At 47.3% G+C, this 67,042-nt stretch overlaps 9 protein-coding genes, 1 long non-coding RNA gene and 1 pseudogene across 13 annotated transcripts; 5 read left to right on the top strand and 6 right to left on the bottom strand.

The window, feature by feature from the left end:
- The first annotated feature begins 2,541 nt into the window (after positions 1 to 2,541).
- On the top strand, positions 2,542 to 6,110 carry LOC101764172 (vacuolar protein sorting-associated protein 2 homolog 3). The gene is made up of 11 exons (XM_004982817.2): positions 2,542 to 2,709; positions 2,942 to 2,986; positions 3,526 to 3,560; positions 3,871 to 3,921; positions 4,006 to 4,110; positions 4,192 to 4,263; positions 4,477 to 4,548; positions 4,711 to 4,791; positions 4,923 to 4,958; positions 5,042 to 5,097; positions 5,704 to 6,110. The coding sequence occupies exons 1-11, from the start codon at positions 2,676 to 2,678 to the stop codon at positions 5,753 to 5,755; spliced, it is 639 nt and encodes a 212-aa protein (XP_004982874.1). The 5' UTR covers positions 2,542 to 2,675; the 3' UTR covers positions 5,756 to 6,110.
- Positions 6,111 to 7,646: 1,536 nt separating this feature from the next.
- LOC101764857 (casein kinase 1) lies at positions 7,647 to 12,403 on the bottom strand. Of its 2 annotated transcripts, none has more exons than XM_004982819.2 (16): positions 12,228 to 12,403; positions 11,978 to 12,077; positions 11,738 to 11,861; positions 11,603 to 11,643; positions 11,384 to 11,453; positions 11,144 to 11,292; positions 10,652 to 10,747; positions 10,407 to 10,477; positions 9,755 to 9,816; positions 9,475 to 9,538; positions 9,302 to 9,386; positions 9,095 to 9,221; positions 8,911 to 8,987; positions 8,769 to 8,829; positions 8,551 to 8,684; positions 7,647 to 8,195 (listed from the first exon to the last, which is right to left on the bottom strand). In XM_004982819.2, the coding sequence occupies exons 3-16, from the start codon at positions 11,811 to 11,813 to the stop codon at positions 7,866 to 7,868; spliced, it is 1,443 nt and encodes a 480-aa protein (XP_004982876.1). In that variant the 5' UTR covers positions 11,814 to 11,861; positions 11,978 to 12,077; positions 12,228 to 12,403; the 3' UTR covers positions 7,647 to 7,865. The 2 variants fall into 2 exon arrangements, with proteins under 2 accessions (XP_004982876.1, XP_004982875.1); XM_004982818.2 differs by having other exon boundaries at positions 11,738 to 11,864.
- On the top strand, positions 8,079 to 11,574 carry LOC105913635. The gene is made up of 5 exons (XR_001163111.2): positions 8,079 to 8,214; positions 8,796 to 9,086; positions 9,165 to 9,311; positions 11,196 to 11,278; positions 11,450 to 11,574. It is a non-coding gene; the product is annotated as an uncharacterized LOC105913635 (long non-coding RNA).
- Positions 12,404 to 13,381: 978 nt separating the features above from the next.
- Positions 13,382 to 16,132, bottom strand: LOC101765533 (serine/threonine-protein kinase CBK1). The gene is made up of 10 exons (XM_022823360.1): positions 15,829 to 16,132; positions 15,527 to 15,752; positions 15,305 to 15,384; positions 15,136 to 15,220; positions 14,848 to 14,979; positions 14,622 to 14,735; positions 14,481 to 14,528; positions 14,188 to 14,272; positions 13,960 to 14,013; positions 13,382 to 13,833 (listed from the first exon to the last, which is right to left on the bottom strand). The coding sequence occupies exons 1-10, from the start codon at positions 15,963 to 15,965 to the stop codon at positions 13,688 to 13,690; spliced, it is 1,107 nt and encodes a 368-aa protein (XP_022679095.1). The 5' UTR covers positions 15,966 to 16,132; the 3' UTR covers positions 13,382 to 13,687.
- Positions 16,133 to 17,830: 1,698 nt separating this feature from the next.
- On the bottom strand, positions 17,831 to 20,957 carry LOC111255848 (uncharacterized protein At1g03900). The gene is made up of 4 exons (XM_022823359.1): positions 20,776 to 20,957; positions 20,141 to 20,695; positions 18,695 to 18,976; positions 17,831 to 18,280 (listed from the first exon to the last, which is right to left on the bottom strand). The coding sequence occupies exons 2-4, from the start codon at positions 20,645 to 20,647 to the stop codon at positions 18,212 to 18,214; spliced, it is 858 nt and encodes a 285-aa protein (XP_022679094.1). The 5' UTR covers positions 20,648 to 20,695; positions 20,776 to 20,957; the 3' UTR covers positions 17,831 to 18,211.
- A 1,889-nt stretch (positions 20,958 to 22,846) lies between these two features.
- LOC101761492 lies at positions 22,847 to 26,376 on the bottom strand (annotated as a pseudogene).
- A 499-nt stretch (positions 26,377 to 26,875) lies between these two features.
- LOC101766622 (polyubiquitin) lies at positions 26,876 to 30,345 on the bottom strand. Its single transcript, XM_004982823.3, has 2 exons — positions 30,190 to 30,345; positions 26,876 to 28,127 (listed from the first exon to the last, which is right to left on the bottom strand). Exons 1-2 carry the CDS (start codon positions 30,232 to 30,234, stop codon positions 27,195 to 27,197), a joined length of 978 nt encoding a protein of 325 aa, XP_004982880.1. The 5' UTR covers positions 30,235 to 30,345; the 3' UTR covers positions 26,876 to 27,194.
- Positions 30,346 to 37,250: 6,905 nt separating this feature from the next.
- LOC101767034 (long-chain-alcohol oxidase FAO2) lies at positions 37,251 to 42,277 on the top strand. Its single transcript, XM_004982824.3, has 3 exons — positions 37,251 to 37,745; positions 38,508 to 38,780; positions 40,284 to 42,277. The coding sequence occupies exons 1-3, from the start codon at positions 37,485 to 37,487 to the stop codon at positions 42,033 to 42,035; spliced, it is 2,286 nt and encodes a 761-aa protein (XP_004982881.1). The 5' UTR covers positions 37,251 to 37,484; the 3' UTR covers positions 42,036 to 42,277.
- A 5,385-nt stretch (positions 42,278 to 47,662) lies between these two features.
- Positions 47,663 to 48,728, bottom strand: LOC101761890. The gene is made up of 4 exons (XM_012848982.1): positions 48,365 to 48,728; positions 48,216 to 48,268; positions 47,851 to 48,067; positions 47,663 to 47,748 (listed from the first exon to the last, which is right to left on the bottom strand). Exons 1-4 carry the CDS (start codon positions 48,726 to 48,728, stop codon positions 47,663 to 47,665), a joined length of 720 nt encoding a protein of 239 aa, XP_012704436.1.
- Positions 48,729 to 51,127: 2,399 nt separating this feature from the next.
- On the top strand, positions 51,128 to 57,520 carry LOC101767443 (long-chain-alcohol oxidase FAO1). 2 transcript variants are annotated; one of them, XM_004982825.3, is made up of 3 exons: positions 51,128 to 51,513; positions 52,586 to 52,855; positions 55,516 to 57,520. In XM_004982825.3, the coding sequence occupies exons 1-3, from the start codon at positions 51,247 to 51,249 to the stop codon at positions 57,265 to 57,267; spliced, it is 2,289 nt and encodes a 762-aa protein (XP_004982882.1). In that variant the 5' UTR covers positions 51,128 to 51,246; the 3' UTR covers positions 57,268 to 57,520. The 2 variants fall into 2 exon arrangements, with proteins under 2 accessions (XP_004982882.1, XP_004982883.1); XM_004982826.3 differs by lacking the exon at positions 51,128 to 51,513 and adding an exon at positions 51,626 to 52,184.
- A 1,959-nt stretch (positions 57,521 to 59,479) lies between these two features.
- LOC101768116 (long-chain-alcohol oxidase FAO1) lies at positions 59,480 to 66,265 on the top strand. Of its 2 annotated transcripts, XM_022823183.1 has the most exons (4): positions 59,713 to 59,813; positions 59,887 to 59,958; positions 61,157 to 61,426; positions 64,290 to 66,265. In XM_022823183.1, the coding sequence occupies exons 2-4, from the start codon at positions 59,956 to 59,958 to the stop codon at positions 66,054 to 66,056; spliced, it is 2,040 nt and encodes a 679-aa protein (XP_022678918.1). In that variant the 5' UTR covers positions 59,713 to 59,813; positions 59,887 to 59,955; the 3' UTR covers positions 66,057 to 66,265. The 2 variants fall into 2 exon arrangements, with proteins under 2 accessions (XP_004982884.1, XP_022678918.1); XM_004982827.3 differs by lacking the exon at positions 59,887 to 59,958 and having other exon boundaries at positions 59,480 to 59,813.
- Positions 66,266 to 67,042: the final 777 nt, after the last annotated feature.

The following is a 67,042-nucleotide window of genomic DNA, read 5'->3' on the forward strand; positions in this document are numbered from 1 at the left end:
GAAATAATTTGTGTGAGGTTACTATTTATGATGGCAAATAATGGAGAAAATTCTTTATTTGATATCAAAAAATGACTCAATTGCTTTCTTGGTCTTGAAAATTTGTCATCCCTTATATAACCTCTAGTTCTAATCTGCATTCCTTATTTGACATTTCCATCACTTTCTTCAATTAAGTTGGACAAAATGACATCCAAAACACCTTCAAAACTCATAAAATAATTTCTAATGATACAACAAATGGAGATAAATTGATTTTGCTTTAAAAACAAACATCAACCATTATAGTTTGAAAACCAAAATTCATGAAATTAGAGTGCTTATGAAAATTATTTGAATTTTTTATGAAACCAAAATACTTTCCAAGAATAATGGGGAATAACTATTATTACTCCTAGGGATGCAAGAATTTATAAAACATTTTCCTATCATAAGATACAGATAGAATTGTGAATAATGGAAATTTAGAAATTTTTAGAAGAAATTCACAAATCTCTATGTAACTTTAATGAGAAATAGTGTTATATACGATCTCATCCCATGTGAAGAATACTTAGTTATTGTCCCATAACTTTTTCTAAAGTATTTTGGTGCATTTTATAGGTAATTTTCAAAGTAGCGTAAGTTAGTCAATTTTATTTTTAAAACTATAATGTTACATGCGGGTGTTTTAAAGCAAAATGGGTTTATTTCCATTTTTCCTATCACTAAAAAAGTTTTATAAATTTTGGAGTTGATTTTTCTTGACGTAACTGATGGAAGTGATAGTAATATCAAATAAAGAATGATAAAGGGAGGATTTTTTTTCAGTTCTAATGTCAAATAAGGAATTTCCTTCAAACAATATGTCACTCTATTCCATCACCAAATACCCTTAAAAACAACCCTTAAGTGTGTTCAATTTCAGAGAGCAAAGCCCAAAAGTGTGACCGTAAGTATAATTGTTGCAGCATATGTGCAGTTACTATATGGCATGTGCTAATAATAAAGAGAGAAAAACATGCTAGCATCATCCTCTCTCATCTTTTTTTCTCTACATCAAGAAGGTCATACCCAAGTATAAAAAAAACATATATTCCTACCTATATCTCATGCAATTGTATATTAAGGAGGACATCCACGAACCAACTTGTCACATCTGAATCTCAAAGTAATACAATAATCAAAAAATACAAAGTAGAGTATTACGCTTCTACATTTGCCCAAACTTATCTAAAATCTGTGTACAAACTCTAAATCCCACGCAAAGCTCCATAATTAGTATTGTTGGTAACTTAGGAGCCGTCATAATGGACAATGGACTCCTTTTGTTTTTATTAATGTCACTGCACATCCTTCAAAAGATATGATTTTTTCCTTAGGGGTGATATCCATCGTGTTTGACCATCTTACACATAACTCCTATTATAAGGCTAGTACAACACAATAAAACTAACATTTTCTCATATAACACGTGGACACATGTGAGCAGGGCACCGAGGGCTTCAGTTTTCGAATCCTCATGGCAGTTGCCAGACCAACCACCATCTTGTTCTCTTATATTGAAAGCTCAGTGCATTGGACATAAGGCATTCACAAGGAAAGCATTGACTTTCGCCTCTGTCCTATTTTGACTATATGCTGCCTGCAGCACAAAGTCGGAGAAGACGGTTGAGCCATTAGGAGCACCACCAAAACACATGACAAACTTTATAAGTTCCACCACCAACCAGACCCTACCTCTACCCCCCTCTCTCCCTCTCCCGTGTATATATGCTTTGCATGAGAGCATAGAACACGATAGGTTTCTATATATTGCCTTGTGCTTAAGTAAAAGGGTAACAATCGGTTTCAATAGTTTGCATAGCGGTGTGTGAGCTTTCGATTAGTGTTCTGATTCCATAATTTCTACTTTTAAGTGGATTCCATGATCATTTTGCTTTACTATGGTGTTTATTCCATCGTAATCCTTCCGTCCCTTTAATATTTGATGTTGGTTTACGTCCACAATAAGGAATACATGTAGTATCCGGAAATATCAAGTTTACACTTGTACCCTTTTACACGTGTCCTTTAGTGTGGTAATTTACTAGAGTAACGTGCATAAACAACAATCACTTTAAAGAACACTGAAAAATCATCCTTTCCCCACCGATGTGCCCTCAGATCACTACTACCCTTTCGTCCCAAACTATAGGTCATTTTGATTTTTTTAAATTTATATGTGTTTGTATGTATTTAGGGTATGTAATACGGGACGGGAGGAGTACGACTTTAGCTCCCCCACTTGGTCCATTTACCTCCTGTCGAAATGAAATTAGTAAGACAGGAATTAAGCAGCCCCTGTATTATTTATTTTTCACATTTTACGACAGAGGCCCTTTATCGATGATCAAAATGGGAAGCCAACGAATTACTGGCATAGGCGCTGCAATGGTTTCCCGGCGTCAATACTCAAAAAGTAAAGATGAGGAAAACCCAGTTACTAATGCCCGAGGTACCTAACTGCAAAAAGAACAAAACCCAAAGGGTGATTACTTGCAGGAACCAGGAAGTAGCTTCCTCAACTGCCAGCGTACGACGAAACGGGGCAAAAAGAAAACAAATAAAATCATCCCCACACGCGTACGCGGCATCCTCCTCGGTGCTCTTCCTCCCGGCGACGACGAAGACGAACGCACCGCGGCGAGTCAGCCATGAATCCCTTCGCGAAGAAGCCAACGCCGCGAGGTACGATCCACCCACCCCTCCCCTCCCCCTGCTTGTCGACCGGAATTCGATCGAATTCGGCCTCAGCTGCCGCGATCCCCTCCGCGATCGCGCTTGCTTTCGGTTGGTCGCCGCTGCGCGCCGCTAATAAGAATCGACCCGTCTGCTCGGATCGAACCCGCGCGCCCATGTCTACGCGGCGCGTCTTGTCCCCCCTCACTTCCGGGCTCTGATTTTGGTGCTGGTTGTGCAGAGGTGATGCGGAGCAGCAAGCGAGACCTGACGAATGCTACACGAGGTAATTGGTCCCGTCTCTAGCTGCGCTCTTATACCAGATATAATGAGAATTGTTGTTTTGTCTGACGCTATATTTTGTGCGCTTACTTAGAGCAACCAGAGCTACATATAGTGACTTCACTTTGCATCTAACGCAATTATGCGAGCTGCGCAAAAAAGCTTGTTCCTGGTGCTCGATTGTTCACTGTCAACAGTAATTGCTGCGTTGAAACTTCAAACTTTCAGCGCCCTTATTTTGTGCAAATTATAGACATTAGATGTTCTAGCATTGTTAACGTTACATGTACACCCAAAATGCCCAATGCCTTAATCCTTTTTTTCAGTGAGTTGATTTGTTTGAACAATCTACCTTTGAGGATTTCAGAGTTGAGAGTAAACTTGAACTATGAAACATGAAGGAAATTTTGTTAAAAAAATGAAGGAAATGATATTCTGTATCAGTTTGTGGTTACCTGTACCCTATTGTGCAATAGCTTTTTCACAAAGTTAAGAGCTGTGCAAGCCATATGTTATTTAATGCCTGAGGTGTCTTGTCTGTAGGGATTGAGAGAGATATTGCGTCACTACAACAAGAGGTATGATAGTTCGATCACATCACTGGGATATTAATAAAAGTATCCTTGTATATTTTGCTGATTTCTAAATTTCCTTATATGTTCACACTTCATGTTCAACTGATGGGATCTTAAGATGAATATATGCTTAGGAGGCTAATGTTTTTTTTTGTTTTAAATTATATTTGCATAATATTGGATCTAGAAATATGTGAGACTCAATTTAGCAATCATTGCCTTTCCATTATATGTATCTACTATTCGATTTTGTTGATGCAGTTGAATTGAGCAACAACAGCAGATTTACAAACTATTCTTTTTTCAATAACAGGAGAAGAAGCTAGTTGCTGAAATTAAAAGGACAGCAAAAACTGGCAATGAGGTCTCTAGTTTTAATCAGTTTCAGTTCGGTAATTTTGATCTAGGTCATATAACAAAGTTCAAATGATTTCCTTTGCTTCCGCAGGCAGCAACGAAAATTCTAGCCCGGCAGCTGATCAGGTTAAGGCAGCAGATTTCTAATTTGCAAGGTAACCGAGCTCAGATTCGGGGGATTGCGACTCATACTCAGGTGAAATGTTGTTCTCCCTTTTGCTTTCTTCCACATGCAGTCAGGTTAGTTTTCTGATTTTGGTGGTGAACATGTCCTTAGGCAATGCATGCCAACACTTCAGTGGCTACTGGTTTACAAAGTGCAAGCAAAGCAATGGGAGCTTTGAATAAGGTAATATCTTACAGAACTTATGTGCTGAGACATTTCATATATTCATATTTGAAAAATTATGTGCGCATTTCGTTCAGAAACTAACTGGGTATCTTTCACTTGTAACATCCATTTTCAGAATAATAACTTATTTTTGTGTGTTTGAATCTAACTAGGCCAATCATTTCTTTTAATTGAGTTAATATGTTCCACTGAATATGTGCTTTCTTACAGCAAATGGCACCTGCCAAGCAGACGAAAATAATGCAAGAATTCCAAAAGCAGTCAGCTCAAATGGATATGATGGTATGCAAACTTTCTTCAGAGATTAGTAGAATAACTTATAGCGATTTTAAATGATTTTACACTTTGTTTTTCTGGGAAAGTTCTCATAAATGTGTGCTTGCACATTAATATTTCAATAATGCATTTAAGGGTATTCACTGACTAATCTTATACACTGTGCAGAATGAGATGATGTCTGATTCAATTGATGATGTCTTAGACGACGATCAGGCTGAGGAAGAGACTGAAGAACTTGCTAATCAGGTAACTTCCAATGTCTATTTTCAGACAAAACACATAGCATCTATTTGAAATATTTATCTGTCCAAATTTCTTCCTTAAGCCCTATACTCTGTTTTGGATTATTCATTCTATTTCTTGTCAATGTCTTTTAGGTTCTGGATGAGATTGGTGTCGACATTGCCTCACAGGTAGTTGAAGATGCTAACACAATATTGCATTGCATATTCCATTCCTTTGATCTAAACCTCTTATGTATTTTCCCTCCTTGTAGTTGTCCTCGGCTCCTAAAGGAAAAATTGCTGGAAAGAAGGTTCAGGTTGATGACAGGTATGCTCTATCCTTGACCCACAGTTCTATTTATTTTTTTTCTACTTCCCTTCCCGATTGCCATGGTTGCTATATTTTTCCACTTGAAATCACTATGGTCAAAAGCCAGGATGACAATTTAAGCTCGCTGGCAAAGTTGTTTTGCTGTTTATTGAAATGATTAAGATATTTCTAAGTGCTCTATCCCTGTTTTTATGGTGTACAATGGTGGGTTGACTGGTGTGAGAAGAACCATTGGACGCCCAAAATTAGTTAATTTATCTTTGTTTGCATCTCTGACAAGAAACCGGCTTGAGCACCCCTACCTGTATTATTTTGGTCTGATAGATCGAATACCTTTCATAATCGAACTGTGAAGAAGAATGCCAACGTTTCTTGGAAATAACTTCGACTGTATTCATGATATTTTGTCTATATTTGTTGGAAATTGTAAGCAGACTTTTGAGCAGAATTTGTGATATATGCTGAGACATCTAGTCAACTTTTGCACATATAAATGACTGGGCATATGTAGGTTTTCATGTATCTGATTAGCTTACTGTTACTAAACATTGTGGTCCCGTTGAGTTAAAATTACTAAAAGTGCTTTGCTTCTCTTATTTGCAGTTCGGAATTGGAGGAACTAGAGAAGAGGCTGGCTGCTCTAAAAAATCCATAAGGCGACACCTGTTTGCAATCCTCCCCTTATGCACATAGTCTGCCTGCCATGTACGGTGTACCTAGATTACACATCTTCATTAAACATTAGAAGACATTGTGTTTTGTAAATATTGGATGGAAGATGATCCAAGCCCCAAGTTTTTTTGATGAATCGATGTTGCTGCAGTTCCCATACATGCTATTGCTATCTTGCAAAAGATGGGGCTGTGTGTGCTTCCTTAACGGTGACATGATTCGGAGTTAAGAGAGAGCATTACGGCAACAATACACGGTTTGTGTAATCGGGCAAAGTCATAACATTTTACATGACGATTATTTTACATGATAGCCTGTTTGTTTTGTGATCGTTTGTTACATGACAGCGTTCTGTTTTTCGCATTTTTTTTTGTGATCCTGACATCATTCTTTTTTTTTTCTGGTGCCTGTTTGTTTCCCCTTGGAGTAAAGCAGCTTATAATCTGTAAGCTTGGCAGAGCAGCTTATTAGATTGTATGTAATAATCTACCCTGCAAATTGTGATAATCTATCTATAATCTAAGACATGTTTGTTTAGCTCACATGCAGAGTATAAGTTATTTATCATAATCCCAACGCCAACTCGGTCATATGTTTAGGGTATTGGAAACCGGTGACCCACCAACATAGGGCCGATCGAACATCGAACCTGAATCGGCTCGCTATTGACAATCGACAACACCTTATCACCTATAGCATTGCAGAGACAAATCTGCGCTTTGACATTTGCAGTGGAACCTCATGAATGACTAAACGATTATTTGGGATGCTTATACACTTTTGACTTGTTATTTATGGTCAAATGAGGAATTTGCAAGAACGACAATACTTCAGAAACCGTTCCCGGAGTGGCACCGGCAGAATCTGAAGCGAACGACAGTGGAAGCCTTGCAGTCAAACAAGATTGCATTATACTCTTTGAGTTCTTGTTTTTTCCTTTAATTTTCTCCTAGGATAGTACACATAAGTTGAGCTTTGGAGGAAGCATATGCGTGGCAGCCTTGTAACAAGGTGATGACTCCATGGCAGGCAGCGTTCTTCCAGGCTCTGCACCCTCGCAGGCTCGCACCCATTTGCCGATTCGTTCCAACCGACGGTTCACCGTGCCGAGGAAACGAAAGGGAGATGCTCGAAACCGCCTCTCACTTTGAAGAACCCGTCGCTGTTGGCTGACCGAAGAAATTTCGATATTTGACACTGAATTCGCAGGCTCAATTCGCATGCCCACTACGAATTCTTTCGATACGAGGGATTCTCTCCCCTTTTCTATATTTCACTTCCTTTTCTTATTCTTTTTATTTCACAGTCCTACCGCAATGATTGTTTTGCCCCCTTTGCCTTATCTCCTCGTTGAACCTAGCGGCACTCCTCGCTCCGCCCAGCGATGCTGCCGCCGCCTGAAGCGCCGGCGAGGCCCCTCCGCTGCACCTTAGCCTTGCCCCTTCCGTTTTCGGTCGTTACCGCTCTGCTGTGCGCCGCGCTCTGCTGTGCGCCGCGCTCTGCTGCTATCTGGCACGGCCTCCTGCATCTCCCGCTTCCTCCTGATGCCATGGTGCAGCATGCCGCACGGGCTCAACCGCAAAAGCACGTGTAGCAAGGAGTTCAGGTGCCAATCCGATCCAATTGCATGTGCAGGTGCCACCGTGCTAGGCGATTGAGGATTTGGAATTGAATATTTGTTCCAATTTCATCCTATTACAGGTGCCCATTTCTTCCAATTGCATTATCAGGTGCTAGACAATTTGAGGATTTTGGAATGAATTGGAGTTCTTGGGCGACATCTGTACTTTTCTATTCTTGAGCGAGAGATGGGGCACGGGATAACGGGAGAGAGCCAGAGAGGGAATGAGACGTGGTCAGGAGGCGTGATCTAATAGGTAGGGAACATAAGGCAGAGTTAACTTATCCATTCACTAATACTGGAAAATGAAAAGGAAATAAAATGGAGAAAAGTGGAGAGAATTTCTTGAATCAAAAGAATTAGCAGTCGGAGGATTATATTTATTTTGAAAGGTACGTGAATTGAGGGTCAAAATAAGTGAGGGCTGCGGATTCGATGTCAAATATCGAAATTCCTCGGCTGACCGGTTCGTTCACTTCCTCCGGCTCGTGCTGATGGAGAGGCGCTCGAGGCTCCGGAACGTGGTGTTGTTCCGCGAGCCGGAGCCCCCCCCTCCCCTCCCCGGCGCCGCGCCCCGGGCCACGGGGGAGCGCGGGGACGACCTGCTGTTCTCGGCGCCGCCCGAGTGGTGGAGCCTCTGCGCGGTGGACGGGCGCCCGCTGCCGCCGCTGCTGCCCGAGACCCACCGGCGGTTCTGGTCGCTGCAGTCCCCCGAGGAGGTCGGCCGGCTGGACGAGCCCGCGGGCATCTTCGACGAGCTCCCGCCCCGGGACAAGAAGCGCGATTTCTCCGAGTCGGCAACCTGGTACATGCCAGACATGGTAAGTTCTTCTGTTTCCATCAAATCTGGTGCATTGCAATGAGAAACAAATGTACCAGCTAGCTAGAATTTTTGTATGCTCTGTAAACATCAAAAAATAGTGTCCATCTAGTATGTATGCTAAGTACTTTCAGCTGACTAGCATCCTCAACTATATGTGATAATCAAATGAGGATGAGCATAGTGGGTTAATCTTTAGAAGCGATACAGTATGGAACATCCTGTCAAGTTTCTGTGAAAAGATTATCAGGAGTCAGGACTTCATATTTTTCATTTTAAAAATAGTGTAAATGTCCATTCACGTTTACTAGCTACCACAGCTAAATGGGACACTTACTGCTTCGTTAGATGTTCCAAAGGAATCTGCATGGCTTTTGTGCCTGGAATGGTCTCCATGGCGACCAGAGCCTGGATTTCTTCTGGCAAATGCCTCGACAGCACCAGTGAATCTATCCCGGATCTCTTGTCCCACTGGCAAAAAAAAGTTAATTATGCAAATTAATCAGTGTCTCATATAGCAATGGACCAAATGCAATCAACTACAAGGATACGTACCTGATGCTTTGTCTGTTCTCTCGGCAGATGGTCCAGCTCCAGCTATTCTTGCACTTGGTTGCTGCATGAAAAACATAACGGCATTTTCTCTTTTGTGAAATGGAAAGACAATAGTAACTCATCAAAAGCTAAAGAGACATACTTGAACAAGCTTATTGTTTGAACTCATTTGAGGGTACTTGAGTGCAGTCCAGTCAAATACATAATCGAATTGGTATCCTACAATATAGCTCAATAATGAGACCCAGTTTTAAAACATGGTTCTTGGAATGGACGAGAATAACAAGCTGGCCACATTAGTTACTCAGAAGAAAGAAGGTACGTACCTTCGCGGACAAATACATCACGAAATAGTTTCTTCAGAAAAGAGTAATCTGGCCTGTCTTCAAATCGCAGGGAGCGACAATAGTGGAAATATGAGACGAACTCTGATGGGTAAGATTTGCACAAAACCTGGTTGATACAATTTTTTCAAATGCATGCAAGAGTTACCATAACAGAATTACAAGCTTCATGTTGGCAAAAATCAGTACCTCCGCTGAGGTAAGCATTTTCTTTTCACTAATTTTGTCATACTTTTGCTTCTTAGTGCCAGCTTTAAGACCCTGCCATGGGAGGCTAAGCATAACAATAGAGCATGTGAAGTAAGCATTTGAAATATTGGTAAAATAGGTTATATAGTAAAGTAGACAGATTCAGGCCAAACCTTCCTCTTAAAAAATATAGCAGAAGATAGCCAACAGACTCCAGATCATCTCTTCTGCTTTGTTCTGGGTGAAATATATACAGATATATGAAACACAATACAATGTTTTCCCCCTTTCTTTTACTAGATATATATCAACCGCTCCTTTCCCAGATTCATTTTATGATCAAGCATCCACGAATTAAAATGTGTATGATAAAGGGCAACAGGCTGGGTTTACTATTTTTTTTTCAACTACACAGTAGAGCTGCATGAGGCCATGTTTACTTATTGTACTCACCTATTCCAAGATGGGTATTCACACTGGCATAACGTGCTGTTCCAGTCAGATTTTTGTTCTCCCTGTGCAGAAAAAATAACTAATAAATTTCCCCAAAAACAACTACTAAAAAACGTAAAAAGTTATCTTTATGTCCAAGCTATCAATTAAATTTGGGCCCAGGACCCTAGCCTGTAAAATGTTACAAGAAAAGTCATTACATATTTGCATAATGTAAAACTAGAAGACTCTGAAGCTTGGTGTCAAAATTTATTCTTGAATATGTACGATAACACTAAACATCATGACACTACTGGACAGGCACACTTGAGCTATTCACCATTTTATTTCGGAAGTTTACATGTAATAAACGATGCAAAGAAAAAAATGGCCTTTACAGGTGTATGTGCCTATCTACACCATTGGCTGGAACTACATTAGATCCACATACACCCTATGTCAGGTTGTCCATTGTCCCAATGGTGTACCATTAGGAAGTATCTCTGAAAGAAAATGTAGGAAGATGTGACAACACAGAGGTGAGTACAGAGACAGTTAGAAATTTCACACCCCAGTTTTGCTTATGTACTTGCAGTTTATCAGAAGAACTACTTGATATGACAAAATCCAGTCTCAATCCCAAGTCAAAACCTTATCACTTAATATGCTTCACCTGTAGGGGATATGTTTATGAGTCTGAAGGTCCTTGTATTTTTTAGCAAGCCCATAATCAATTATATAAACCTGCAGAATCAAAAGGATACATCTCATTGTTAGCTCACTGATGAATAAGAATCTTGGGGATAATCTTAGGAAACTCATTACTGCATTCAGTTCACGCTGAAAACAAGAAGATAAAACGAGCATTGTGTGTGCGCTTGGGTGGGGGTGGGGGTGAGATGGGTTGTAAGGCAAAACCTGATTAGCTTTTCGGCCTAAGCCCATAAGGAAGTTGTCTGGCTTGATGTCACGGTGAATAAATCCCTTGGAATGCATGTATTCCACTCGGTTTATCTAAAAGAAGGGCAGGACCAATTAGTTAAGTATCAGCAAAAATACAAAATCATGTCTTCCAAAGAGGCATATATGACAAAAAAAAAATCTCACTCTCCTCCCTCACTCAGAAAAAAATAAACTTAAATAATCATTCTAATTATGCTAACTTAGGACAAAATACACTGATAATATTACATGGTGTTCGTGAAATTCTTTTGATTTCTACCATTGATTACGACCTAAAACTTTGAAATTAACCAAAAAATAAGGCAACATTTATGGCAGAATACTCACGAAAATTCTGTACATATGGTTCCTAACAATTTCTTAGTTGATATCAAACTCTATAATTGTACGTGCTTCCTAACTCTTGGGATTCAGCGCAAGACCCAATATGGAGTCAATAAAACTCACCAGTTGATCAGCAAGCATAAGCACTGTTTTCATTGAAAGTTTCCTGTTGCAGCAGTTAAACAAGTCTTCCAAGCTTGGGCCAAGAAGATCGATCACCATAACGTTGTACTCCCCCTCGACACCGTACCACTTCAGGTGTGGGATACCATCTATATTTCAAAAAAATGGTGAATAAATAAGAGATTCGGAGGTGTGAGCATGGATTACTGTAACCAAAACATATAAATACAATCCACTTACTTCCACCCTGCAATAGCATATAAACTTTAGATTCATAATGTAGTTGTGGATGTTTTGTTTTCACAGGTTCCTGACAGATCAAACCGGAGAAATTGTAAGATTTTGAACTAAGCATTTCAACTCCCAAGTTTAAAAGGGCATATTCAGATTCCGGACAAGAGAAATATCATATTAAATGCAAAGATTATATACATTACGATAAGGCTTATGTGCACGTACCAATTTTATTCCCACTTCCTCTCCATTCTGTATATTAACACCTGAATCGAGACAAGCCAAGCTAAGAAGAATAAAAAATGGATTCCCGGTTAACAAAACGCAAACCATTTTGAACATAAAACACGTAAAATGTACCGAGATATAGCTCCCCGAAGGATCCACTCCCAATCTTCCTCCCAAGCTTATACTTCCCTCCAATCACATGCTCCATGATCAGGCTCCTCTTTGATCTGTTCTAGTTTCTCCTGTGAATGGATTGCTGCTGCTCCCAGAGAAACACAAACCAAAGAAAAGAAATAATGTAACCATTACAAATTTCTTCTATTGTAATGCCTCCAATTTCCCTTGCAGGCCAGAAACATTCCTGTGATTTACCTGTACAAAACGTAGCTGCCTATTGCCACAATGCCTCCTCAGAGAAGCAGCACTGCTGTCTGCCATCAAACAGTAATGCCGGGAGATACCAAATCGCTCCCTGAAAACCGCAGACATCGCAGACAAAACGAAACCCGAATCAGCTTCCATTAGCATCAGCAATGCCCACATTTCCCAGCGGCAACACGTTTCCCAGCGGCGGAGCCAGCAGGGCCGCGCTGAGACGCGGAGAGCAAGAAGAGCGTAATACACTTGGGATTAGGAGCCAGCAGGAAACTCCCAGCGGTTCCGGCGGCGAAGCGGAGCCTCCCCCCAATCGCAGACCTCCGCACCGGATGCGAGGCCGCGGTCGAATCGCATCGATGCCGATCCTGCAACTGGAGGGAGGGAGGGAGGGAGCGGGCCGGCGGGCGGGAGGTGGGGGAAGGTGCGGAAAGCGAGCGGTTGGTGGGAATCCTTTTTCGGCTCGGGGTCCCCGGAAAACCAGGTTATTATACTTCCAGGCTGGTTGGACGCGGACACGGAGGGGACTGTGGGACGGAGCCGCTGCCGGCTGCCGCATGCGGTGGCGCGGAAGACGGGCGAGCTAAAGAAAGGGCCGTGGAAACGGAAGATTTCTGGGTGGTGGTCTTAGAAAGGAAACTTGTAGGGGGGGTTTATGCATATATATATGCAGATACTCAAATACGCACCGACGTACGTATATACTACAAACGGCTAGCCGACGTGATCCGCCGCCAACGCCAGGATATGGTCTCGGCCACTGATCAAGTTTACGTCGCACAGCAAGGTGTCCGCGTCACCGGCCGTCCGGGATTGCTCCGGCAAGTAGTGTCAGTGTTACGAGTTGAAAACCACGGGCTGGATCGGAGCTCAAAATTTCCGAAAGATTTTTGTTCCAGACTTTATTCCAAGGAGCTCAAAATTACGCTGGAAATAATGGATCCGCCGTCAGAGGGCCGAAGAACGATTAATGATAGGGTTGAGGTTTCAGAGTTCTAAGGTTGGTAATCTCGATTTCTCGAGGTTTTCTTTTCCCCGACGGACCTAGATCGAAGAAGATGGTGGGAGGCTGGCCGGATCAGCGGTGGAGGCACCCGACAGCGGGGATGGCTATGATAGATCATGCGGTTACAATGGCATGTGAAGCATCTATATTCGTGGAAGAGCTCGGACTCAAGTGGGTAGCGTCGGTCACGATGGAAGGTGGCGACAGAAGCAGCGTCACCGAAGCCGACGCGATGGCGGCGGCGGCGGCGGCTTGGGAGTCGTCTTCAGCGACGGCTCCAGCTTCGGTCACCGAAATGACATAACAACGCCCGGACTTGCCGCACACCGACGGCAAAGCAGGGAGCCACCGAGCCAGGCATCCCACTAGGCGATCGAAGCAGGTTTCCCAGCACGGAAAATTATTAGAGATTATATAGCTGTATACATTTCGCACGGACACACTGTCTTAAATCACTTATTCCCAGCACGATCGACGAGTGTGCAATCAAAAAAAGAATACAACACGGTTTCCCTTCCCTCTCCAGCTCTCCTCCTGAGTCCTGACAGATATAACCACTGAACTCTACCGACGAATCGAATTGCGCCCACAGCCACGCACGCACGTTGCTTCTGTACACGAACGAATGCAAGTCCAAGCCAATAAGCCATCCCTCTCAACTGGGATCGTGTCTGATATCTGGTGTTAGGGGAATTGACGTTTCATGTGGACCCGGAGCTGAGGCTTCTGGTCAGCTCTGGCTCCTCCGCCGGTTTCCTCACGCTTCCTTCGGCGGCGTCTTCGTCATGTTGCTGCTCTTGCTCCTGTTCCTGCTCCTGGTGATCCTGATCCTCTCCTTCAGGTGAATCTGTGCGCAAAAGTCGATGAGCCTTCTTAGAACTGAAGAAAATATCGCTGGAAGAACATTTGAAGTAGCGCAGACACAGAGGATGGACGCTATGGAAAACTGATTTGGCGGATAGAGTCAACATACCAAAGAGAGATTTGACGCTTGGTCTCTTTGCCTTCTCCTTCTTCTTCAGCTCGGCTGTGCAGGAGGGCAAGATGTATTAGTTGAAAAACACAAGAACATCACATGGTCTTAATGAAAACTTTGCTATGCTCTTAGATCCTCCTTTCTCTCCCAAATTGAAGAGAAACTTTGTGGCTTGTCACCTAAACTGACTACCCATATGAAAAAAGAAACTGGAAAGTACAGCACCCATGCCGGGGACGTCATGATCATTCACAAGTTCAAAGTTCTTGTAGGTGTAGCCCACGAAATTCAAATCCTTTGAAGAAAGCATCTGGAAGAATATCACAGAAATCAGAATGGCATTTACAGTGTTGTCTAGAATTAAGAAGTGGTTGGTAGTTCAGGGAAATTTGAAAGGTACGTCTTTTTCCCCAAAATTTCTCGTCATTTTCATCCCACAGAAAGATCTCTTCATCTATATTAATTAATTGCACAATGCTAGCAGCAGACATGCTCACAATATGTAAAGGTACAATTACCTTTCTCCAAGGGCCTGCCTTTGCTGAACACTGAACATTATCTGAGGACTGTGAATACACGGCACAAAGATAAGTTATTTCATATTTATACTAACTTCTGGTAACTGTGGAGCATGTTTCTTTCTGAATAGCAACAATTACCTCTTCAAATTTCTCAAAGTTCTGGGTGTCCAACTCATCTGTGACTTGAGGCAGATACGCAGCTTCTATCTCGTATAGTTTGTCCCATTCTACTTCACTAAACCAGGGGTGTTCCTAAATTTACACATACAAAGTACTTTGAGCAACAATTCAGTACTATCAAATATTACTTTGTCAAATAATTTGTTTTGGGGCATGTTGGCATACTTAACAAACACATAACAACCTTTATTTCCTCTGCACCTTTTGTACCGATGCGTTGGTCGACATTGCATAGTAGTTTACTTATAAGATCTTTTGCATCTGCTGTTAGGCTCGCTTCTTCAGGAAATTTCAAATGTGTTCTCCAGTTCACTATCTGTTTTAGCATATACAGGCATGACGTAAATAAAGACATATGAACACACTAGAGATAATAACTACAGTTAGGAATCAGTTGATTTGGAAGATGAACATGCTCTAATCAATGGAATGAACATGAATTATTCATAACTAAAAGCCTAAAACACATTACCTTTCTACAAGTTGTCATGGGCTCATCTGAATAAAATGGAGGATAGCCCACTAGCATCTCATACATGATAGCACCAAGAGACCACCTAGAAATAATTTTTTTTCCTTTAACCACAAACTCAATAGGTCTAATAGCAAAAATGATACTTCAAGTGATGCTTAGTGCTTACCAATCACACTCCATCCCATACCCTTTCTTCAGAAGAACTTCTGGAGCAATGTAGTCTGGTGTACCAACAGTTGAATATGCCTGCAATCATATAATCGCTTGTCAACAGTTGGAAATAAATTATTGAATAAGGTATTACCAAACAGATGATGATTGATGGCACTGGAATCAACAGGTAAATTGTGGTGGATACTAATTATGAATGCCAGTGTTAGTTACGGACCAAAGTTCTTCTATTCTTTTGCCAGTGCTCCAACTGTTCTTGCTGCGAGCGCTTTGGCATCGACTGTTGTTTCCCATCCCCTTGCGTCGATGATGATTTTGTAGGTGTAACATCCTTTTCATTCAGGTCTGGGAAGTTGGAATAGTCTAGCGGTTTGCACAACCCAAAATCTGACAATCTCAAGTGACCATGCTTATCCAGTAGCAGGTTATCAGGCTTGATATCTCTGAAAATTCAGGTACTTAACTCATCAGAACACCACATCAGCAGCGATACTGAACCCGGTTGCCCTTGCTCCGTACCTGTGGATGTAGTTGTGCTTGTGGATCGCTTCGATCGCAAGAACTGTCTCACCAACATAGAACCTAGCCTCATCTTCAGTCAATGTGTCTTTCCTCATGAGCAGTGTCATCATGTCACCTCCAGGGAGGTACTCCATGATTAGATACAGATACTCACTGTCCTGGAATGAGCAGTATAGTTTGACAATGCAGTGGTGATCCACTTCAGCGAGAAGATTTCTTTCAGCTCTAACATGCTCAACCTATGCACAAAATATAAAAATGTCCTGAAAAATCACTCAGAGAAGGAACATTAGGTATAAACATGAATTCAGAACTTCATCGGAAAATAGCTGTACCTGACCTCGGCGAAGCATTTCCGACTTTTTAAGCTTCTTCATTGCATAGACATTTCCTGTGGTCTTCTCTCTGCAGACTCTGACCTAGAAGAAAACCATTGCATTAACCGAAAACATTTGAATAAAATAGAGATAATGGGATACAGAATGGTCGCATATTTGCGTATAGGTTTACCTCACCAAATGCTCCCTTGCCTATCATTGTTAACATGTCAAAATCGTCGACGCTCATTTTATGCCTTTGCAAACGCATGTACTCCGTCTCTTTCTTCTCAAATTGCTTCAAGATGTTGTTCACCTCCTCTTCGGACACATTAGCATCTGCTAATTGCTTTTCTAGACTACACCGTCTGCATGGCAACGATGCCAAAAGTTGAGATATCATCAGCAATGTTTTGAGGAAGAACTTAGTGATGTATGTATAACCATGACCAGAACAAACGAATTTCATTACGCGAAGGCTTATGGAAAGAAATTTGCCATAATAATACATCATACATTGGTCTTTGGGATGGAATTTGATAACAAACCATTATAGAAACTCTTGTCTGGTTATTTTCTCTTTGTTTTTGGAACAATCTATTTTCTCTTATGCTATCAGGCAGTCCATACGTTGTATGACAGTTGATTCAACTGCAATTGTTACTTATTGATGCTGAAATTGGTTAATAAATGGACTAAATGACAGATAAAATTAAATTGCTTAGGGATGCAGAAATAATGTAATAAGTAAACTTGTTGACAGAAAAAATTACATAGTCGGACAATTTCACAGATCCTTACCTTTCTTTCCTGTCCTGCAGATGCTTCATTTGCTCCTTGTAATGTTTCTCAATGTACTGCTTGGCAGCGGCAACCCTCTGCTTGGTTGCACTGGATGGCGCATCATCGCCCGATTCCTTGCCATTGGGAGGTAATTCTTTCTTCTTGCAAATGGATTTTTCCCTCGTTTGGAGCTTGGTGAACCAGCTTCTCGCTGAATCCATTACAAGTAACAGAAGAAAGGAATCAACTGCTGCAACTACGATCCCAACTAATTGTGTAAGCCTATACACAACTGTCCGTGCAGAAACTGCATCTGAGAAGCAATCTTAGTTGAAGTACAAATTCAGTGTGATCTACAAGTGCAAATCCGAAGAAAGGAGAATATTAGAATTTTTATGTGCAGTGCTGCAAAGTAAAGGGGAAATTTTGATCTAAAATTTAGCTCCATCAGCGTCAAAAAATAGTCATTAAATTTTTAGGCAGGCGAGACAGGTGGTGGAAGAGAAGCGAGGACGGAGGCGACAAAAAAGGATATGCTAAAAATGCTCGCGCATCCGCACAAGATGAATGGTTTTGGTTGAGAGAAGAGTCGAGGAGAGAGACTTCGAGTATCAGCAAACCTCACAGCCGATAATTGGCAAAGTTGCTTATCATCGGAGTAATGGAGCGTGCTTTGGTTAATTTCTGGAACGGATTTCAATCAGAGGGGTGCTTATGTTTTTTCTTTAGAAATATACTTGGATGAGCCCGTCGACATAAGATCATAAAATTCCATTCTGACGAACAGCTCCTATCACGGCAGGTACACTCCTGAACGTTGGAATGACGTGCGCAGCGTAGCGATAACCTGAAACTTGGATTTGCACAAGGCAGAGCCTAGATTCTGGACCGGAACTTGGTGAACACTAACAAAAAAAGTCTTTGCCGAATTTGAACAGTATTATCAATCTTTCACCACAAAATACACATCGAGGTCAACATGATTCTGGTTCTTTGGGGTTGTGAAACACGACATGAATATGACAAACAACAAGGGAGGCTGTATTTATATTCAGGACATCTGAGCACCCTTGGTACATTCATGTGGTGAGATGGGTAACAATTCTGGGAACTGTTTTATTTCTTGATTAACAACTGGAACGCTGATCAGTCATTTTAACCATTTAATTTTGGAAGGGTAGAGGCTTCCAATATGTCGGATCCAAGTCCTGTTCAGTACTTCAGTTACCCACTCCTCTTTTCAGATGAAACAATGTCAACAGGAGATCGTGCATCCATCATCAGAATGCCGCCCATCCAGCTCCCGTGCTCTTTGTTTGCCCAGGTTCGGCTGATGAAGGTAGGTTTTGCTGCGTATCACATATGGTTGAAGTGTAAGTGCATCTGCAGTTAAGTAAAATAACCATAAAACAAAGCCCCCCAAATTTACTCTTAAGACACCTGGAAGTTTTTTTTTGCATTCTTATTCAGATGAACGGAGAATATCTGGCATTCTTTTTTGTTTGCTACCCTTACTTGACAAGTCACAGAAAAGGGGGCGCACCAAGAAATTAAATAACCAAATCTAACAGAATACTTTTCTTTTTTACTTTGAGGATGGAGGTTTGCTTTATCAATTATCATAAAGCGTGAATCGTAAAATGGATAGCTTTTATCTTGTCTTACTATCAACTAGTGTGCATGAGCTGCTACATATCTTCTTAGTAGTTCTCCGTTGTGGATAACAATACTTCAAGTGAAAGGCACCAAATAGAAAACCTCACCTTTATAGCAGAAAGATCTGAAAATGGATCATTATTTCTCTTGGTGGATTCTTTTGGGGCCCTGATTCCTGCATTAGGTCCAGAATTCATCCTTGCAGCTGCAGGGTCATTAGGTGGAGGTGGAAGAGGAGACCGAAGCTTTCCAGCTGCTCCTGGTGGCGGCGCAAGAAGCATGCTTGTCTTGGGTTTTGCAGCGGCTCCTCCAGATAAACCGGCAGATGTAAGCATGCCACTTCCAGTTGATGGCTTGTTTTTTACATTTATCCTAATGGTTTCACCTTCCTAAAACAAAAGGAACACCGTTAAAACCCATGCAAATACCACATATAATTCATCATGGACACACTGACAGATACAATAGAGGGACACTTGGATGCTCTTGTGCAACACTAGTAATGCACCAATGACAATGATACGATACCTTCTGTTACATTCTCATCATTATCATGCACTACGGGGAATTTACAACACAAACTACAAAAGGAGCAACGTTCTTTGTTGTTGAGTACTACCACACAACATTGGTAGATTGACTAACTAATAAATCAGCAAAAGTACATAACATAGCCTTTGTTTACGCGTGTGTTCCAAAACAACAAACTGTATTTCTTTCCCCTTTTACACTATATTTTTTTATTTGGAGTTGTAAACCATGGATGGGATTTTTGCCTGCTTGACATCACATTGAGGATCTTTCTGAGCCACAAAAAATAGGTCCTTCTCTAACAAAAGTTGCATCAAGATAAGAACACGCTCATTGTTTTGTTCCAGTGATTAAAAGAAGAATATATTGATATGATCTTTGTTAAGGGAACAAATTCAGTGGATGGATAAAAGAGTCTAAGGAGTTTAATCTATGAGAAAGCATGATATGTGCAATGAATTGATTGTATTATTTCAGATAAACTGCAAACCTATAACAGAACAAATCCATTAACCCAAACAGAAACAAACTGACTAAAATTTCCAGGTTTGCTTTGATGTCTTTCTCATCTTGACATCTGATCTGCAAATAACAAGTCAATAGCTTGACTTCCAAATCTATGATCAGCTTCACTTATTTGAATTCTTTATATACACTATGCAAGACGTAGGATCATCCTTTTTGTGAACATGATTTCATGACAAGTCTCAGTTTGCTTGCTATGCAAATTACAAAATCTATTTCAGTAAATAGCTATATTAGATGCTTGGTAATTTATCTATAATTCCTTTTGAGTCAGCCTGACTCTACACATTATCATTTTCTAATAGTATACTTGCATGGGTAACCATTTTACCCAAAACAACATTTCCTGAATCCTGACTCATTCTCTAAACTCCAAAACATTCAGCTAATTACAAAACAACCACTAAAGTTTGCAGCAGAGAATTAACTTCTGATCGATTGCATCTCACATTAGACGAACAACAGTGGGTAACAAAAAGACGGTGCTTTCAGCTCACCTTGAGCCGACGATTGACGGCGGGGTGTATATCAATCTCGCCCCCGCTGCCGCTATCCTCGCCACCAGCGCCGGCAGTCTCCTTCTCCTGCTCCCTCTTGACGTACTTCTCGTGGTCCGACAGCGCGACGTTGAAGTCGAACGCCTCGTTGCGCTCGTTGAAGCCAAGCCCGACGAAGGCGTGCTTTCCCCTCCCGTCCTCGATGCGGAGCACGAAGTAGCGGGAGGAGTCGAGCACGGTCTCGACGGCGCTCTCCCGCTGGCCGGGCAGCACGAAGCATGCGGCGAAGAGCTCCCCCGTGGCAGGGTCCTCGAGCCGGATCTCGCAGCGGTCGCCGCAGGACACCACGCGGAGGCGGCCCGACCAGATCTTGTCCGACTGCAGCCACTCGCCGCACTTGTAGCCGCCGCTGGTGGTGCGCGGCGGGATCTTGTACACCGACACCTCGCGCACCACTAGCAGCGTGTGCTCGAAGGCCTCCTCCTCCTCCTCCACCAGAGACGACATGATCCCGCCTTCGCCTCCTCCTCCTCCTCCTCCTCCCCCCTCAACTCACTGATGCGATCGAAGAACAGGTAATGGTCACGGGATCAGATTATGACAAAAGGAAATGGAGCAGTAGAGATCTGGATCACCTCAGGAACGATCTAAGCCGAGACGATATTTCTGCGCAATTTCGTAGGATTTTTGGCGGTTGGGGTTTGGATTGGGGTTCTTGAGGCGAGGTGAGGAGAAGAAAGGTGGAGAAGACGTGGGATCGAAGGGTGGAACCGTGGAAGGTGGGGGAGGAGGAATGCACAAATCAGAATGTGACATTTTACAATTTGGTCCCCATTCTCAGGCTAGTTTTTTGTTCAAGGGTCCCTTTTGTTCATTCTCTGTTTTTTTTATTTTCTTTTCTTTTTGTGATAGTTTTTTTTCCCATGGACCCTCACCAACCAATGGGGGTTGGAAGGTTATATGAAAAAATATGTAACAATTAACGTGATCCCATCCAGTGGGAAGCCCATTTTTTAGAGGATTTATTTGATAGTCATTGCCATCGATTTTTTTCTAACCTTGTGTCATGTTTATATTATAAAAGTATTCAAAAAGAAAAAAACTTAGGATGAAACTACACACCTAGCCACCTAGGTACATTTAGAGGTGGCCAATCTTGTCAAATTTTTCAAAATATGTACGCCCACCAAGATTATAAATATAATGACCCGCACACATATACCAACCCCAAGCACCGCCACTTTGGTGAGATTTGATTTTATCTTTGACCATATAGTTTTGGGAAAACCTCATAGATTTTCCAGTCTCCATCAGATTGAAGGGTACCTATCTTTTTCAATTTACTGTCGTGGGAGGAACTTTCTCATTTAGTTTTTTAGTTTTTCTCACTTAGTTGTACTTGCTGGATGCAAAAGCCTTCGCACGTCAATAAGGTGGGGCACATTTCAGGCTCGTTTGGCGGGACTGTGGTTGTGGTTGAAACAGCTTCAACTGTGGCTTCTCTAGTGGAGCAGTTTTTTTTTTCTCCGATTTGTCTGGTTGGAAAAACGTTTGGCAAAGCAGCTCCTTGTGGTTGAAAATAGATAAAAAAAAATCCTTCTCTTTTTTCTTTCTTCTTCTTCTTTTATTTTCATTTATTTTCCTTATTTTCTTCCACTTTCCTTCTCCTCTCCATTTCTCTTTCCTCCCCTGTTATCTCTCCTTATCCGTTCGCAGTTCTGCCCCCCAGCGCCACCGCCCGAAGGCTCCCACACTGCCGCCCTCCGCCCGGCGCCCCTGGGCAGGCCGGTCGCCGCCGCTCCCAGCATCGCCTCCCTCCACACCCGCGCCCCTGCGTGTGCCGCTGGCTGCCGCTCAGAGCACCAGCGTCCCTTACCCAGCACGGCCGGCCGCCACCGCTTCCGGCGTCAACGCCCTCTGCTGGGTGCCGGCGGCCGCCGCTTGGAGCACCGCCGTCCCGCACCCAGCACGTGCCGGCCGCCGCCGCTCCCTGCGTCAACGTCCTCTGCTGGGCACCCGCCGGCGCCGCCGTTGCCTCCTTCCTGCCCCTGCCGGCCGCCTTGCTCCGCTTGTGGGCCACTCCGGGGGATAAGGATGGCGAGTGATGGGGAGGAGGCGGCCTTCGTGTCCTTGACCGGTCCTACTCCTACCCCAGGCCACCACTCTCTCTTGCGTCATGGAGCGTACTTACGCTTCTGTTTTATATAGACCCACTCCGGATTTTGCACGTCAGCCGCACATGTATGGGGGCTTAGTGGTAAACTCGGCGCACGCGGGATTTGCTTGCAACTTTTGACCAAATTCCACTATGGCAGATCGCAGATGGCACGCATGGCGTGCAGTCTTCTGATCTTCTCCACTTGCAGATGGCACGCTTGTCGCTGGGTTGAGCGATCAGATAGACGTACACTCCAATGCAATCTTTGCCAGGTGGTGTTAGGAAATGTAGGAGGAGAAAAGGAGACGGTTGATCGGTTAAAAGCGGGTAGGTTGGTAGGAGACGAGTAAAAAATTGTCATTGCGTAGTTTGTCTATTAATGATGTGCTTAGTCTTGTAGACAGGTGATTAGCTGAAATGCTGAATTATTGAATCTGCTATGAGAAATGACAGCGAAAAGAATAATAACAGAGGGAATGCTTGGTCTTAGTAAAATACAATCTCATGCTTTGATTTCACAATGGCCCATGATTGTTTTAGAGTTTCAATTACCCATGACTGTCAATGGGAAAAGCCGTAGTAACATGATTAACGTTTTCAATGCATTAGTCTGGAACTTTTGAAGTTCACTTGCTACTGTAGCGGGAGAATTAGTAGCAGCATTGTCTCTGCTCCTTCCGCAGAAGACTTAGGGGTGTTTGGGAGCACTTCACTCCACAAAAAGTTGCTCCACTTTACCAACTCCGAAAATTTCGCAGTCAAACGCGTCTAGCTCCAGCAACTCCGGCTCCGGAAAAAAGGTGGAGCAGTGGGGTAGATCCACGTTTTTTGTGGAGTACCTCAAGAGGTGCTCCAAAAACCCCCTTTACAGACCTCCTCGTGGAGTTGGTGGGTATTTACCCATCATTGCCACTCGTTACACAGGTTACCGGTTCGCGAAACAAAAAAAGAACTCCCGTCGCGCAGTGCCGCCCCTGCCTTCCACCGCGCCGCCGCCGCCGCACCTCCCGCCCGCCGCGCCGCCCGCCTGGCCCCCGCTGCGCCGCCCGACCGCCGCCCCTCGCGCCGCCCCGGCCTGCCGCCCGCGCGCCCGTCCCCTGCCGCGCCGGCCGCCCGCCATGCGCCCGCCCCTGCCGCGCCGGCCACCCCTGCCGTGCCGCCGGCCCGCCGCCCCGGCCGCCCGCCGCGGGCCCGCCCCTGCCGCGCCGCGGGCCTAGCGCCCGTGCTGCCCGCCCGCCGCCCCTCGCGCCGCCCGCCTCTGCTCGCCCTGCCCGTGGCCTTCCATTCCCTACCAGCAAAAGCAAAGGAGAAGAGAGGGAGAAGAAAGGGAGACTAAAGAGACTGACAAGTGGGACCCATTCACATCGGTATAATGGACTTTACACAGCAAGATCTTCTGTTTTTGGAGCTGGATCTGTGCATTTTGCCAAACATGTGGACAGCTCTGGTATTTTTTTGGAGTTGGTGGAGTGGAGCTGCAATGTGGTGGAGTTGGTGGAGTGGAGCTCAAAAATTTGGAATGGAGTGCTCCCAAACACCCCCTTAGCAACTGCGCCAAAGATACTGCTTCGAAACCACTCGTAGTACTTAGATGGGCAACAAAAGAAAGACCCAATAAAAAATGCATGAAAAATCGGCCAGTTCACGAGATGGTACTAAGCTGCTTAAAACTGCAACTAGCGAGCTCTAATGGAGACTAAGCAGCTTAGTTCAGCCCTGGTTTGGTTTCACTTGCTTATTTTTAGCACCCATCACATCGAATGTTTAGATACTAATTAGAAGTATTAAACATAGACTATTTACAAAACCCATTACATAAGTGGAGCCTAAACGGCGAGATGAATCTATTAAGCCTAATTAGTCCATGATTTGACAATGTGTTGCTATAGTAAATATTTGCTAATGATGGATTACATCCAGACGGAACCGATTCATCTCGCCGTTTAGCCTCCACTTATGTAATGGGTTTTGTAAATAGTCTACGTTTAGTACTCGTAATTAGTATCTAAACATTCGATGTGACACGTGCTAAAAATAAGCAAAGGGAACCAAACGTCCCCTCAGTCTCTTGACCCAACTAGCTAGCTTCTCGGCGCTTCTTTCTGCTTTGTTGTACTCCTCGGGCCTGTTCGCTTCAGCTTATAAGCCGGCTGAAAAGCTGAAACGGCTGATTTGTTATAAGAGGAAAACACTGTTTGGTGGTTGATAAGCCGGCTGAATAAGCTGAAGCGAACATGCCCTCAACATTCCGAAGGCGGATTTCAATCGTGTAATTGCTCCCAATCTTAGACTTCCGAAGAGTGCCCCCAGGAGATAGAATACGGCCCCTGTAGTGTAGATATACCTTCCTTAAGCGGCAGCTTTTCTTCGATTTTCTTCATGACATCCTTTGTCGTGCAAGACATTTTCACTGACATTGTTAACGTCTTCCCTTCCCAAGTCTTGATGAACAACTGGACACTTCGATACAACATGAGGATCTCCCTGTTCTCAACATGAAGACTCTTCAGTATCTCAGTGTCCTTAAGTTCTGCATCACCGCCAGATTGAGTCTGCATGAGTATCTGCAAGAAGGCAGGTAAACCCTCCAAAGTCTCAATCATCAACTTGATATCAGCAATAGTATACCAGCTTTTGACATCAAGATTCACAGTTCTTTCACCCTCGATATTGACAAGGATGTTCAGTTTGGGCAAACCAGAACATGCAGCGTCTGGCCATTGCCCAAACCACACTGACAAAGCATCATGTTATCCTCAAGCTGTCGGCCTGCGTTCCTCAGGATTTGTTCATTCCGACGAATTCCACCCTTTCTGTTCGATGTCAACCTTCATATAAGCAACACTGTGGGATTTCTTTACATTGAGCTTGATAGTCTTTCCAACTGATGGTATCTTGACAGATATCTGCATCCCATCAGTCACATAGAGGTCAACAAAAGAGTTGGTCTTGATGTCGTAATCAGTGAGCATGTTGTCATCCTCCAAGTGAATTCCAGCAAAAAAGAGCTCTTGCTGACCCTTGTCAATCCCCTCGATGGCACCAATTTTGGCCTTCACCTGATCGACTGTATCAGTGCATTCAACATCAAGCGGTACAGTTTTCATCATCTTGACATAGATCTGGACACAAGATTAGCAAACACTAAGAAAGGATCGGTATTATTTTTTTTTTAAAAAATAAGCATAAGCCCAAGCAAGTAAACATGGAAACAAAATTGGAGGTAACACACGCTGCTGAAGCAAAACAAGATTAAACAAACATTTGAGAACAAATAAAAGAAATTGTTCCTTAACAATTTGCTGTTTAAGCCACCTAAGGCAAGTATTGCTACAGGGATCAAAGTAAATATGTGCGCCTTGGTGGTAAAAAGCACAATATGAAGTAACTAAATTCAAGAAGCAGGCCACCAACATTGGATAAAAAAACTAAAAATGTTATTTATCACCAGCTTATCCTACAAAACCGGCATTAAACCCCTAATGGCAGCATCTGAAAACCAGGTTCAGATTAAGCATGCCTAACTCGTCTTGATCCCCATGGAAATGGAGCCAATAGAAACGTGACTTGCGAGAGGTAGTACACATTTACACCAATACACCTTACTTTCAAATCTTGGTATCCACATTTGGAAGAAGAAAAAAAGATGCTCACAGGGCACTTTTAAGACCAGAACTACGCCTCAAGAATGTAGTCATCGTCATCAAATGGCCTTCAGCGCTAATCTCTTCTTGCAAGATTTTTCTGAAAGGGCTTTCTTGAGAGAGGCCCCATTTTTCTTGGAGGCAGACCAGACAGAAAATTCAACACATCTCACCGTTAATTTAAAATTGAATGGTTTGGATAACTCATGTGGTCACATATATACGTGAAAAATCCATGTTCCCTCCCTCCCCGAATTCACAACACAGCACCGTCAAGCAACAAGCAACCGACATTCCGCGTACGCTAAACCCTAAACCCTAGAGAAACCGCACGCACATACACAGAGACGGGAACCTACTGCGACGGGTACCGGGGCGCTGCTTATCTTGTAGTTGTAGCCGCTGTGGGGCTGGTGCTCCTGGCGGGAGCCCATGGAGGTGTGCCGCGTCGTCGGCTCGTCGCTCGCCTCGGCGCTGCTTCTGCACAGGGGTTTGTGTTGCGGAAGGAGCGGGGGAAGTGCTGCGGCTTCCGCTGCTATCATGATTTTAAGCGGCGTCTCGCGACCTTTTGGCTTCCCATTAACGAGGGCGCGGTGGCCGATGCGGGGTTCGTGTTCTCGTGATTGGGCAATTTGATTTGAAATTAAAATTTTACAGGATGGCACAACACAGAACACACCATATAGCGGACATCTGTAGCTTTGTTTTAGAATTTTTATGCATGCGCCAAAAGATGATTCGTGCATTTGATATTTGGTATTTTCTTTCCTCTGGTGTGGTACTCAGCAGTCAGTAGAGAGTAAACGGTGAAACCTGCTGTACAAAAACTTGCTTCTGCGTATTTGTCAAATTTTAATCGTACCCGGTTGACATGATTCATCTATATCAAGCGCTCGAATGGGAGCTAACGGCACAGATGGAGAGCAAGTTGCGTTGAGAAATGACAGTGGGAAAAGCTATAATAACAGAATCGCATCTTCTCCTTGGGTAGCAAACTTCAGCCACCGTTCCTGAGAGGATACAGAAGCACAACCACCAGACAGACGACACGAGTCCTTAGTTCCTTACCCAACCAAGAGTTACAAACATCCAGTTAACCGCACATATATCCACCAGACAGACGACACAAGACCTTACCCAACCAACAGTCACGACCATCCAGTTAACCGTTGTGTCCGCAGAAGCGCAAAATGGTGAAGCTATAGTCATCTCTGAGGCTAAGCAACTAACCTAAGCACAAAGGAGGTTGCAACTAGCTCCCTAGGGTTTCCTTTTGTTTTGCCATACTAACATGTGAATTATGGAGGCGGGCTTCGACTGTGGAATTGTTCACGACCTTGTGCTTGTGAAGAGTATCCCCAGGACACAGAGCACGCCCCCTGTAGTGCAGATAGTAGACACCTGCCTTGGCCAGCGACCTTTCTTCAACCTTCTTCATGACTTCATCCACTGTGTCGCACGTCTTCATCGACATTGTTAACGTCCTCCCTTCATATGTCTTGACGAAGAACTGGATGTTCTGATATAGCGTGAGAGTGTCATTGTTCCTGATGAGCTGATTCTGCAGCGTATCAGTGTCTTTGAGCGTTTCAGCACCGCCAGGTTGAGTTCGCATGAGTATCTGTGAGCGTGCAGGTAAACCCTCCAAGGTCTCAATCATCAACTTGACATCAGCAACAGTATACCAGCTTTTCACATCTAGATTCACAGTTCTTTCAACATCAACACTGACAGATATACGCAGCTTGTCAGTTGGGCGGACCAGAACATGCAGCGGTTGACCATTGCTCAAACCACACTGGCTCAACACCTTGTTGTCCTCAAGCTGTTGGCATCCACACATCAGGATTTGTTCATCCAGTGGAATTCCTCCCTTCTGTTCAATTTCTGCCTTGACATCAGCAACACTCTGGGATTTCTTCAAATTGAGCTTGATTATCTTTCCAACAGAGGGGATACTGACAGATATTTGCATCCCATCAGTTACATAGAGGTCGACAGAAGAGTTTGTCGTGATGTTGTAATCAGCGAGCCTGTTGTTGTTCTCCAAGTGATTTCCACCAAAAAAGAGTGCTTGATGGTTCTTATCAATGCCCTCTATGGAACCAATCTTAGACTTAATCTGATCAACGGTATCAGTGCACTTCACATCAAGTGCCACTTCTTTCACCATCTTGACATAGATCTGTAAAGAGGACAGTGGAACCACCAAATTACTAAGTAATCACTGATCTTTAAAAAATAATGTGCATCAAAGTTTGCAATAGAAGAACATCAGAACAAGAATGAAGCTAGTATGTAGTAGAACTACAGAAAAAAAACAAATTCAGTAAGCGCCACATGCAAGCCTCAATCCATTTCATATTATATGTTTTGCTTCGCAACATACAACAATAGCTATTACATGTTAATTTCGTGATTCAGGATTCCCAAGGAATAATTGCTAAGTATGCTGATAACACCTAAGGGCCAGATGACTTCCAAGAATTGATCAAAGTTGATACTTATGCATGGGAGGAAGGTGCACGCTGTAAAGCACTGACTAAAGTTCCAACTCTCACAAGTTACTTATTACTCTTTTATTCAAACGCACAGGAGAATCATTCATCGTTAAATTAAGAAAGAAGCCACACGGCCCCACCAGCACCGCACTAGTTACATGAGAACTTGCCAGAAAGCAACAAGCCCCCAACTAATGACCTCAATTGACATGGGCATCACTGCGCATCATTATATTACCAAAGAAGTTCAAGATGATTACTACAACACATGAGTGCACGTACGCCCACCAGGAACACGCTAGTTACATCATAACTTACCAAAATGTAACAAGACCAAGACTAACAACCTCTAACTAAAATAGGCATCATGGCCACAAGCTGCTAAGACCTTTTGGCTACCGCCATACACCATAGCCTGGCCTCATCTCGAATATACTGATAAAACAAGCAGCCCACCAGTTGCAGTGTCTAATGACCCGGTTCAGAATTTCAGATAAAGCATAATTGCACCATCACGGAATCAGGGCCGAGAAGCTTAGAAACTACTCCTATACCACTTCTGAACCCTTGGAATCAAAACATACTACATAATCATTTATTTTCTCTCTTATTATACGCTAAATCCTTAGTTTCAAAAAAGAAAAATACCCTACTGTGTTTTAACTTTTAATCCTTAAAATATGGGCATGTCTAGCAAAAAATTAGGTGTTCCAGGCCCAAGAAACAATTAATTTTTTCAACTATTTGATGAAAATCCGACAGCCCAGATCGATTCTGCTGGATCTTACACATCTGGAACCCTTCCCGCACCACGCATCTCCACTGCCACTGCCAAGTGCCAACACAGTGCTTCCCGCAGATCACGCTCCAACCCCGATGTGCCATCCCGGAGAGCTCTACCACCGACTTATTCCGCGCCTCCGGAGTACATTTTTCACAACACCACCTCCCCTGTCTGGCTGTCTCCAGTGGAAGCTGCCGGATTCGGCACTGTGCTAACCAGCCTCCTCCACCTCCCATGTCGCGGTGGCCGCCGCAGCGAGGCCAAAGGATTTGAGTGAGCATCACCATAACCTGAAAACCCCAACTATTTGCTCGCAGGAGATTCTTGCCAGAGGTGGAGAAGGTGAGCATCCCGGCCATCTCTTCTCTCCCACTCCCTCACAAAATCGTGTGAATTGCTCCTCTGAAATACTAGTGTGTTCTTTAGCTTTCTCCTAAAAGATCGTTCCAAATCTTGCCAACCATACGTCCATACTAACATTCACAAAACACCATACTAATAGCAAAATCCTCAGAAAACGCTACTAACAGCAAAATCCTCACAAAACACCATACTAACAACAAAATCCTCACAAAACACCATACTAACAGCAAAATCCTCACAAAACAGCTCAACACGCAAACAACACCACAAACATTCACGCTCCAATTCTCCAAATCACCTCCAACGCTGGTACTTCCTTGCAAGAAGTATTACACGGCGATCAACAATTCTCGCAATAGCACTGATACTGATAGCGCCCTAAACCCAAAACCCCACCTCATCACCTTGGTACCGATCGATCGGGCCAGAGACTAGGGCACCCATATTCGACCGTGACAACCACAACGCACGCGCGCCCCTCGAATCCGCGAGGCGCCGCCGCCGCCCCGCTCCCCCCAACTCGCATTCCGTCCCACCAAGAACAGACGACCTAACGGTACGATGGGCGTGCGAAGAGAGCGAGGGAGCGCGAGCCGAACCTTGTAGTGAGGCGGCTGCTCCTGGCCCATGGCGCCCCGCTTCATCCGCCGCCGCCGCCGCAGTCGCCGCGCAAGGTGGTGGCGTGTGCTAGCAGTGGACGCGGAAGGAGCGGAAGCGGCGGTGTTTCTGTTCCCTCCCCTGCTTTCCTCACCTCTCCTCCGCCTTTTCCGTTCCGTTCGCCGTTCGCACTTTCGTAGCGGCGCTGCCCACTTGGAAACGTGGGGTGCTCCTGGGCTGATTCAGCGTAGTAATTTCGGCCCAAACTGTGGAGCCCCTTCATTTGTTGGACCGAGATGGGCTCAGTACCCAAACCTGTGGAATGGACCGAGACGCGCTTATCAGGCCGAGCTCTGGCTGGACCGAGATGGGCCCAAATTTACATTCTTCTGTGGACAAGGAACATACAATACGATTTTTTTATTTTTATATTTTTTCTTTTACGATTTCACATAAATAAATAGCCGAGCAAAAAATTTGCAGAATAGACCTACCGCCGGATAAAACGGTTACCGCCGTTTGAACTGGCAGTAAGTATAGTTGTCCATTCGAGCTGCCTCGCCTGGTCCGGCACGGGCCCGGCAAGGCCCGTTAATTTTCGTGGCGGGCCTAGCCCGTCATGATGACATCGTCGTGCCGTGCCATGCCAGCCCACATGGCACAGCCCACGGGCTGTACCGACAGCCCAAGCACGGGCCCGCAAGGCCTTTTTCGTGTCGGACTAGCCCGCAGAGCACAAACAATTTGACGGGCCGTGCTAGCCCGTAGCCCGAGTTGACCGCCGTCTTGTGCACGCAGGCCTCCGGCCCCCGCCCATCCTCGCCTACCTCCTCCGCTCCTCGTCATTGACCCGGCACGGCGGCCGCCGACTGTATCCTCACAACCACCTACGACCGAAACAGCAAAAAAAGGCAGAGTCAGCACCCGTCAAGCCAGATCCATCACCCCCATCACTGGATCCCTGAAATCGCCCACGAAACCCTAGCCGTACGTGGACGCCGGAGTCGGGCACGGGCGCGACAGGGCCGCCGTGGACGAGACGTCGAGCTTCCTCGAGGATGGCGGCCGCGGGGGCAGTAGGCAGTTGCGGGCGGAGAGCAGCTTGGTGGCGAAGGATGGGGAACAGAACAGGGAGGCCCTGTGGTCGTGGTTTGCCAGGGAGGAGGAGTAGGAGGAAGGGTCGACGTTCTCCTTGGGGAGGTGGCGTCGCGGTGGGGTTTCGCTGCTGGAGAAGGAGGGTGGTGGTGGCGTGGTGGGGTGGAGCATGTGCTAGGAGTTAACAACTATGTATTTAATGCCTAGGAGTTAATTCAATTTCAATTATTCGCTCTAAGTGCTCTACCTCTCTCAAATTAGGAAGTTTCATATTGCAACTAATAGTGATATATTCGAATATTTAGGGCTTCCAGTGTAACTTAATAATTTTTTCCCTCAGAGAAAAATTACACGAAAATAAAATAATAAAAAAAATTACTCGAACTTATAGCCGGTTGAAACCGTTTCAACCGGCTATAGCTGGCTCCACCCCCTGCCGCCAGCGGAACAGTGGGAGGGGGTGGCTACCACCGTTTGCGCTGCCACATCACCCAACGGTCGTTTGAACCGACGGTAACTCTCTATTATTTTTTTAGCTACCGCCGTTTCAACTGGCAGTATAGGTCTAATTCTACAAATTTTTTGGTCGGCTATTTATTTCTGCAAAATTGGAAAAGAAAAAATAAAAAAAATTCCACATATACAGACAGAAGACAGCGCGGCCAGGAGACATTTCTTTGGGTTGGCTAATGGCGACATGGTTGGTGGCCAATCACCTTCGTCTCCGGCGTCCCCATGGAGGCATGGACGCTTCCTTCCGTTCGTACGGGTGGTTAGCGCATCCAGCGGCGAGCGCGGGCGCGCGCCTCAACCTCCAGAGGCCGCCGACCCGCCGTGGTCCAGCGCGCATCCGCGAATGGCCGCTACCAAGGCGCGCGCGCCGGATCGATCCACCGCCGCCGACCCCCTGTTTTCCTCACCCAGGACCAGCGCACACAGTTCCTGACCGGCCTCGCACAAGCACAACGGCGCACCTGTCGCCGTAGGCCATCCTCTGTAGTATGCTCTGTGCCCGTGGACCATGGCCTGATCGATCTAACGCGAGCGCGCGCATGTGCCAGATTCTCCCCCCTCCGGTGAACTGCTCGCTGCGACACGCAGAGGCGGACGAGCGAGCCGAGCTACCTCTCTGAAAAATTGAAGGGCCTTCAATTCGCTTGGAACGCCATTTGCTCCGCAGCTCTGCTCGCCCTCTTCTTCAATGCGATCGACCGGCCGGGCGCCGTGCCTAATCGTTTCTGGCATCATGTGTGCGTGCTCGCTTCGGCGAAAACCATGGGAGCGCTGGCCGCTGAACCCGTGGGCACGGGGAGGCCTCGTCAGTCACCGGTCCGGTGGTATACTGGTATTGCATCAGCAGGCGGCAGGGGCAGACCAGAGGATTCAATGCGAGCGCTGCCGCAGCCTGCAGGCCTGTAAAACTGCAAAGTGGCGCGCAACTGCAATCCTGCCGGCCTGACGCTGCCGGGGATCGACGCTCACCTCAGAGCCAGCCATCGGCGTTGCTGGACGCAACGATCAGCGGCGTTCTCGATCGTTTTCCGCCCTCCCGGGCGGTGGCGGGGCGGCAGCAACGGCAACAGCGTTATGGGCGGATTCTAGCGCAACCGTGAGCCAGAAAAGAGTTGCACGCTCCTGTCGGAGTTGAGGAACGACGCTCTCGCCACCTGCACGCTATCTGCCGACGCCAACGCCCCTATCCCAGTGTTCCCCTCGTCAGTCTCGGAGCAGGGAAATGCAAAGCATCAGGGAACATCAAACTCGGGTGATTTTGGGGTCGATTTGTCTGCTTTTCAGCGAAGCAAACAGGCCATCAAAAGGTAAAAATGGAGAAAACGCCATCAAAAGGTAAAAATGGAGAAAACGATTCGCAGATTCTAGAGAGCGATGGGTTCCCCGCCTGGCAGGCGAACCAGGCTCTAGGGATGCAGCCTTGGGTTGATTGGTTGCCTGCGCTAGCTATTGAGCTTTTCCCGCGGGATGCAAAAGGACTCCTCGAGCCTGCCTCCCGAGATGCAATAAAAATCCATGTTTCCTCGAAGTCAGGCTCACGCGATGCAGCGGTGAGTTCTCAGGAGGTGCACATAGAACAAGAAAAGTAGTTGGGCACTGCAACCAATCAAGTTCTTTAACGAGCCAAAGCAACCAATCAAGTTCTTTAGCTAGCTTGGCTCGGTAGAGACTTCAACCAATCAGGGCCATGTTTAGTTACTCCCAACTTCCAACTTTGACACTATGCAAAAAGAAGATTCCCCATCACATCAAACTTGCGGTACATGCATGGAGTACTAAATGTAGATGAAATTAAAAACTAATTGCACAGTTTTGTTGTACTTTGCGAGACGAATCTTTTAAGCCTAATTAGTCAATATTTGGACAATAATTCACAAATACAAACGAAACGCTACAGTGTGCTACAGTGCTGTAACAGTAATTTGGCACCTCCCAAATTCCCCAACTAAACACGGCCCAGATACCAGTTGCACGTGGCTGCACTGCCGGGATCCTGCGTACCTGATACGAGACCCTGAAACCAGACCCTAGAGCTTCGGTCACTGTTAGCGTCCCGCTACAGCAGCGGATTAAGAGGCCACAGTTTGACAACATGCCTCGGCACAGCTGCTGAGAATCTGAGATCCAGATCGCGTCCTGCTGCCGCTCTAAAAAGGGGCTCTCCACGGATCCCTGTGGCGCGCTTACGCCGCTGCGTACGGCGCGGTCGCCACCCCGATCGATCATTCTCTTCGGGAGGAAAACGGCCCGAACGGGGACGCCATGGGCAGTTGCTCCGTCGCCTGGGCCCGGGGCGCCAAGGATGGCTGCATGCCTGCGTCAGTCCGCAGATGCCCGTGCGCTGTCGGCTGTCGCAGGCAAATTCACCCTCCACACTGGTGAGGGTGAGATGGCACCCGTCTGGTTAGAAAACTTTGTCGTTTTCTGCAGCCACGTCCCCAATCTTAGGACAAAGGGACGAGACGGACGATCATTTTTCAGACAGAGAAAACTACTCCTATCTCTCTCGTCTAGCTACCAGGCCTGTCTTCTCGGTCGTTTCTCCGCGCTCCCGTCACTACTCGGGTTGCTGGCCCCGGTACACCGGTATCGTAACCGATTCTTAATTCTTAATGTATCAAATATACACCATGGAAATGAAGATCAAAACATGAATCAATTCCGTGATAGGATAGTCGATGGTTTGTTTAGTAGGTTATTGATGTGTATGAACTATGTTGTATGGACGATTTTTTCCGATTGTATAGGTGTATGAATATGCATGAACATTGTATGAATATTTTTTTCAAAGTGTATGAACATGTGTTTTGGCCTTGGCGCAAGAAAGAACTAGAACGCTCCTTGGCGCCAGGAGTGAACCGGTGCTTTGGGGCCAGAAGTTTTGGCGCCAGGGGCAACAGGTGGGATTATATATGGCCAACCGGGCCGCACGGCACGGCACTGGCACGGGCACGACGCGGCACTGCACTATGCGGCACTGCACTATGCGGCACGGTGGCTTAGTCGTGCCATGCCGTGTAGTGCCGCCGTACCGACATTTCGACCTTGGCACGGTCCTATGGGCGGTTAGCCGTGCTGTGCCATGCTGTCGAGCACGGTAGCTCGGCGTGCTCGCGCCGGCCTGAGGTCGCGCCACCCGCTCCGTCGTCGCCGCCGCCGCCGCCGCCTGCACTCGCGTGGGAGACGGGGAAGAGAATAGAGAGTGAGGAACTAGGGTTTCCACGATTATATATGACTCGATGTGAATCTAATGGCTCTGGTTTAGTTAGGAGATCCAACGACTAATATTTATCGAGCTAGCATAGTGCCAGCCCATTAAGCGTGCTGTGCCCATGCCGGCACTGCGGGCCGGATAGGCGGTCCAGGCTCGACACTAACGCCGTGCCGTGCCTGGCACTAGCACGATGGCTCACGGGCCGGGGCGTTGCCGGGCCGTGCTTCTTCGTGTTGTGCTCGGGTCGGCCCATCGTGTTAGTGCTAAATGGAAATCTATAGGTGGGATGAGGGAGTTTGAGGTCAAGGGTAAAAGGATCTTTCCATAGCATTTAATATAATAACTTTAGTTCAAGTAATTAAAGAGCACTTTAATCCACTTTTAATCCATGTAACTTTAATCCATGTACCTTTGCAGCTCAGCTGTCGCGGTACTGCATGCCAAATAATCTCGTGTGGTGGATCATGATTCGTGAATCGCAAGCGTGCATTTCTTCACGCCCCCCGACCCCGAAGGATAAAAACTGGTGGCGCAGGTCATTGCCTTCCAAGTCAATACTGCTTCTCACAATAAAAGCATCTCGCCCGCAGTCGTACGTGCTTCTCCACCAGGACGATGCCATCGTGCATGGTGTCTACTAGGGCACAGCGTGTTACTTCCGATCCATCCGGGCACAATGGATGGGCAATGCTTCCGTGGCTAATGCTCGATTTAAATTTTATTACGCCTCCATTTAAATGATCTCAGCTCAAGAGATGCGCTGGAAAAGACGTTAGTACGATACGTATGCTCTTTATTGTCGTCCTTAAATCCTTTTTCACTACATTTACTAATATATTGTGAACTTTTACTATATCATACTATGCCACTTACAAAAATCACGGCCACTAATTGTCTAATTCACTGAAAACTACGCCTATATCATTGTAGAGGAGTGGAACTCAACCGAGGTGCGCAGTTACCATATCAGTGATCATATTTTTTTTAAGTAAATCAGAGGCCATAGCGGGGCCTCTTACTACATGTACATGTCATTTGTCAATCTATTTTGCACTTCCCTCGTAAAAAAGAGAAAAAAAATCTAGATTGCACTTAGCTGGCTCGGATTCGAGTCAACATGTTTCTTTAAAAAAATGAAAAGCTAGAGGTATTGTATATCTTCCCAGTTGGGTTGAATCAATACGTGCCCATCTTGAACTTGAAACAGCTACATTATCTCTAATCTCTTAATCCATAAGCAGAGGACAAACTTAAATCCTTATCGCCAATGGCCGCGTCAGGCGATGGGTGCACACATCATCCGGCCGGCCAACTCGTTACCATGACAGCTGGGCCACCCATCATGCGGAACCTGCCTACCATTTTGGTACGCACTACTGATGCAATGCAACTTCTCCGGCCCGAGCACACCAAGTTGCTTGTCCACTTCTGGTAGCAACACCCATCAAATGTCATCCCAAATGACATTATTTGTTAGTCCTCGATCTTAGTCTATTACACAGTTGACAGTTGTAACCATGGGGTACAAGCAACCTTTACACTATTTTTTTGACAAAACAGTTTCTTACACTAATGCCACCCGCGATATTGATCTTTACGTGGGGATTGATACAGGATGATCGTATAAAATAAAAAAGTGCACCTCAACTCCTCAAGTGATGCTACAGATGAAAATACCCCTCTACGTCTCTAAAATTAAACTCAAGGGCACTGTAAGAGATGAAAAACACAACCTCTCCGGACATCGAATCTCCGATGATTTAAAGAGGGATTTAAACTTGTTGTTAGGCCGAGCCTATATTTCATCCCTCCTTACAGGTTCTGCTTGACACAACTACAGGCCTTTACGTCTCATAGTTTCGCATTGGATCCGTAAAAATGATGATATCTAGTTTTAGTTGAATTAGAAGCATAACAGCTGACATAAACCCAGTACATCTGCCTCTAGCTCAACGAAATCTTATAACTAGAAGTAGCCAGCTCCGAATACGCAATCGATGTTTGCCTGAATCCACGTCACACCGCCTGTGGGCCCCAGGTTAGGACATGTATATCTCGTCGTACCTTCTTTCAAAAAAAAAAAAAACTCGTCGTAGGGAGTGCTCTCTCCTCTCTCGATCGCAAGACACAGTCTCAAGCCGCGAAGGCATTGCCAAACATGGCGACGGGCGCGTCTTCCGTGATGACTGATGAGTCCACCATATGCCCTCTTTTTTTTTCCCGGGGTTAGTTGGTGAACCGTATTGATTGAGGAGAAGGGGATGCGCATCCCTATCTATCTCTGCTGCTCCTCGTCGCTCTCCCCTAGCTGCCGGCCTGAATTCCCTCGTCGCTACTCGCATCCCAGGCCAGAGTTCTATATAAACACGCGCGCCGCGCGCCAAAGCCCAGCTCATCACACGTCGCCCCACCACACGAAGCAGGCAGCCAGCCTTGCCTGAGCCAAGAACCCTCATCTCTTGAGGCGCGGGGGCAATGGCGGTGCAGGGCGAGGAGAGGGAGAAGGCGGCGGCGGCGGCGGCGGCGAGGGGCCACCCGCTGCTGCGCGGGTGGCGGCGCGACAGGTACACGCACGGGATGCACCCCGCGCAGATGGAGGCGCTCCGCGCCATGTGCGGCGCGCTCATCCCGTCCCTGCCCGCGGACGGCGCCCACGGCCGCGGGGACCCGCCTGGCGGCAAGGACCTCGAGCGCTTCTACCGCGCCTCCGCCGCCGACTCCACCATCCCCGACGAGGTGACCACCTGACCGACCCACCCACGATCAAACATACGTGCTGTCGTCTGTTCTTGGTTTACTACTAGCTCCTCCAATCTTCTCGGTCCAATCGCCCAGTTCTTATCTGTTCCTGTCTCCGTTGTCTAGCCCAAACTAATCATATCCTCTGACTGACTTGCATAAACAAAGCAAGGATTCAGATTCATCTTGGCATGTCGATATCGGAGCGTTAGGTGAGAAGAATCCATTTATTCATGAGCGGCGTGCGTCAGGGACACTGCCGTTTCCTGCATGACTGCAGTACTGCACACGCAGGTCAATGCTCTGGGAGCTCACAATAGGGGTATTGTCCCGTCCGCAGCGTGTGCACACCAAATACGGGTCCTGGGCCTCCTGGCTAGATACCAGCACCGTCCTTCACGTCGCCAGGGAGTGTCCCCTGAAATTGGCAGATTTCCCGTCCGGTGCACGGGACAGTAGCGGTGCACCCGACCTGAGGGATTGAATTCGTCGTGCCAACAACTATTCTGGCATCGACGTTGCACCTTCAGCTCGTACCACTATGATGTGTAGTACAGTTTCTTCTTATCTATCATGGAGAAGAGGAAGCACTTTTTACGTCACTGTGATGTCATGCCTAGGCCGAAGGAAAAAAAAAAGATTCACGAGAATTTCGCTAGAATTTTTTGAAACGGAGTTTGGCTACAATTTGAAAGGAAAATAGTTCGATTTCTGCAGGATATAACATGCCAGCTTCTTTTTTCCCCCCTTTTTATTAAGGTTGCTGAGCTGATGGTGACGCGGTGCATCCGGGAGGCGGTGGCGCTGGCGTGGGTGGTGCTGTGGGTGCTGAGCACGCGTGTGGGCACGCTGCTGCTGTGCGGCCGCCTGTGCCTCGCCGGCGGCTTCCCCTACGTCCGCAAGTTCGCCGACATGACGCCGGAGCGGCGTGAGGCGGCGCTGCAGCGCTGGAACCGGGTGCGCTGGCTCTTCCCGCTCCGGATCGCCTTCGCCATCGTCAAGATCCTCTGCCACTACGTCTTCTACGCCATGGTACGCCCGCCACCGTGTCTCCGTTCGCTCGTTGCTGCCACGGTTGCACCTTCCCTCCTCTGACGTCCCATTCTGACCACAATAAACTGGCCATCCCCTTTAGGCATTGTTTGGCAGCTTAATTAAAAAAATGATCAAATCAAACTCAGATAAAAGGAGATTAGGTTTCTGGAAACTTCAATTAGTAATGACCAAAACTTGCCGCTTGTCTAAATGCAATGGCAAGGCACTTCAATGTAGCGAGACCAAACTGTCAGTCTTCTAAAATTCTGAATACAACCTCAAAGATACCATGCCCCGGCCACCCTGGCAGCGCTGAACTATTCGCTTTTAGTACGATCGGCAACCGGGAACATCAAGAACATGAGAATTAGGAAAGGAAAACATAGTGCCAACACAGCATTAAGTGTTACTGCAGAGATCTGAAACAGTGGTTATGCTGTAGCCTGCCACAGCTCATTCAGTAGTTGGTGCCAAATTGCCATACTTCCCGATCTGTTCGGACCTTCAAAGGTTGGATGCTTGGAATTAATGGGGCCAGCTCTGTGGAAGGCCCCGTCTCTGACCTCTCTGCAGGCTCCGGTCAGGCGGTCGCCTCTAGTGGACACAATTCGCATTACTTCCCTGCTATTCTAGATGCAACATCTGTTTGATTTGCTAATTCGGACTCAAACAGTAATTTCACACTTATGCCTGAAACTCAAGTCTCCCTTGCTGTTAGTTTCTGAAGTTAGCTAGGAAATGTAACTTGCTAATCGAAATCCGTCAGTATCGTTGATGTTTTTTTTTTTTGGGTGGTTAGTCGTTGCAGTTCCAGTCACTGTTTGTGCAGTTAGACACAGGATCGTCATGCAGTTTCTTGATAGAGCAATCGACCCTCCTATCAACTGTCAGCATTGAATTTTTCAGAAAACCAAACTGTAAAGTCTTGCTCTGACCACTCAATGCAGTCCTAATAACTGAAAAATGACTATGCTTACCTGAACGCAACTTGGCTGTGGCACCTCCGCACCAGTTGATTCTTCCCAGTATCACTATCAGTCTACTCGGTCATACATAGTACACACAAGACACAGAACGTTTATCAAATCTGGGTGTTATGAGAGATGGTAACATAGTAGTCATAGGTGCCCCAGTCTATGAGATGTAGCCACAAAAAATATTGGGTGCCTCCGTGCCTGCGCCTAACTTGGTAGTGCTATATCAAGTAGCATAATTGCAGCACTGATGTGAATGCCGAGTCGCAGCTTGTTTAACAAATAGATTGTGAATTGTCAAGGTCACCATCCACAAGCATTCTGCAAATCCATCCACCTGTAGCAATATTTTACCAAAAAGTAAAACAAGAATCCCGGCCTTACTTCACCTGGCGAAACATCGATGCAATGGAATTTGTGACAAGAATCTATGTTCGATCATGATCACCACTTTCCATCTCCAAGATGTTAAGCAAATATGCCAGTGCAAAAATTTTCTGTTCTTCAACTTCTGTTTAACATGCAGGTGAACGAGAACTCTGAGAATCCGTATTGGAAAGCGATTGGATACAGCGTGCACGAGCCACGGGAGGATCAGACGGAGGCGGCGCCTTCGCCGTCCCGGCCTCTCGACGTCGGCGTCGTGGAGACCAGGCTGCTGGACGACAACGCGCTGCTCAGGTCCCTCGTGGGCAGGGGCCTCACGGTGAAGCCGGTCGCGTCGGACGCGAACCACCACGTAGTGCAATGCGACGCCGTCATCGTCGGGTCAGGCTGCGGCGGCGGCGTGGCCGCGGCGGTGCTCGCGTCCGCGGGGTACAAGGTCGTGGTCGTCGAGAAGGGCGACTACTTCACCGCCTCGGACTACAGCTCGATCGAGGGCCCGTCCATGGAGCGCCTCTTCGAGCGGGGCGGCATCTTCTGCACGTCCAACGTTACCACGATGATCTTCACGGGCGCCACGGTCGGCGGCGGCTCGGCGGTGAACTGGTCCGCCAGCATCCGCACACCGAAGGAGGTGACGCAGGAGTGGGCGCGCGAGCACGGGCTCCCGGTGTTCGCGAGCCCCGGGTACGCGCAGGCCATGGACGCGGTGTGCGCCCGGCTCTCGGTGACCGACGGGTGCCGGGAGGAAGGGTTCCAGAACAAGGTGGTGCGCCGCGGGTGCGAGGCGCTTGGGCTGTGCGCCGACGCCGTGCCGCGCAACTCGTCGGAGGGACACTTCTGCGGGAGCTGCAACTTCGGCTGCCCCACCGGCGACAAGCGCGGCACCGACACGACGTGGCTCGTGGACGCCGTCGCGAGCGGCGCGGTCATCCTGACAGGCTGCAAGGCCGAGCGTTTCGTGTTCGAGAAGAACAGCGGCGGCGGGCGCGGCAGGGGCAAGAAGTGCGTGGGCCTCGTGTCGACTTGCGCGAGCGACGGCATCACCAAGAAGCTGCGCATCGAGGCCAAGGTCTCCATCGCGGCGTGCGGGGCGCTGATGACGCCGCCGCTGCTGCGGAACAGCGGGCTCAAGAACCGCCACATCGGCCGCAACCTGCACCTCCACCCGGTGTCCATGGCGTGGGGCTACTTCCCGGAGAACAGGCAGGACCCTCAGCTCACCGGCAAGTCCTACGAGGGCGGCATCATCACCAGCATGCACCGCGTCACGGAGCGCACCATCATCGAGACGCCCGCGCTGGGTCCCGGCGCCTTCGCCGCCATGGTCCCCTGGGAGTCCGGCCGCGACATGAAGGAGCGGATGCGCCGGTACTCCCGCACTGCGCATGCGTTCGCGTTGGTCCGCGACCGCGGCGCCGGGTTCGTGGACGGCGAAGGCCGCGTGCGCTTCACCCCGAGCCGCGAGGACGTCGAGGAGCTCCGCAACGGCCTGCGCCGCGTGCTGCGCATCCTGGTGGCCGCGGGCGCCGCCGAGGTCGGCACCCACCGCAGCGACGGGCTCCGGCTGCGGTGCAAGGGCCTCCGCGACGAGGACCTGGAGGCGTTCCTGGACGAGGTGACCATCGAGAAGGGGCCCATGCACTCGACGGCCGACAAGTGGGCGCTCCACTGCTCGGCGCACCAGATGGGCAGCTGCCGGATGGGGTCGAGCCCCCGTGACGGCGCCGTGGACGGCCGCGGCGAGAGCTGGGAAGCCGAAGGCCTGTACGTGTGCGACGGCAGCCTGCTGCCCACGGCGGTGGGCGTGAACCCCATGATCACCATCCAGTCCATCGCCTACTGCCTCTCCAAGGGCATCGCCGAGACCCTAACGCAGGGCGAGAAACAGTAGCCTGTATTCGAGACATGACAGGCGATGCGTCAATGCGTGTGTCGGTGTGTGCAACATCTTGTGCGTGCGTGTTGATCGAGTGTACCGACTATACTACATTGTGAAAATGGTTTTCACGGTCGGTGGCGGACACGACCTCAAATTCTAGATAAGCCGGATACAAAAGACTACGAATAAAAAAGATCACTTTCAAGTGTATTCAAGGACACTTTCAATGATTGAGAAACAATTGTGCTGGATTATTGTGTAATTGGAGACAACATGAAGTAGAACATTTAAACAATTATATTGCTGACGCGATATAATCAAAGAACTCATCGCCCGATCCAAAAAAACTCATCGGCGTGACGCCGGCAAAGTTATCCCGTTTGAGACAGACTGACAGTAGTCCGTCCCTGTACCGTCCGTCCTCGACTGCACTGAAAGTTTGCTCCACCGAGCTGCCGGCTGCAGGGCGTGCAACTGTGCAAGGGGGCGGCAACAACCGGCGAGCCGCGCATCACTGCCCTTGACGTTGCCTCCACCACCGGTCCGCTGCCGCCTGCGGGGCGCCCAACGGCTGCGACCGGCTACAGCTAGGGATGAAAGCGGTCGGAACGTCGGAAAAACGTCTTAGCCATTCCCGCTTCCGGACGGAAAACAAATCGATATGAATGGAATATTTCGATCAGAAATGTCAATTACGATCGGGAATCGATAACACAAAATGGGAACATTGACACATGTAACCACTTCAAAGAGTTAGCTCGACATAACAATTGCAACCATGCATAATCCATATGCAAATAAATGAGCAATACACAGATAAGATCATAAGATTTAAGATCTAGTCTCATAGGCACATCACAGCATGACAGGAGTACATCACATAGGCACAGGCCAACCAGGCAACGACGTACAGGCACAACCACTTCCTCTCCACTCCTTGGGAACGTAGCAAAAACAGTTCCACGCTCTCCGATCCGGCCAAGAACGTGCCCATGGATATCAGCAACGCCAACGCCACGGCCAGCCCTGCGCCCGTTGAGATCCGCGGCGGCTCGCCGCGTGGCCGCTCCAACCTTCGCACTCCCACCGTGTCACAGCCGCCGGGCGTGGGGCGTCCAGAGCACGCTGGTGGCACTCTCGGCGGTGTCCGGCCAGGATGCCGGCTCCTGCTTCGCTGCCAACGTTGCGACACTTCGCGCCCTCCTCGCGCTTTGCGCCGCCTCATGCTTCCTCCTCCACTTCCACCGACAACTTTCGCGCGCCCGACGGGAAGGTGTACTACAGCGTCATCACGCCGTGAGGCTTGTCGCTGCTCAGGACCGGGCTCGACGTTGAGACGCATAGGTAGCGGAGTGGCGGCGGCGGAATGGAGAGGAGAGGAGTGGAGGGAGGCGAGCTAGGACTTGGGGAGGCGCCTGAGGCTGGTTTTGTTGGAGGCCAAAGGCGGGTGGCCAGCGGGCTAGGCCTCCAGACGCATGGAGGGGACGCCGGAGAAGGCTTGGTCTGATTTCACAATTCACATGTGGGCTGAATACGAGGACTGTGTATAATTAATATGGGAAAATCGATGGAAATTATCCCGGCTAAATACGGTAACCATGAATGCGGTCGGGAAATGGCCTCAAGTGTTCCTGCTCCTGTTACCGCCGGTTTTTCCCATTTTCTTTCGTTTTCTGTTTTAACGGTCGGTTTACACGGGATACGGTGTCGGTCGGGATGGAAAAATTCCGTCCCGGTCAATTCCGTATCGTCCTACACCGCTTTTGTCCCGTCCATTTTCGTATTTACGAGGAAATTCGGTAAATAGGACGGGATTGACCGGGACCGAAAACGGAAAAGAGTGTTTGCTGCACGTATTTACGGCATACAAATACGTTTAGGCCCAACAAGCTCACTCGGCCTGCTGGCCTGCTCCGGCCCATGTGCCCAACAGCTTCTTTCTGCTTGCACCTTGCGCTGTGCGGCTGCAGCAAGCATGTTGCAGTGCTGCCGCGCCGCCCGCGCGTGTGTGATGGCGCGCTGCTGCTTGCTTGTTTCTTGCTCGCCGGTACTTGATCTTAACCTAAAATCTAGTTCATATCACATTGAAGATAGCTAATTAAGAGAATTAAATATAAATTAATTATAAAACTAATTGAGGCTAATTTGCGAGATGAATTTATTAAACCTAATTAATTCATAGTTAGCACATATTTACTGTAGCATCACATTGTCAAATCATGGATTAATTAGGCTTAATAGATTCATCTCGTAATTTAGCCTCCATCTGTGCAATTGATTTTGTAATTACTATATATTTAATATTTCTAATTAATATCTAAGTATTCGATGCGATAGGAATTTTAGTCCGGACTAAAGCACCAAACACCCTTACGCTCTTGCCCAGCAATAGTAAACCAGCGCCTAAAAACCATGCAGCGGGCAGCTTGAACAATGGATCGTGATCCCGGCTTAATTCCTGGTATCCGTTTATTTCTGTCGTATTTATCCATTTTTCCGTATATCCCAACATCACGCCCACTCCCGAAGATAAAATGTGAAAATGGGAGAGGGTGTTTTTCCTGCCCGTTTTCATCCCTAGATCCAGCGCTTGCATACCACCCACGTAGACAATTGGATGAGCGGCTACGGCTCCAGAGCCTCGTGTCACCGATGTCTGTGTCATACTCGACAACCTACGAAGGAGTATCTCGAGGTAGTAGATTTGTTGGTGGATCGTCGGATCTGGAACTCGAAGGTAAAAGCGATGACACAAGACACAGATTTATACAGATTCGGACCGCCAGAGTAGCGTAATACCCTATGTCCTGTTTGGAGTGTTGTATATTGCGTCCTGCGCTTAGGTGTTGTGTAGCCTGATTGTTAGCTATTGATGATGGTTGATCTACGTACCCTTGCCCTCCTTTATATACTCCAGGGGCAGGATTACTAGTTGATTATAAGGTAGGAGTCTTAGTAGGATTACATGGTAGGAGTCCTAGTAGGATTATAAAGGAATTCTTGTAGAAATCCGTCTTCTTCCTTTCTTGCGGGTACTGGGGATCTATCCCCGACAAGCCTCTGAGCGCTTCATAGTCGAATACAGCAGCCTTCGAGTACTTTTTAGATCCTCGCCGAGTAACTTTGGTGCTCTTCGAGTACTTGTCTGACTAAATCTTCAAAGTTCCTCAAAGCTGCCATGAGGCTACGGTGTGTTCAAGCCTTTGATTATCTTGATTTTGTAATCTTCATCTTTGGAATGTGATATGGAGGGCGAGAAGTCGCACTCCATGTGGAGTAGCCCCCGAGCCTTAGGTTGAATCGAAAAATCAGGCTGAGAGTCAATAAAATCTTGAATCTTCTTCTTTCATCTTGAAAAAAAATCAATTGTTGGGTGTAGCTTATCGGCCCCCGAGCCTTGGAATAATTAAATAATCAATCCAAAGGTCTTTAGTCTTCACACAAGTCATGATCCAAGTAGTTTTGTGATGTTCAACCCCGAGCTTATGCGCCAGGTGAGCCATAGGAGCCACGTCGAGTAGTTACTGGCGCTTAGCCCTCGAGTTTGAGAACTAGCAGAGCTACTAGAGGTATTCCGAGTAGTAATTGGTGCTTTAGCCCCCAAGTTTGAGAGCTAGCGGAGCCATTATAGGTACGCTGAGCGTCCTGGAGAGTCGTCGCCGAAACTTGACTTGAAAAAAGATCTTTGTCTCGCGTCCAAGCGTTCAGGCATGACTGAAGATCCGAGGCTATCACGAATTAAGGCGTATTTTGCTCAAGGATATTGGCAACCGCTAAGAGAAAAAATTTAAAATAAGTAGTCGACATTGCGACAAAAAGACTGCACGATCGTGTGCAAAAGTTTTCCGCCCTCTAGCGAGTAGAGCGTGTGTTGTGCGCATAGGATTTGTGCCTCCTTAGTGTGTAGCCGCTGTGAGCCTCCAGTATTCAGTGCATCAAATCTGTAGTCATTGCCTCCAAAATTCAATGTATTGAACCTGTGGCGGTGCCTCCAAAACTCAGTGCACTGGACCTGTGGCCGTAGCCTCCGTAATTCGATGTACTAAACCCGTGGCTGTCGGTCAATATACCAGGAATAGTTGGCAAAGTGTAGCTCTGAAGGGTAATTACCATCGAGAGATGCACACAGATAGGTAGTCAGTATATTGGCCAACCATGCTGAAAACAACTCGGAGAAAAAATAATTATTGAAAAAAGTGACTTAGCTTGATTCATGGGCGATTGCCGATGAAGCCATGGCGATCGTTGATGAAGCCGTGACGATTTGTTGATGAAGCCGATTAGTCGGAGTTGATTCCGTCTAGTTATCGATGATGTGGAGTCCTTTCCCAACTAGTTCTAGTCGAGACAAGCAGTCGATCTAGTCGTCAGCGAGTCGCCGTTGCCGTTGCGGATTGTTGACGTTGCCCAGAGAGCTGAAGTCTTGTTTGGAATGATCTTTGGCGTACGCATAGCAAAACTTCAAAGATTACGAGATGCAAAATTAATCTGCGCTCCCGCCTTGACCCACGTGCAGCAGCTGGCATATGCGGGTGACAAAGAAATGCCCAATCTTGGTTTGTACGAGTTATGCACATTCCCACGATTGGCCGAGTGAATAAGTCAACTTCAAAGTGGAAGCGAGTCCACTTAAAATACAACTAATAATAACTAAATTTATTTTAAAATAATGAGGAAATGCTTTTCCAAAAGCCCTCGATGATGGTAATAAAAATCCTTAAATAAACAACCCATTTAGAATATAATAAGTTAATATATGAATTTCCTAATAAAATAATATAAAATATGTTGATGTAAAAGGTCAAATAATCAAATCTATTTAAACCAATCGACACAAGCAATATAATAATATAAGGTAATTTATCATCATAACAAAAATTCACAATAAAAAATGTACATCTTCATAAAAAATCTAAAAAAATTATATTCCTATAAAAATGTATAAATCTTTATGTTGCTTCAATAAATACTAATAAAATATATTCCTATAGAAGGCATCCATGTTCTTTTAATTCATATTCATAAAGACACGTCACAAAATATGATAATAAAAAATATGATAATAACTTGATATGTTACGATGACTTGACTAACGCAACTGTATATATTTGTTTATTTTAAAATAAAACATCCAAATATTAGCATTAATAAAAAGCTAGCTACCTGCCCTATGTGCGCAGGCCACCTTGCTAGTTTCGTATGATATGATGGGTATGCGGTACTTCAACCTGCGAACTATTCTGCTCTCCTAATGCAGTTTTCGGTAAGGTCTATCGAAGGCATCAAGGCCTAAATTCCGAATGTTCAAAACACCAGACACCTGTTTGTTTCATTTGAGATAATAGTATGGCGAATAGCGGGTTGGTAGCGGATTGATGTCGAGGTAGCGGATTGCGGATAGCGGACGATATTGCGGACGATAAGTTCCAATAACGGCACCTAATAATCTCACATAATTTTAATTATATATCTCATGAATAATAAGTATAAATAGATATTTAATTGCATACAAACAATTGATGTCTCATATGCTTAAATTAAGAAAATAAATATCAGTGTTCCACACATTAAATCATCACATATTCACATATAGTTTGCAAAGAAACATATTATGAGCCATAAAATAGTTCACAAGACTATCATTCGTTGTCAGAAGCAACATCATCGGCCTCATGGTCATTTGAACCATCTCCATCTGCATAAGGAATGTTCCCTTCATCTTCCTCTTCACTTTCAGAAGAATCAAATTATTCCTGCTCATCTTCTGCAACAACTCGTGCTTTCTTTGCTTTGCTTGATGAACTTTTATGGCTTAATCTTCGCTTACCTCTCACACTACCACTCTGAGCATCATCTTCTAATTGTGGTGCTGGTGCATTAGGATCTACAATCCATTCATTTGTTGACTCATCATCAATGAATACCGCAACCAAGGGGTCCCTATCCTTTTGAGAATACTTCCATTGCAGCCTCTTGTTGAACATGACGAAGACAAGAGCATTTAGTTTACGCTGACCCAATCTATTTCTTTTCTTAGAATGCACCTACAAGAATATAATGTCCAAGCATTTCATATTATTGATAATACCCACAATGCATAACAGGATGGATGTTTATAGTCCAAAGTTGGAGAACTTACTCTCTCAAATGCGCTCCAAGTTCTTTCACATGCAGAAGAGCTACAAGTTAGACAGCCATCTTCCTTAGATCCTTTGCACTACCTCCATGTACAGACCACCAGTTCGCTACAATAATAGGAAAGAGTAGATTAACAAAGTTGAAAATATTTTCATTTGATGCGAAAAAAATTAAGAATGAATTATACAACTGTACATACTAACCTGGGGAAATTGTTGGAATATTTCTTTGTCTTATAGCCATCGGTGTTCCAAAAGAACCTGTGGCTTCAGTGTACATAGTAAGCTGAGAAACAATATTATCTTGCATTGTTATATCATCACGGTACATTTGAGTTGCACATTGTACAACAGCTTCCATCAAGACTTCATCCTCCATTTCTTTCTTATTGTCATAGAAGAAACCTGGATTTAAGAAATACCCAGCTTTGTGCAATGGAGTCTTAAGCTTGCTGTCCCACCTTGCATCTATGATTCCCCAAATAGGACCATATTTTTTCTCATTTCCATTTAAGCGTACTGCAATATCTTGCTTTGCTTTGAGAAGATCACCATAAATGTATCCCATTGCTGGAACATCACCATCTACTCTTCGAAGTACATATGCAAGTGGCTCAAAATAATTTATAACTTCTAGCATTTGTGACCAGAACTTGTTGTTCAGGACCAAGTCATGTGCATTCTGTCCTGTAATCTTTTTGGATCAAGAACTTTTATCCCACTCTTGTGATGCAAATAGTTGCTTCAATTCATTTCGTTTATCATAGAGACTTCTCAAGTTCAAGTAACTAGTGGCAAATCGAGTAGTACCAGCTCTAACTAAGTCAGCTTTGGTATATTGACGCATAATGGCTAGCAATCTAGTATGTGCATAAAGTAAATTTGTGATAGCCTTGGCATCTCGAATAATATTATGAACCATAGATATCTTACTAATATCCTCTAGCATTAGATCAATAAAATGTGCAGCACATGCAGTCCAAAATATGTGAGGATATTTCAATTTAAGCAACTTTGATGCAGCAATATTGTTTGAAGCATTATCAGTAACCACTTGCACAATTTTTTTGGGACCAATGTCATCAATACAAGAGCTTACCAAGCTGTAGATATACTTCCCATCATGAACCTCCATGGAAGCATCAATGGCTTCAAGAAAACACACACCTCTAGAACAGTGAGCAACCAAGTTCATTAGGCTTCTTCCACGCCGATCTGTCCAAGCATCTGTCATAATGGAACATCCAGTTAAAGACCATTGCTCTTTTTGCACTTCCAAAAATTCATGGACTAGATTGACATGCTTGTTCAGTAAAGGGGTTCCAAGTTGGTAAGGAGAAGGTTTCTTCAATCCTGGGCCAAATTGACCAATCGCCTCTAGCATTAGATCAAAAGAATCAAGAAGAACTGTATTGTGCGGAATTGCTGCTCGGTAAAACCAATCTGCAATATAATCATGAGCCTTTTCCCTTTCTTTGACCTTATAATGTTGGCTCATCGTTGTCTGCAAATGCTTTCCTTTTGCACGAGCTTGCTCTGGCCGCATACAATAGCTGTCCATTGGTCCCTTAATATTGGGCTGCTTAGGGACTAGAGCACTTGATGAACCTGCTTGATCTTCAATTTCTCCTCCTCCTTCCATTACAACACAATCCTCCTCGTCATTTTCATTGATATTAACTTGTTGCCTCATACGCAACTGGCAATCCAATTTTGCGCTCTTCTTTTCGTCATGTGCATCCAACATTGCTTTGATTTTCTCCTTAACATTTTCAGGAACCTGTTTACAGGAAATACTCTATCCTTTAACTCCAGCCAAGTGCTTCTTAAACCTTGTTATTCCACCGTTGAAGTAATTTTTGCAGTATTTGCATCCAACTTGATTTTTGGTTTCCTTTCCGGTTAGAGGTAAGGCATGCTCCCAAGCTGGATCCTTTTTTGATGTTGACTGGCTTGTATGTGCAGTTGACGCAGCAGATGACATTTTACAAATTCTGTATCAATGTTTGTAAATCAAAAAATCTTGCAAAGGTCAGTAAGAAAGTAATGGCAATGTGGCAGCAGAAAGTAAGAAATCTTGCACGGCGATGTGGCGACGGTGACCTGACCTTCGTGAGTGACGACACTGACGGGCGGCGTCACAGCGGTGGGCCGGTAGCGCACGGCCGCACAGGGCATGGCGATGTGGCGCAGTGGCAGTGGTGGACTGGTGGCGCACCGGCACCGCGCACGGCGATGTGGCGGCGCCCGCGGCGGCGGCCTTCGCCCTTCGCGGAATCGCGGCGGCAGCGACGGCGATGTGGCGGCGGCGGCCGGCGGGCCGGTGGCGGCACGGCGATGTGGGTGGCGCTGGCGCGCGGCGGTGACCTTCGCGACAGGCCGACGGCGTGACGGCGCGCGGTGGTGGCGCACCTGTAGGTCGGGGTCGGCAGCGGCAACTCGGCGGCGGGCGGCGGCCAGCACACCGGCGGGCGGCGGCCGGCGGCGCCAAATCTGGAGGGACTGAGGGAGGCGAATGTGGCGACGCGTCGGCCCCGGGTGGAGGCGTGGAGCGTGTTGGGGCTGAGTGGGTGAGTGTGTCTGTGGGCTGGGCCGGCCGGCTGGTAGTTAGGGTTTTTTCTTCCACCGCTATTGCGGCCTGCTACCACCGCAATTGCGGCCCGCTATAGCGCAATTGCGGCCGCAAAGTTCCAAACTGCAACAGGCCGACCGCTACCTTGTAGCGATAGCGGCAATAGCCGCTACCGCTATTGCGGCCGCTACCACTGCTATTTATTTCTTTGAGTATGGCACGATCGATCACTCACCGCCATGGCTTAATTTGGCATTGAGGCATTGAGCCATAGTGGCTGGCTGGCTGCTGTGATGTCGCCTTCCCAATAACTCTGATTGCCGAATCTTGCCTCGCCACGCTGGGAATTAAACGAGTGCAGGAGAGACGATAGCTCTCTGCCCTCTATATATTAGTATTATATATACGATACGCACACGCGTCGGACACACATTTCCCCGCATACATAGAGGTAGTAGTCACATCACATCACAGCAAAGACGAGGCCGTGAGTATCTCCGCACGGTAGCTGGTAATGGCGGCGCAGGCGGAGGCGAAGGCGGCGACACGGCGCTGGAGCAGGGGGCACCCGCTGCTCGGGGGTTGCAAGCGCGAGCGCTACACGCACGGGCTGCGCCCGCCGCAGATGGAGGCGCTCCGGGCCATGTGCGGCGCGCTCATCCCGTCCCTGCCGGTGGTGGAGGGGCACCACGGCGGCGACGCCGACCACGGCCGCGGCAGCAAGGACGTCGTCGAGCGATTCTACCTCGCCTCCGCCGCCGACGGCACCATCCCCGACGAGGTGACCTGCTCCTGCAGGGCGCCGATCCATAAATGGGCCGTGGTCCTTCTCTTTATCTTATCGCAATTCAACGTTCTTCATTCTATCCTGCAAAAGTAGGGATCGCCATCGCCCCTCCTAAATTTTTGTCGCCATTCGCGACCCCTACACATATGATTCGCCTGGGGCGTTCGCAAGGTTAGAAAGTATATGGTGAAAATGCTTTAACGCATCTCCTCTTAGTCAGCCGCCTAAAAACATCTTTAGGTCATGTTTGAGTCCACTCATCTAATAGCTAGCTGAAATTAGCAGACTTAATTAGATCAGCTAGTAGCTGGGTGGTTAAAATTGGATAGTTACTGTATCCAACTAGTTAGGAGGGTTTTACTGGACATTAGCTAGCAATACCATTAGAATCCACTCTAATTAGAAGTATCTACCTACCAATTAGCTGTTGGATCCAAATATAGCCTTAGTTATAGTCACCGTAATTTTTCACAACACCATGTTCACGAGTGAATTAGGGTTGTAATTTGGTTTCCTTTGTTGTGGGGCTCGAAGGAACTCCTTAGGAGTTAGGAGATCAGATTTGCTAGACTGCCAATGATGGTGAACGTAGGAAGGGTCAGCGTGATGGCGAAAGCAACAGCATCTGCATGCAAGAGGCAGAACCATCAGATGGGAAGGTCAAGGTGAGCAAAGGGATACGACTAGAAACATGCGCGCGGTGGTGGATCCGGTGGCTGGGATGTATAGAGATATTAGGAGATGAGAAAGCAAATTGTATCTGTTTCATTCTACTCCCTCCATTCCAAATTATAAGTCATTCCAAGAATCTTGGAGAGTCAAAGCATCTCAAGTTTGATTAAAATTATAGAGAAAATTATATAGATTTATGACATCAAATAGGTATACTATGAAAATATAATTGATGAAGAATCTAATGACACTTAGTTGACACCATAAATATTATTATATTATCACATTAATTTGGTCAAACTTGAAATACTTTGACTCTCCAAGATTCTTGGAATGACTTATAATTTGGGATGGAGGGAGTATCATCTAAAAGATTTATTCCTTTTTACAAAAGGTCGCCGAGCTGGTCACTCGATGCGTATGGGAGGCGGTGGTGCTGGTGAACGTTGTGCTCTGGATTCTGAGCACAAGGGTCGGCACGTTGGCTCTATGTGGGCGGCTGTGCATGTCCGGCAAGTTCCCCTACGTGCGCAAGTTTGCCGACATGCCGGTGGAGCGACGGGAGGAAGCGTTGGGACGGTGGAATAAGGCGCGGTGGCTGTTCCCCCTCAAGATCACCTTCGTGGTTATCAAGGTCCTCTCGCACTACGCATTCTACACAATGGTATGTATGTTAAGCATGGTCTGATTTTCTTCTTCTTCTTTTTTCTTTTTTTGCGAAAGAGGTTGTTCCGTTTTTTTCCCTAGTGCGAACCTTGTCTACATGATCGGTGTGTTTATGAAAGATGAACCTGTGAAAATACTGCAATGGATCGGACCCCGCATGTGGCGTTAAACTAACCATTGTAAAATAAACCCTTAGAAGTTGCAAATAGTTAAATCTAAGAAACACAAGATAAGCGCAAGGAAAATCATATACAAAATCATTATCATATTTTTGGCGATATTGTTGTGAGGAGCATCTCATAAAAGCACCAAAACAAGAGTAAAGTTTCAATGTTGAGGCGGGGAAAAGTTGGTGTTCAACTGGCGTGCTTTCAGGGATAATACGCATGTGGATTTTGTGCTTATTAGGTGTTAAATATAGGCCAGCTCTGTTGAGAGGGACCTTTGCTGATTTCTCGAGCAGCCGGAATTCATTTCAGCTGTCCTACAAGGATGGAGCCTACATTCATGTCCGATTCGTTGCCGCGGATCGGGCTCTACGTCTGGAATCCAAGGAGTGTGCCTTGGAATAATGGCACAACGAACTTTTTCAGGAGTCTTTAAATATTTTGGATCACTTGTCCCTATATTTTGGTGCTGCAAGTAACCCATTTGCCATCTGATGGTTATGCTAGACACTCATTGGTGCATGCTACGGAAATGTTATGGTAGAGATGTGTTGGTAGTAGTTGGGCGCATTGTCCTCCATTGCCACTTGCCAGACAGCTAGCTAGACAGGTCATTGTTTGTGTTGCCAGTTGCTACCAGGACCAATCCAGGGAAATTGAAGTATACCATCGATCGGGTCACTTTTACTAGATGTCTAGACAAGAATTACTAATTAGATCTATCTAATAAAATGTCACCTGATGTTTATAATATAACTGCATAGTACGATTACTAGAAGAATAACAAACCATATGATGATGTAGATTTGTCAAAATGGTTTTTATAACATGCAATTTTGATATTGCAAATGGTGAAAAGCATATTCAGTGATAGGAGGCATATATCATCAGAACCTTTTCATCGCTTCCAAATACTGAACTAATTAAGTCTTGAAATTCCTAATGTTCGGTTCTTCTTGGCTAGTTAATTAGAAGCATATGCAGTGACCGATTTACTGGGATAAAAAAAATTTTATGAACTTATCAAAACTTTCTTTCAAAAAAAAAAGAACTTATCAAAACCCTAAGCTTGTCGAGGAATATGCACTATTTACAAAAACTGAGCCATGTTCACCAGATATACACTTACCTAGGATCGGCCAATTAAGCACAGTCCCAATCTAACCTTTCTAATGGTTGTAGATAGCTGTAGTGTACCTCTAAGAGTGTACATGTCATCAATATATGAAATTGTAAAATTAACTTCAACAATAGTCCAATTGTCTATCTATAAACTTGTCTCTACTACTACTGTTACGCTCTCTCTTTTTATTAACTCTTATTTACGTACGGTAAATATCGACATTTACCACCTCATAGCTGCTTGCCTAGCCGACTTTTTCTCCATTATTTAGCTAATCATCATCCAGGCATGTTGCATAATGATTAATGAAGCCTCTAGCTAGGTTAACTCTTCCGGTCATATAGTACCAGGGGACAGTCATAGTACTAGGTGGGCACTCAAAGAGTGACCACTGCACATTAATTTTTTTTTCACCTTTGAAGTTTAACATGGGTGGATGCATGCATGCTTACTTTAAGTGTGCATTTCTAGCTATAGCTATTTGTATGGAATCTTTGCACAATGTTAATTTCGCAAAGAAATAGTTCATACACCTCTAATATAAACATTGCGTACAAAGGCTACTCCAACATCTTCGGTTATTTGAAAACCAATAAAAGCTCCTTCTACAACATTATTCAGCCGTTCAGTGACAAATCAAACATATAAACATGAAAGCATAGGAGGATGGTAAACACACTCCTGTGATGGATACACAACAGAGAAAATATGTGAGCTCGAGGCTAGTGGTGGCAAAACATGACGTGCATCTTAGGATTTTAGGTGCCTAATCGGGCTTAGAGTTTATTTTGCGTTGATGCGGATTATAATAATCCCGCTTGCTGCAATTGCATTATGTATTTTAGTTCTTGCAAATAATTAAATATGTAACACATGTACACAAATAATTTATTATCCAATTTACATTATTTTCTAATCAGACTACATGATTTTCAATAACAGCTTTCAATGCAACAAAAGCTTATAAAATACTGCAGTCGTAAAGAAATTTTGGAAAATGGCCACGCCACCGGAACGTTGTCAGCTCGGGTAGTGAAGGATCGCCAATGAGCAATAGCAGCTATCCTATAGATGGAGGAGAAGGGCAGCGAGCGATGGGAAGCAAACCAACGTAGCGTTGTTGTTTGTTTGTTTGTTTGTTTGAAAAGGAGCCAACGTAGCGTTGTTGTAGAGGGAAAAGCGAGCCAATAGCCATCGGATTTCATCCAACAGATTTTATACGCAATCTCTAGCTGACTGTTTGTTTTTTCTTTTTGCTCCACCCTTTCAGATTTTCATAGTTGTTTCTATGCACTCGCTATAAGGTTTCAAAGAGCCTAGCAGTATGTTTGCAAAAGTGAACATGCATATCCTTTTCCCAACGTGCAGGTAAACGAGAACTCGGACAACCCCTGCTGGAAAGCAATAGGATACAGCGTACCAGACATGGAAGAGCCAAGGGAAGCACCGTCGCCGCGGTCTCTGGACAATGGCGTCGTGGAGACCAAGGCGTTGAACGACACTACACTGCTCAGGTCACTCGTGGACAAAGGGCTCGTGGTGAGGACGGACGCGAGCACATACCACACGGTGCAATGCGACGTCGTCATCGTCGGTTCAGGCTGCGGCGGCGGCGTGGCCGCGGCGGCTCTCGCGTCCGCGGGGCACAAGGTCGTCGTCGTCGAGAAGGGAGAGTACTTCACCGCCGAGGACTACAGCTCCGTCGAGGGCCCGTCCATGGAGCGGCTGTACGAGAAGGGAGGCATCTTCTGCACGTCCAACGTGACGACCGTCTTGTTCACGGGCTCGATGGTCGGCGGCGGCTCGGCGGTGAACTGGTCCGCCAGCATCCGCACGCCGGAGGAGGTCAGGCAGGAATGGGCGCGCGAGCACGGGCTCCCCGTGTTCGCGAGCCCGGGGTACGTGGAGGCCATGGACGCGGTGTGCGCCCGGCTCGCGGTGACAGACGGGTGCCGGGAGGAGGGGTTCCAGAACAAGGCTGTGCGCCGCGGCTGCGAAGCGCTCGGGCTGCGTGCCGACGCCGTGCCGCGCAACTCGTCGGAAGGCCATTTCTGCGGTAGTTGCCACCTCGGCTGCCCCACCGGCGACAAGCGCGGCACCGACACGACGTGGCTCGTCGACTCCGTCGCGCGTGGCGCGGTCATACTAACAGGATGCAAGGCCGAGTGTTTCATACTCGAGAGCAACTCCGGCGAAAACGCCCGGCGGAGCAGGAAGTGCGTGGGCCTGGTGGCGACGTGCATGGTTGCTGGCGTCACCAAGAAGCTGCGCATCGAGGCCAAGGTCTCGATCGCGGCGTGCGGGGCGCTGATGACGCCGCCGCTGCTGCGCAACAGCGGGCTCAAGAACAGGCACATCGGTCGCAACCTGCACCTCCACCCGGTGTCCATGGCGTGGGGCTACTTCCCGGAGAACAAACAGCAGGAGCCGCAGCCACCGCCGCTTACCGGCAAGTGCTACGAGGGCGGCATCATCACCACCATGCACCGCGTCACGGAGCGCACCATCGTCGAGACACCGGCGCTGGGGCCGGGCTGCTTCGCCTCGATGGTCCCGTGGGAATCGGGCCGCGACATGAAGGACCGGATGCGCCGGTACGCGCGCACCGCGCACGCCTTCGCGCTGGTCCGGGACCGCGGCGCTGGGACCGTGGACGGCGAGGGCCGCGTCTGCTACTCCCCGGCCCGGGACGACGTCGACGAGCTCCGGAACGGCCTGCGCCGGGCGCTCCGCATCCTGGTGGCGGCCGGCGCCGCCGAGGTCGGCACCCACCGCAGCGACGGGCACCGGCTGCGGTGCGACGGCGGCGTGCGAGACGACGAGCTGGATGCGTTCCTTGACGAGGTGACCGTCGCGACAGGCCCCATGCTGCCTGGTTCGGACAAGTGGGCGCTCCTGTGCTCGGCGCACCAGATGGGCAGCTGCCGGATGGGGTCGAGCCCTAGAGACGGCGCCGTGGACGGCCGCGGCGAGAGCTGGGAGGCCGAGGGGCTGTACGTGTGCGACGGGAGCCTGCTGCCGACGGCGGTGGGCGTGAACCCCATGATCACCATTCAGTCCACCGCGTACTGCCTCTCCGAGGGCATCGCCGAATCCCTGGCGCAGCGCAAGAGACGGTAGCTGTGCCGTGCAATGCGTCAATGCTTTGTGGGCGGAACGCCGTCGTCTCTGTGCGCTTGCTAATCAGGTGCACGCTGGGCGTCGTTTGTAGTTCAATAATTCTGCATCGTGCAGAGGGTTCAGGATACGGACACGCGGTAGCGTCAGCCGGCACTCAATTCTTCATTGTTTCTTGGTGAAGATCGTCCAATCATGTATCAACAAGGATTCTGATTTCTTGATTCCAGCTCCTTTTGTTTGATTATCCATTCAATCGAATGCTCGACTCTGCACTGCCAAGGTGCCACCCCAAGCATTTACATTGCTGCATTCTGTCGGATTGCATGCTCCCACGTCTGAACTTTAATCTGTTGTGGCGATGCCAGGAGACCGGGGACTGTTACAAGTGACGCGGCCCGGTTACGCTCGCGCGCGTCGCCGGGGCCTGGTTACTGCGAAGGGGTGGCGCTGAGATGCGGCCCAGCTGGGAACTGGACTCTCTTCCCCGCTCTCTCTCGCTCGCAAACCCGGCCTGGCGGCCTCGGCGTCTACTGCAATATAGTCGACTGAACTGAACTGACTTACGCGGTGCTTGATACTAGGCGTTAGCCGTTAAAATCTAGTAGTGTCATATCGGATATTTGATACTAATTAGAAAGATTAAATATGAGCTAATTATAAAACTAATTGCAGAACCTCTGGACTAATTCGCGAGACGAATCTATTAAACCTAATTAATTCATCATTAGCAAATGGTACTGTAGCACCACATTGTCAAATCATGGACTAATTAGGCTTAATAGATTCGTCTCGCGAATTAAACTCCATTTGTGCAATTAGTTTGTAATTAGTCTATGTTTAATACTCCTAATTAGTATCAAACATCCGACGTGATATGTGCTAAACTTTAGCGGGTGGGATCCAGGGGTGTTTGGATACGAGGTGAACTTTAACAGGATCACATCGGATGTTCGGATGCTAATCAGAAAGACTGAATATGAGCTAATTACAAAACTAATTGCACAAATGGTGTCTAATTCGTGAGACGATCTATTAAGACTAATTAATTCATCATTAGCAAATAGTTAGTGTAGTACCATATTATCAAATAATGAACTAATTAGGCTTAATAGATTCGTCTTGCGAATCAGACTCCATTTATGCAATTAGTTTTATAATTAGATTATATTTAATACTTCTAATTAGTATGAAATATTGATGTCGGTGCTAAAGTTTAGAGGCCAGCCAACCAGGACGCAGAGCAGAGGCCGCACGATGTCGCTGAGCTCGCAGGGACCTGAGGCCGGCCACGTCCGCTGACTCCCAGTATCCCCAGTCCCCCACCCGCTCCGAGTGGACAGCACCGTCCCCACGTAGTTCCCCTCGCTTCCGCGTACCCCGGCCGGCCCGCCGCGCGCGCGCGTACCGTTGGCTGTCAACGCCGGCGGGCCGGCCGGTAGTTCGGCCTGGGGTCAGTGCAGTTCGAGGTCAGCTGTCAGTGACCTGTAGTCCAATCCGACGACTCACCTATCTCCAAGAAGCCCCTGGCAAGTGCGGCAAATGTACTCTCATCAACGGTAAGTACCCATGTACTCTGTACGTGACGATGCGCATCCCATGCTAATGGTATGCGGTAAGCGCCTCGCTCATCCTAAAACACCTTCGAGTGTCTGTCTGTCTGTCTGTCTGATGGCCTGACGCCCTTCTCGCAAATAAAGAAAACAAATAGTGTGTCTGATGCCCGTCGCTGCCGCGGCTTGAATTGGGACGCATCGTCCTAACGGCCCCTCTCGCTCGCTCGCTGTCAGCAACAGAAGCTACACGCTCATGCACAGCGATCCACAGTTTCCCAACAAAGTAGCCCCTGGAGATCACGGCACCGTTAGCTAGGTAGCTCTAGCTGCGCGCGCCGCCGATCGTCGGTGTGTCACGGAGATGCGGCCCAACGGCGGTGCGGGCGTTGGTCCAAGCAACAACTAACAGGCAAGACGCAGCGAATCCCACTCTGGACGGCACCTTCCGCACGTACGGGCGCGCCGTCGGCTGTCTCCCTTGCCCACGTTTTATTTCCGTAATCGCTAAGCGCCTGCCCGTCGCTACCGTGGCTTAATTAGCGAGATGCATCGTCCCAACAACTTTCTCTCTCTCTCTCTCTCGCTGGCTCTCGCCAACCGCCTAGCGCTCTCTCTATATATAGGCACGCAGGCTGCGCTCGGCACCGCACACGATCGATTCCCAGACACGCGCACGACACGCACTGCACCTGCACTGCTGGAAGAAGCAAAGGCAAGCTATAAGGAGCACCAGCTATGTCAACGCAGCAGCAGGAGAAGGCGTCGGCGGCGGCGGGGAGGGGAAGCCCGCTGCTGCGGCGGTGCAAGCGCGAGCGCTACACGCACGGCCTGCGCCCGCCGCAGATGGAGGCGCTCCGGGCCATGTGTGGCGCGCTCATCCCGTCCCTGCCCGTCGAGGGGCCTTTCCACGGGGACAAGCACGGCGGCGGCAACAAGGACGACGTCGAGCGGTTCTACCGCGCATCCGCCGCCGACGGCGCCATCCCCGACGAGGTGAGCTACATACCGTGCGGTGATCGATGGTTGTTCTTTGAACGTAACACTAGCTAACTAGTAACTTGTGTAGGGCGCGCGCACACACGACGGCGACGCACTGTAGTCGTCATGGACGACACGCACTACTGTCCATACCTTCATGGTACCGGCACCCGCACCGAGTTAGTATCTAGTAGTACCTCAAGTAATAGCATGAACATGGAGTATAAAGAAACGGAACCTCTTTTACAATCCTCTGCTGGAATCTTTCATGCGCAAAATGGGAATTATTCTCACCTCGACGATCTTCACGTTCTAAAATAACCCGACTCTTAACTTTCCCTCGCGATGATTCATTCTTTTTTTTAAAAAAAAACCTGCAACTTCCGTTATCGTGAGTATCTTTTTTCTTAACACAAAAGAGCAGCATTTATTGAACTGCATCTATCGTGTCGTTCGCTATAAAGGACGGAGCTTCAGAACTGGAACCACTTACCACTTGTGTGGTGGGCACCAGTGAGTCGCTGGTGTCTGATCTAGACAACACAGTACACACTAACACACCTAGCTCCGATCGATCGCTGAATTAAATCTAGGATAGCTACAGTACATTAGGCGATTTCACATGGTGATGAATTGCAGTGCCGTGTTTTATTTTCAGTCGGGAATTATTCCATTTCATGTGCATGTGCACGTCAAACCTTTTCTTTTTCACACCTAGATTTTTCAAGCGACGTAAACTTCTTACCCTGACTCTGACAAGGTTAATTAGCGGCTGGGGTTGTAGCTACGACCAACGAAGGAGGAAAGGATTGTACTCTGTGGGAGTAGAGGAAGGCCATCAGGCCACATGTCAGACCGGCGGTCGAGGCGGCCCCAGGGAACGGGGAGGGGCGGCGAGAACAACGCCAGATCGCGAGACATCAGGCAGCCGGGAGCTCAAAAGTGGAGGGTACAGTGCGGCGGGGTGGTGAACAAGGGGCCAGCGATGATGACGCTATCAGGGATGACGGCTATAAGGCAGGTGGGAGATGGGGGACAAGAGCACCTGACAGCGAGCGATTGCGAACCAACGGAAGGAAGAAGATACAGTACCACTTTGATCTTGACCTTGGATGGCTATTGGACAGACGAATATTTATCGCCTAGAAATCTAGTTAAAATCAGGCATATATTTTTAGCATATATATACCTTTTTCATGAAAAGCGATAGTGGAACTACTTTAATTTAAACATGCACAAGTTTCCGCTTTTTTGGGCAAAGGATATACATAAAAGTATAGAATTTTATGAGGATTTCACCGAATAATAATAGGTGTATAAATACAGTGTTTTCCCCTAATTTATTTTTTTAATAAAAGGTCGCGGAGATGGCCACCGGATGTGCACGGGAGGCTATGTTGCTGGTGAGAGTTATCCTTTGGATGTTGAGCACCAAGGTGGGCACATTCGTCCTATGTGGCTGGCTATGCGTCTCTAGCAGGTTTCCTTACGTCTTCAAGTTCGCCGACATGCCGCTGGAGCGTCGAGAGGAAGTGCTGAAGTGGTGGAGCAAGACGCGGTGGTTGTTCCCCCTCAAGGTCACCTTCGTCCTCGTCAAGATCCTATCGCACTACTCATTCTACACAACGGTATGTATGTTTAACTGCAACTATATATAACAGTTTGCGAAAATGCTTAACATAGCAATAATGTGGAGTTTCTCTTAAAAGCGGTCAAATGTACAAATATAGAGAGGACCGGAAGAAGTCCAACCGTACCAAGGCTATGTTCTTGCATGAGTTGAGGTTGCCTAGAATTAATGTAGTGGGTGATCACTCTAATTGCGGTCAACATGCATGGTGTCATATGCCGTGTTAATGACGTATACATGGTCACATTAAAAGTGTGACAATCACCAGTGGAAACAGCTCTGCCATCTCCTTGTGTTTTAGCAACTTATTAGATGTTTTTGAATAACTGAAACTTAAGTATCTAACACATGTGGTGAAGGGAAAGAAAAATCCATATTTTGGCACTATTCAAAATGAATCCACTAAAACTACATCATAAAAATATATACCAGCACAAAAGTACTTCACTGTGGAGATAGGAAATGAAGTATAAATTCCAGGTTGTGCACCAACCACAATAATTTTCATGGTTCCCCAGGTGCTTTTTAAATTGCCGATTGTTATTGGTCTTATTTTAAATTTTTCTCAGGTAGCCAAGTATTCTTTAGCCTAAGACAATCTTCAAGGGTTATTTATCAAGTGGCCGGCAGTTTTTTTTTCCCTTGAAATGATGGTCGAGGATTATTGGTTGCTAATTTGTTTTTCCTCTCGGTAAATGTCTAAATTGGACTAAAAAACCCTCGGTCACTTAATTGTATAGAAGAACAATAGCACTCGGTATTTGAAAAGGAACAGTAGGAAAATCTTTGATTTTAATGCACCATGCAGTGAACTATGTACGCATACGGCCATTAAACTCCCACATATGTTTGACCATTAGAATCTGAGTGGTTCGATTGGAAGCCGTTAAGCGGTCGTACGCCATGTTATAATATTCGGTGCCCTCACTCATTTGATGATGGTTGGACGATGGGCATGTAGTGGACGACAATACTTCGTGCATGCGTGCTGCAGCCACTGTTTGGGTAGCTGGACATTGTACCCACGGTTTCTAGACAGCCAGTTCAGACTACAGAGGGATCCGATTATATATATATATATATATATATCAATGGGTAGTAGAAGTCAATATTAGCTCAGTGGATCCAGAAGTAGTCTCAGATGCTTCCATGTACATATAATATGTACAAAAATTTAAAACATAGTACTTGTTTAAATTCAATACATAGTATGTTTTGTAATCATACCTACTATGTATTGCAATAATATACCATGGTCTTATTGTGGTCTTAACAATGGGGGATTATGAATTAATGGTGACAAACGCTTATTTTGATAGAAGGAATGATAATAAAGATTTAGGGCACATTTGGTGTGTGCCGATTTGCCTAGCCCCGCCTTGCTCAGCAAGTCAAACCTTGCCAGCATTGGAGAGCAGATTCAACTCAGGAATCCTCGACAGCGCAGGCAATAAGGCAGCCAGCAAATTAAAACAACCAAACGTAAATTTTCTTGCCCAGCCTAGCAAAGCAAGCATCGGCAAGACATCTAAACGTCCCCTTATTTTATCTTCATTGAAGTACTATAGGCCCATCCTACTCCCGAGCATATTTCGCTCTAGGGGCAATCATTTATGAAACCCATTCCCATCCTATCTGCTGTTTTTAGAGCAAGTCCCACTCTACTTGGCTATCCATTCAACCAATCATGCATCTTGCTTAATAAACCCTCCAGTGTCAACTCTGTCAAGTAGGACTACGATAGGCGCTCTACCTGAATGCCGACGTCTTTTCTTCTGGTACATTTTATCATGCATGTATGCTAGCTGTACGCATGTTTTAGGGGTTAGTTTCTGTGTCGACTACAACAGGCGCTCTACCTGAGTGACGAGTGTTTGTTTTTTAGAGAAGGCATTTATGACATTCAATGGACGATGCATGACAGATCAGTTTCATTCTGACATAAACATTTTTTTATCATTTAACAATTTTATATCGATGGCTAGTGAATATTGTCTACAGTAGCTCTACTCTGTGATTATTTTTATCCAGTTATTTGAAAACCAATTAAATCTCTCCTGTCGCATCATAGTTTAGAAATCAGAACAAATATAAAACATACAAAATAATATCGACAGCTCCCCGAAAAAAAAAATATCTACTCCTCCGTCCTAAATTATAGGTCATTTTGGCTATTTTAGATTCATAGAGACTTTGTTATGCACTATTTCTAGATTTTGTTATGCACTTATGAACCAGTTAATCGGTTTTTTATGAATCAGTGAAGAGTTTGACGTTGGAATTGGTTTTGGAACTTTGGACAATAGACTATTATGTTATTTCTCTGCAATCCCATCTATTATGTCATGTGTGATATGTTTTGTAATAAAACTTGCATATTACTTATATAACTCATGAGAAATAAGTATTATATTGATAAATGATGAACCACCGATTCAACCAGTGGACCACTAGTTGGACCGGTGAACTAGTTCAGACCGGTTCGATCTCGGTCCGGCTCATGGAGAACATTCTTAACACACAAATAAGATGGCCATCGCATTTGTTACACTTCACTTTTCTTTATATTCAAGTCGATTGCAATTCACATTTATACAATAGATCAATAAATTGATTGTCTGATTTTTAAAATTCCATTGGGATTGGCTCTAATTGTTAGATTTTGGTTAACGCCAATCTTAAACTACCGTCGACGCTCCAAATGTTAGATTTTGCATTGGTTAGTGATCTACAGTAATAAAATCCTTAAGATTGATGTGAATACTAGAAATTTAAATAGCAACACCAACATTGGCGTTTTGCAAAACTTTCCATCATTGATGCCATCAATAATACGTGGGTATCATTTTTCCAACGTACAGATAAACGAGCACTCGGACAACCCGTCCTGGAAAGCGATAGGATACAGCGTGCCGGACGTCGACAGGCCACAGGAAGACCTATCGGAAGCAGCACCGTCGCCGTCGCCGCGACCACTGGACAGCGGCGTCGTGGAGACCAGATCCCTGGACGATGCCGCGCTGCTGAGGTCACTCATGGACAAAGGACTGGCGGTGAAAGCGGACGTGTCAGGCCCGCACCACACTGTGCAGTGCGACGTCGTCATCGTCGGCTCCGGCTGCGGAGGCGGCGTGGCCGCCGCCGTGCTCGCCGCAGCGGGGCACAAGGTCGTCGTCGTCGAGAAGGGGGACTACTTCACGGCCGAGGATTACAGCTCCATCGAGGGCCCGTCCATGGAGCGCCTCTACGAGAAGGGAGGCATCTTCTGCACGTCCAACGCGTCGACCATCATGTTCACGGGCGCGACGGTCGGCGGCGGCTCCGCGATCAACTGGTCGGCCAGCATCCGAACGCCGGAGTGGGTCACGCAGGAGTGGGCTCGGGAGCACGGGCTCCCCGTGTTCGGGAGCCCCGAGTACGCGCACGCCATGGACGCGGTTTGCACCCGGCTCGCGGTGACTAGCGGGTGCCGGGAGGAGGGGTTCCAGAACAAGGCGCTCCGCAACGGCTGCGAGGCGCTCGGGCTGCGTGCCGACGCCGTGCCGCGCAACACGTCGGAGGGCCATTTCTGCGGAAGCTGCCATCTCGGCTGCCCCACCGGCGAGAAGCGCGGCACCGACACGACGTGGCTCGTCGACGCGGTGGCGCAGGGCGCGGTCGTACTGACGGGGTGCAAGGCCGAGCGTTTCGTACTCGAGAGCAACCCCGGCAAGAACGGGTGCCGGAGCAAGAGGTGCGTGGGCCTGGTGGCGAAGTGCATGGGCGACGGCATCACCAGGAAGCTGCGCATCGAGGCCAAGGTCTCCATCTCGGCTTGCGGCGCGCTCATGACGCCGCCGCTGCTCCGCCGCAGCGGGCTCAAGAACAGGCACATAGGCCGCAACCTCCACCTCCACCCGGTGTCCATGGCGTGGGGCTACTTCCCGGACGGCACGCCGGAGCCGCGGCCGCTCACGGGCAAGTGCTACGAGGGCGGCATCATCACCACCTTGCACCGCGTCACCGCCCGCACCATCGTCCAGACGCCGGCGCTGGGGCCGGGGTCCATGGCCTCGCTGATCCCCTGGGAGTCGGGGCGGGACATGAAGGAGCGCATGCTCCGGTACGCGCGCACGGCGCACGCCTTCGCGCTTGTCCGGGACCGCGGCGCGGGGACCGTGGGCCGCGAGGGCCGCGTGCGCTACGTCCCGAGTAGCGAGGACGTGGAGGAGCTCCGGAACGGCCTGCGCCGGGCGCTGCGCATCCTGGTGGCGGCCGGCGCCGCCGAGGTCGGCACCCACCGCAGCGACGGGCTCCGGCTGCGGTGCGAGGGGCTCCGCGACGAGGACCTGGAGGCGTTCCTGAACGAGGTGACCGTCGCGAAAGGGCCGATGATTCCTGGGTCGGATACGTGGGCGCTCCTGTGCTCGGCGCACCAGATGGGCAGCTGCCGGATGGGGTCCAGGCCCCGTGACGGCGCCGTGGACGGCCGCGGCGAGAGCTGGGAGGCCGAGGGGCTGTACGTGTGCGACGGCAGCCTGCTGCCGACGGCGGTGGGCGTGAACCCCATGATCACCATACAGTCCACCGCGTACTACGTCTCCAAGGGCATCGCCGAGTCCTTGGCGGCGCGCGTGAAGAAGCCGTAGCCAGGTGGGGAGTTGGGACCGTGCTGGCTTGTGCTTGATGAGAACGGTGCCGGGGGGTGTCAGGGTGTGCATGTTGTCCCCGTGTACGGTGGTGTGCGCTGCGGATGTGTGTCATCTTTGTAACTTGCATAATAAAAGGCCTTCTATTTGGCTTGTATTTGTATTGTATCCAATGTTATTTTTAAAATCAAAACGATGGTTGATGTGCATGCATTGTGATCGTACTCAAAAGCAGAGAAGTCGCGTTGTGATTGTGATATTTGATGCCGTGCAGCGCGCATGATTGGTTCTTAACGCTGAGAAGTCGCGCGCCCGGCTGGCATCCGCGCGCCGAAGTCAGGATTGGGATGGGGCAGGCTGCAGGCAGAGGCGACGAGGAGTGGAGCTGCTCGTGCCGGCCAGACGAGGGCCCGTCCCGACCGCGCCGTACGATTCGCACGCGGACACGGCACCCGTGCTGACCCTGATCTGATCTGATCTGCTGCGCGCGAGGGCTGGGCCTGGGGGCTGTGCCCATGCGGATCGCGGTCGCGGATCTTGGCTGGGAGCCGCGCCGTACCGCCGGTAGGCTCTGATTTCTCTCGGTACGTACGTGTACCCTGTACCTACGAGACGAGCGCTGTACCGAGCAGGACTGGCCCGTATGTACAATGTACACTGTACAGATCTAACAGAGCATGGGCTGTGAACCCGGACTGAGGCACACATGCTGTGTTCGGTGCTCGGTGAAGCCGGCCGCGGCCGGGCTCCGGCTGCTCCTGTTGCTAGGCTTCGGCACCCCAGGAAAGATCTGTGGCAGGATTGATCTGAATTCTGAATTTCTACGGTTCTACCAAGCAGACTACTGCTACAAGAAGAGACCGATCTGCTAGGAATGTTCCTAGGCAACTCAAATGCATACTTCTCAGACCCACCCACATAGAACTAGCATCTATACACAAGTGACACTTGTGCTTGTTGGCATCAACAGACCAATTAACTCTCAA

Source organism: Setaria italica, chromosome IX, assembly GCF_000263155.2.
Source record: "Setaria italica strain Yugu1 chromosome IX, Setaria_italica_v2.0, whole genome shotgun sequence".
In the NCBI taxonomy this organism is placed as follows: Eukaryota; Viridiplantae; Streptophyta; class Magnoliopsida; order Poales; family Poaceae; genus Setaria; species Setaria italica.

Excerpts from the sequence above, each read along its gene's own strand:
- LOC101761890 (XM_012848982.1), bottom strand. The coding sequence starts at position 48,728 with ATGGGATACATTTATGGTGATCTTCTCAAAGCAAAGCAAGATATTGCA. Across the intron at positions 48,269-48,364 it reads TATTCCAACAATTTCCCCAG|CGAACTGGTGGTCTGTACAT; the intron begins GTTAGTATGTAC and ends CTATTATTGTAG. Across the intron at positions 47,749-47,850 it reads TCAGAGTGGTAGTGTGAGAG|AGGAAGATGAAGGGAACATT; the intron begins GTAAGCGAAGAT and ends CTGAAAGTGAAG.
- LOC101765533 (XM_022823360.1), bottom strand. The coding sequence starts at position 15,965 with ATGGAGTACCTCCCTGGAGGTGACATGATGACACTGCTCATGAGGAAA. Across the intron at positions 14,529-14,621 it reads ACTTTGAGAAATTTGAAGAG|TCCTCAGATAATGTTCAGTG; the intron begins GTAATTGTTGCT and ends GTGTATTCACAG. Across the intron at positions 13,834-13,959 it reads AAGCGTCAAATCTCTCTTTG|ATTCACCTGAAGGAGAGGAT; the intron begins GTATGTTGACTC and ends TTTTGCGCACAG.
- LOC111255848 (XM_022823359.1), bottom strand. The coding sequence starts at position 20,647 with ATGTCGTCTCTGGTGGAGGAGGAGGAGGAGGCCTTCGAGCACACGCTG. Across the intron at positions 18,977-20,140 it reads CCGTCAATCGTCGGCTCAAG|GAAGGTGAAACCATTAGGAT; the intron begins GTGAGCTGAAAG and ends CTTTTGTTTTAG. Across the intron at positions 18,281-18,694 it reads CAGATCTTTCTGCTATAAAG|CAAAACCTACCTTCATCAGC; the intron begins GTGAGGTTTTCT and ends TGTGATACGCAG.
- LOC101764172 (XM_004982817.2), top strand. The coding sequence starts at position 2,676 with ATGAATCCCTTCGCGAAGAAGCCAACGCCGCGAG. Across the intron at positions 4,111-4,191 it reads GGATTGCGACTCATACTCAG|GCAATGCATGCCAACACTTC; the intron begins GTGAAATGTTGT and ends ACATGTCCTTAG. Across the intron at positions 4,264-4,476 it reads CAATGGGAGCTTTGAATAAG|CAAATGGCACCTGCCAAGCA; the intron begins GTAATATCTTAC and ends GCTTTCTTACAG.
- LOC101767443 (XM_004982825.3), top strand. The coding sequence starts at position 51,247 with ATGGCGGCGCAGGCGGAGGCGAAGGCGGCGACACGGCGCTGGAGCAGG. Across the intron at positions 51,514-52,585 it reads ACGGCACCATCCCCGACGAG|GTCGCCGAGCTGGTCACTCG; the intron begins GTGACCTGCTCC and ends TTTTTACAAAAG. Across the intron at positions 52,856-55,515 it reads ACTACGCATTCTACACAATG|GTAAACGAGAACTCGGACAA; the intron begins GTATGTATGTTA and ends CCCAACGTGCAG.
- LOC101766622 (XM_004982823.3), bottom strand. The coding sequence starts at position 30,234 with ATGAAGCGGGGCGCCATGGGCCAGGAGCAGCCGCCTCACTACAAG. Across the intron at positions 28,128-30,189 it reads AGCAGCCGCCTCACTACAAG|ATCTATGTCAAGATGGTGAA; the intron begins GTTCGGCTCGCG and ends TCCTCTTTACAG.
- LOC101764857 (XM_004982819.2), bottom strand. The coding sequence starts at position 11,813 with ATGGAGCATGTGATTGGAGGGAAGTATAAGCTTGGGAGGAAGATTGGG. Across the intron at positions 9,539-9,754 it reads GAATACCCATCTTGGAATAG|AACAAAGCAGAAGAGATGAT; the intron begins GTGAGTACAATA and ends TATTTCACCCAG. Across the intron at positions 8,196-8,550 it reads TTGGAACATCTAACGAAGCA|GTTGCCGACTCGGAGAAATC; the intron begins GTAAGTGTCCCA and ends GGCATGTACCAG.
- LOC101767034 (XM_004982824.3), top strand. The coding sequence starts at position 37,485 with ATGGCGGTGCAGGGCGAGGAGAGGGAGAAGGCGGCGGCGGCGGCGGCG. Across the intron at positions 37,746-38,507 it reads ACTCCACCATCCCCGACGAG|GTTGCTGAGCTGATGGTGAC; the intron begins GTGACCACCTGA and ends CTTTTTATTAAG. Across the intron at positions 38,781-40,283 it reads ACTACGTCTTCTACGCCATG|GTGAACGAGAACTCTGAGAA; the intron begins GTACGCCCGCCA and ends TTTAACATGCAG.
- LOC101768116 (XM_004982827.3), top strand. The coding sequence starts at position 59,556 with ATGTCAACGCAGCAGCAGGAGAAGGCGTCGGCGGCGGCGGGGAGGGGA. Across the intron at positions 59,814-61,156 it reads ACGGCGCCATCCCCGACGAG|GTCGCGGAGATGGCCACCGG; the intron begins GTGAGCTACATA and ends TTTTAATAAAAG. Across the intron at positions 61,427-64,289 it reads ACTACTCATTCTACACAACG|ATAAACGAGCACTCGGACAA; the intron begins GTATGTATGTTT and ends TCCAACGTACAG.